Consider the following 72,089-nt stretch of genomic DNA (forward strand, 5'->3'; position numbering starts at 1 on the left):
CAGAGTCCCAGCTGGGAACAACTTGTGTGGGTAAGACATGTGTGGGTGGATTCCAGGTTGGTGGTAATGCATAATATAGACTCACCGCAGCGGTTGTACCTATGTTTTCACCCATTAGTCGTGAAGACAGTAGAGGATTTAGAAGTGCAGTTAGAAATGGATGATAAACATATCCTTTGCCCATTTTTAGACCATATCTCCAGTGTCCCACGTCCACTATGGCTTCAGCGGTCCTCAGGAAATCCAGACCAGCTATAAGGGGAAAGGCCAGGTGAGCATCCTTCATTACATAGGTGTCCAACCTGCATACCTTGTCATGCCACTCATAACAGACTGATCTCTTGTTAATCGCCTGGTGCATCTTTCCATCAGCCATAATGAACCGTTGAAGAGGGGCTGAAGGGTCAGGTTTAGCTTCCCCTCCTAACTGTCTCCAGAGGCATAAGGGTGTATGTGCTCCCTGTATCCAGTACCGCCTTCACCTCTTGTCCTTTTATCGTCACAGGCACTACTAGAAGATATGTCATAGGGTGGAGTTGAGCAATGGATACTCCTGCTAGATTTTTAGCAGTATGGCGTTCAGGTGGTCTTTTATTTGTGGTTTCTTTGCTGTTAAATTTACCCACTTTCTGCCAGTAATCTTTTGTTCCCATCCAGTCCTTCTCCACCATAGATCCCACCTTCACCAGCTGTTCCACTGTTTTCACCGTGCCTCTCAGACAGCCCGCAACCCTTGGGTTGATGTTATTGAGAATACGGCTCACCATTTCCTCTTCAGTGATAGCTGGCTTCCATTTGAGGCAGAGAGCTCGGTAATCATAGGCGAAATCTCTCAAACGCTGATTGGGTTGCTGCACCAGTGATCTTAACTTGTCTTCCACTTCAGTGAGGTAATCATCTGGAAAAAAGGCAGACATGAAAGCATCTTTGAAGGATTGCCAATCTGTTACCTTGTTTTTTTCTGCCTTCCACCAGCTTAAAGCGGGTCCTTTGAGCACTGTACTCAGGGTGCCAATGAGCTCCACACTAGGTAGGGGTCTAATGGCCAGATAATTTTCGACCTGTTCTACGAAATGGAGTACGTCGGATGTTTCGCTAGACTCACCGAAGGAAGGAAATTCCAGGCGGATAGGGGGTTTCCCACAGAAAGATGACATACTGGGCATACATGAAGGGTGAGCCAGGTTCGATCTTTGTGCTCCAGCAGTGACGTCATAGGTAACGTTGTCTCTGTTAACCGGGAGGACTTTACGTCTGGTAGCTGGTACGGGAGTATTTAAGACAGTAGCTGTAGATGGGGAAGAGGCAGGGTAAAAAGTCTGTACTTGAGATCGAGATGGGGTACTGGTGAATCTTATTTTTTTCATTTGATTTTCCCATCTTGCATCTCTCCGCAGGAAACAATCCACCACCGCTCTCTCCAACTTCTCTACAGACCTCTGAAAATGATCTTCTAAGTCTGCTAAGCTAGCGTCCACTGACTCCCGGAAACTAGTTTCCCTATTCAGGGAACTCTCTACAGACTGTTGTAATTCCTGTTCATTATGTTGTATTTTTGCATTTAGAGCCAATAAATCCACCTTAAGTTTATCGATCTCCATCTGCATTGTCTGTACAACATTTATATTAACCATTTCTTTTTCATCATCATCATCATCCTCATCATCAGAATTATATAATGAACTCAGTATAGATGCTATTTCATCTGGCGGGTTACGTCTGGTAACAAACGGGCCCGCAGTGAAATCAGCATCCTCAGTTTCATCAGAGCTACACCTTAACTCATGCACTTCATTCTCAATTTCATCAGTATTTACATTCTGAATAATTCCTCCATTAGCTTGTGTCATGTTTTCCATATTTATGAACACACACAAAAAAACACTATCAACCAATAGAAACGGCACGTAGTTCCCCGTACGGGCCACCACTATGTAACACTCCAATCTTAAAGTTGAGTTTACACTAATTATGGGATCTTCCGTATCGTTTCTAATGATAGGTTGTGGAGTGGAGAAAATGAATATAACAACACCGATGAAAAATCAATAAACCCAAGTGTATTTACAAAACCAATAATATTTACAATAATAACAAACAATGTGTATATACGTGTAAAAGTGAAGTCCAGAGTGCACAGAGATATCAACAGTGTTCGGATCAGCCTCACCGGGTGTTTGTATCGTCCGTGAGCGTGATCAAGTGATGGAGTGATGAATAGATGACAGACCAATGTCCTCTGATAAAAGTATTCCTGGCAGCGAGCCAAACGAAAAAACTTCTCAAGAGGAACGGCGTCCCAGCGCTTCCAAGTCAGTCACCAACGTAATTCTCTTTGTATAGACGGGTTTGAAGTGCGTACTCGCAAATGAGCCCCGAACACCGGCATAGCGGTTCTTTAAATAGAAACTGAAAGTCTTCCTGTTTACGTGGCAGGAAAACACGTAACATGAATTTACGCGAAGATCTCGCGTGAACAGAGATCGGGGAACAACACACAACAGCTGAGGGGAATGACAGATAACAGGGGAAAGCAATATAACAATTAAGAATAAATGACACACATTTAAAGTCATAAACCTTAATATAAAACCTCCCCTTATGTGGCCACGCTACAGTTTGTCATTGCTTTTTAAACTACTCTATTTTTGCCTTGAAAATAACCTTTGGTGCTTACGTGGCATTACTTTCCATCCATCCATCCATCCATCCATCCATCCAAATTATTGTGTTCTTAAATTACTTTACACATATAGTTTCACTTGTAAAAATATCAATACCCTTTGTTACCCTGCAAAGGCCATACTCATTAACTAACATTGAAACTGAGAAAAATAGCTTGAATTATTTTGATGTGGATTTCATTGTTACTGCATTTTAACACAATGGTTTCTCTGAATTTCAGAATGTGAGACAAACTCGTCTGTCACAGGACAAATCATAATAGACGTGTTTCAGTCAGAACAACATTTTGCGTTTTGCCTTTCTAGGATAATATAATTGCTTATTACATTTCTGTCAAACAGAAAGAATTGTCATCATTATAATATTAAATGATGACAATTCGTTCTGTTTGACAGAAACACTGTTTCGACAGAAACACTGTTTTGACAGTGTCAAATTGTCAAATCGGTGTCAAAATGTTATTGATCTCTCCATCTAATATATTTTCTTTCACTCCTGTCACGAGTCAGGTTTTTCTTCCCTTTTCACTCTCGCACGCACTCGCAAGCACGCGCGCACGCCCACGCACACCCAAACGCCCACCCACAGGCCCACTCTTTCTCTCTTCTGCTTCGTTCTGCAGGCCCTCTCTCTACCCGCACCTGTTAGTCATCACAATTAGCTCTCGCGCTGGTTTGCTTTGACACCTGTTTCTACTTTTCCCTGAGTTTGCACCCTTTATCTGGTGTTTGTTCTGGTAGATTCTTTGTCGGATTATTGTTGCATGTTACACGTTACAGGTTCCGCGACCTTCATGTCTTTACAGTTTGATGCTTACCCTGTTTTGTCCTGTTTTTCTGGATCAGTCTTGCTTCGAAGTTTTTTCCATGCCCTGCTGTTGCTGCTGCATGTGAACCTGTTCGGTTCTCTCTCCCTGACTGAGACTGCGACCCCTGTTCATCAGGTCTGCTCCAAGGGAGTCCTGATCTGTTTTTTTCATCGTGACAGGAGTCCGCTCTTTTCTTTAAGTTACTCTATCCAGTTCTCTGTGCATTAACGAGAGACTGCCTTTGTTTGTTATATCTTCATTAAAGGACTGTTATACCTGTCATCACTGCTTTTGGATCCATCATTTTACCTGTGACAGAATAATCCGACCACATACATGGATCCAGCAGATGAGATGCCTGTCCGGGCGGCGGTCCAGATCCAGGGAACTATGCTCGGCAGACATGAGGAGGAGTTGGCCGCCGCTCTTCAGGCCGTGAGGAGTCTTACAGCTCAAGTGTCTGATTTGTCTGCTCGTTTGCTTCACCAGGAATCTTCCTTATCTCACAACCGATAGCTGCCTCCTGAGCCGCGAATCAACAATCCTTCCTGTTATGCTGGTGAGCCTACTGAGTGCAGAGCCTTTCTCATTCAATGTGAGATTGTTTTTTCTCTTCAGCCTCAGACGTATGCGGAGGATCAGGCTCGCGTTGCATATGTTCTCTCTCTCCTCACGGGACGTGCACGCGAGTGGGGAACGTCGGTCTGGGAGGCACAATCTGCATGCTGTAGTAAGTACGGGTCTTTCAAAGACGAGATGATTAAGGTCTTTGATAGATCCGTCTTCGGCAGTGAAGCTTCACGTCTTCTTGCTGTTCTACGTCAGGGCAAAAGATCTGTGGCCGACTTCGCTATTGAGTTCCGTACACTAGCAACTACCAGTGAGTGGAATGAGCCTGCACTAGTCGCCCGCTTTCTTGAAGGGTTGAACTCTGACCTTAAGGAGGAGATTTACGCACGGGGGTCGCCTACTCAGCTCGATCAGCTCATCGATCTGGCCATTCGCCTGGACAAGTGTTTCGAGCAGAGGCGACGAGTTCGTTCTCCCTTTTCCACGTCAGGTGACAGTTTTTCTTCTGCTACTGTTCCCGTTCAGAACCAGCCTGAGGTTGAGTCCATGCAGGTTGGGAGCGTGCGCATCTTCCCGGAGGAACGACAGCGGCGAATAATCAATCGTCTCTGTCTCTACTGTGGCTGGTCACTTTGTTTCATCCTGCAGTTTAAAAGCCAAGGCTCGCCAGTAGACGGAGGAGTACTGGTGAGCGCTTCTGTCATCTCCTCATCACCCAGGTCTCGAAGTACTATCTCCGCTGTTATCCGTCGGCCTGGTTTCTCTGCTACTGGTCTTGCTCTCATCGACTCAGGTGCAGAGGGCAATTTCATCGATGAGAAGTGGGCTCGTGAACACAAGATTCCCTTGGTCGATTTGACTGAGACTGCCTCTGTCTTTGCCCTGGATGGCAGAGAACTCACTTCGGTTCGTCGCGTCACCAGTCCGGTTAGTCTCACTGTTTCCGGAAATCATCAAGAGACTATTTCTTTTTATGTTTTTCAGTCTCCCTTTACCCCCGTTGTTTTAGGACATCCCTGGCTTATTCAACATAATCCTCAGATTGACTGGGTTAAGGGGTCTATTCATTCATGGAATTTATCTTGTCATGATAATTGTCTGGTATCTGCGGTCTCTCCCGTGTCTTCTGTCTCTGTGTTTCAGGAAGTTCCTGAGGATTTGTCTGGAGTCCCGGAGGAGTACCATGATCTGCGGGCAGTCTTCAGTCGCTCCTGGGCGGTTTCTTTACCGCCTCACCATCCGTACGACTGCTCTATCGAACTCTTACCTGACACCATGCCTCCTCGCGGTAGACTGTACTCCCTTTTTCCCAAACGAGAGGCTCTGGAGAAATATCTCACAGAGTCCCTCGACGCGGGGATCATTGTTCCTTCATCGTCTCCCGCCGGTGCTGGGTTTTTCTTTGTAAAGAAGAAGGATGGGTCTTTGCGTCCTTGTATCGACTATCAAGGGCTGAACGACATAACAGTCAAGAACCATTATCCCTTGCCTCTTATGTCGTCTGCTTTTGAGATCCTTCAGGGCGCAAAGATATTTACAAAGTTAGACTTGTGCAACGCTTACCATTTGGTGCGTATCAAGGAGGGAGATGAGTGGAAGACCGCGTTCAACACTCCTGTCAGGCACTTTGAATACCGGGTTTTACCTTTCGGTCTGGTCAACGCTCCCGCTGTTTTTCAAGCCTTAGTAAACGATGTCTTGAGAGACATGCTTAACGTTTTTGTTTTCGTTTACCTGGATGACATCTTAATTTTCTCACCATCTCTCCAAGTACACGTTCAACACGTTCGCCGCATCCTGCAGCGTTTATTAGAGAATCGCCTTTTTGTTAAAGCTGAGAAATGCGCGTTTCACGCCCAATCGGTTACTTTCCTCGGTTCGGTTGTTTCAGCGGAGGGGATTAGTATGGACCCTGACAAGGTTCGAGCAGTTCTCGATTGGGCTGTTCCTGATTCTCGAGTCTCGCTCCAACAAATTCTGGGGTTTGCAAATTTTTACCGGCACTTTATTCGAAACTTTAGCCAGGTTGCCGCTCCCCTTACCGCCCTCACCTCGTCCAAGACCAAGTTTGCTTGGTCAGAGGAGGCTCAGGATGCGTTTGACCGTCTAAAGAGGCTCTTTACCTCCGCGCCCATCCTGATCACTCCTAATCCTGAACGTCAGTTTGTCGTTGAGGTCGATGCCTCCGACATTGGGGTAGGAGCTGTCTTGTCGCAGCGCTCTTCCCAGGATGACAAGGTTCATCCGTGCGCGTTTTACTCCCACCGTCTTTCGCCCGCGGAGCGCAACTACGACGTTGGTAATCGGGAACTCCTGGCGATCCGTCTGGCGCTCGGTGAGTGGCGACACTGGCTTGAAGGAGCCAGTGTACCATTCATTGTCTGGACGGATCATCGCAATCTGGAGTATATTCGCTCTGCTAGGCGTCTTAACGCTCGTCAGGCCCGCTGGGCATTATTTTTCGATCGCTTTGATTTTTCTATTTCCTTTAGACCCGGTTCTAAGAACCTCAAACCAGACGCTCTTTCTCGACAGTTCGACTCGTCAGAGGGTGCCTCGACCTATGAGATGGTTTTACCTCAGCACTGTGTGGTCGGGGCAGCCGTCTGGGGAGTGGAACAAGCAGTTAAGCGTGCTCTTTCGCACACTACGAGACCACCCCGCGCTCCTGAGGGAACTTTGTATGTACCCGAGGCCGTTCGTTCGACGGTTCTTCGCTGGGGGCATTCTTCTAAATTAGTCGCGCACCCCGGGGTAAGAGGAACGCTAGCGGTTATCCGTCAGAGATTTTGGTGGCCCACTCGTGAGCACGATATTCGGCGTTTTGTTGCTGCTTGTTCTATCTGCGCCCAGACCAAGTCTAGTAACAATACTCAGGCAGATCTTCTCAGACCTCTTCCCATTCCTTCACGTCCCTGGTCTCATATCGCGTTGGATTTTGTTACCGGGCTTCCTCTTTCGTAAGACGGTCATTCTCACCGTCGTGGACCGTTTCTCCAAGGCTGCGCATTTTATTCCGCTCCCTAAATTACCGTCGGCTCAGGAGACCGCACAGACTATGGTGGATCACGTATTCAAGATCCATGGTCTTCCTTCGGACATTGTGTCTGACAGAGGCCCTCAATTCACCTCTCAGTTCTGGAGGGAATTCTATCGCCAGTTAGGGGCTTCCCCCAGTCTGTCGTCAGGATTCCATCCACAGACCAATGGGCAAGCCGAAAGGACCAATCAGATTCTTGGTCGCATGTTGCGTAGCCTCACCTCTCAGAATCCCGTGTCATGGTGCGATCAGTTACCCTGGGCCGAATATGCCCATAATTCTCTTCCTTCGTCCGCTACTGGGTTATCTCCGTTTGAGGGTTGCCTCAGTTACCAACCGCCTGTTTTTTCTTCGCAGGAGCCTCAGGCCTCTGTTCCGTCTGTCGAAGCTTTCATTCAGAGGTGTAAACGTACTTGGAGGAGGGTGAGATCTGCCTTATGTCAAACTAGGGAACGTACACGTCGAGCCGCCAATCGCCGCAGAGTTAGACCTCCCAGATATGTCTGCGGTCAGAAGGTGTGGTTATCCACCCGCAATTTACCTATTCAAGAGACGTCTCGTAAGCTCATGCCCCGTTTTATTGGGCCCTTTACTATTGTAAAGGTCATTAGTCCGGTCGCTGTTAAGCTTAGACTGTCCGGTCAGATGCGTCGCGTCCATCCGGTCTTCCATGTCTCTTGCATTAAACCCGTTATTCGTGCGCCCGCCCGCCCCTCTCTTCCCCCTCCTCCCATTGACGAGGGGGCCTCTATCTACAGAGTCCGCAGGCTCCTCGACGTTCGTCCTCGGGGGCGTGGTCACCAGTTTTTGGTGGACTGGGAGGGGTATGGCCCTGAGGAGAGACGGTGGATTCCAGCCCGGGACATCCTGGACCGCTCGCTGATTGATGACTTCTACCGGTCCCGTCAGGCTCCTTCCTCGAGCGCCTAGAGGCGCTCATTGAGGGAGGGGTACTGTCATGAGTCAGGTTTTTCTTCCCTTTTCACTCTCGCACGCACTCGCAAGCACGCGCGCACGCGCACGCCCACGCACACCCACACGCCAACTCTTTCTCTCTTCTGCTTCGTTCTGCAGGCCCTCTCTCTACCCGCACCTGTTAGTCATCACAATTAGCGCTCGCGCTGATTTGCTTTGACACCTGTTTCTATTTTTCCCTGAGTTTGCACCCTTTATCTGGTGTTTGTTCTGGTAGATTCTTTGTCGGATTATTGTTGCATGTTACACGTTACAGGTTCTGCGACCTTCATGTCTTTACAGTTTGATGCTTACCCTGTTTTGTCCTGTTTTTCTGGATCAGTCTTGCTTCAAAGTTTTTTCCATGCCCTGCTGTTGCTGCTGCATGTGAACCTGTTCGGTTCTCTCTCCCTGACTGAGACTGCGACCCCTGTTCATCAAGTCTGCTCCAAGGGAGTCCTGATCTGTTTTTTTCATTGTGACAGGAGTCCGCACTTTTCTTTAAGTTACTCTATTCAGTTCTCTGTGCATTAACGAGAGACTGCCTTTGTTTGTTATATCAACTGTTATACCTGTCATCACTGCTTTTGGATCCATCATTTTACCTGTGACAACTCCATCCTTATTTTCCTCCTTGATATTATTTTTCTCCACTCCATCCTTGCATTCTTTGGGACTCAAGTCAAGTCAAATTTATTTGTATAGTACTTTTCACAACAGCCATTGTTTCAAAGCAGCTTTACATGAAATTATGCTATAAGAGAAAATGATTAATAAAATGCTAATATTTGTTATGCTTAGAACTATTAATGGTTAAAATTAGTAAACTGAATAAGTGCGTATGATTATATACAATGTTTATCAGTTTATTTATTTAAATATATTTTTAATATGGGGAAAAATTTAAAATATAGTTTTATTTGTTATATATAAAATTTTATTATGATCTTGACAATTATGCCATGTTATGCCAATTAAAGACATTAAATTGGTGGAGTAGTCTGAGTAACCCCTCCCCCATCTCAAATGCCCACCTATGATATCCCTCAGCCCACCCTAGTAAAGCTGTCCGAAGCCGGGCCTGACAGAGCCACCAAAGAGGCCGGCTGGAAACACTGAAGCATCCAACAGAGTGGCTTTTTCCTTATCACTAATTTCTGTGAGGGTCAGCCACACATGTCGATCCAGAACTACCAGTTTGCCCATGGACTTGCCGATGGCCTGCGCAGTGACTTTCATGGCACACAGCGCTAAGTCTGTAGTGGTGCGGAGCTCTTTGAATGTCTCTGGATCGAAGCCTTGCCTGTCGGAGCTTGGCTTGAAATACCTGGAGCACCACCATTGCGTGGAGTGCTGATGCAGCTTGTTGTGCCGCTGATTAGATCGTTCACCAGCGAAGCGTCAAATGGTGAGGCGGAGTGATGTTCGCTGGAGCACTGCAGGGGAGCGGAGAGTCTTCTCATTGCCGTGAAGATTCTGCCCGTGTAGTCGACAGCAAAGGGTAGAGGCTTCTAGACATCACTGTCTTGTAGGAAGAAATTCTGAGGAAATGGTAATTGTGCACCTGCTTTTATAGCGGACATGTTCGCACCAAAACAGGCGGGGCTCAAACACAATAGCCAATATTAGAATATTGCCATTATTGTAGAGAGGTTTCAACAAGGTCATGTAAGAAGGCTCTCCCTTAACCAATGCAATGTCAAGTGTACCAAGTCGTAAGGGAACCTGTTAATTAGATGGGGGTGTCCTCATACTTTTAGCCATATTGTGTATCCTAAAAGTAGTCCAGGCAGTTTATGTCATATTTCGTGTCTTCTGAAGGTATACAAAAGGTTTTGGTGAGAAATAACCAGAAATGTAGGTAATTTTATAGTGCAATTCATGATCTCTTAGTGGTCTGAGAGAAGCTTTAAAGATATGAAAATATGATCAATATTCTTACAAAATGTTTTGTTATTTTACTTAATTTACAGTACTTACAGAAATACACAGGTTTAATTTTTTACGTTATTTTCTCTCTTTTTGTCCTAAATTTGTATTTTAAAATGAAAAGTAAGCTTGCACTTTGAGGTTCTAAACATGAGTCCCAGGATATGACTTTCTTTCTCACTGTAAAATGTGCATTTCCTTTGAGAAAAAATGGCTTTGAAAATTTTGGGAAATTATCTTCACATTTTCGTTACAAAAAAAAAACAAAAACTGTAAACATACAGTAGCTAAACACACTTACCTGCACAAATGCCTTTACAAAGTAGTCTTTTAGGACAATAGTGACAGGAAATAATAATAGGAGGAGTGTGCTTTGTCCTTTACTCTTGCTTTGCCTTTTCCACTCATTTAATAGCTTCTATCTCACCCGTATATCAGATTTGAAATAACACCAATGCTGGTTCACTGTCTCCTTAATGCCTGCATGAGAGAGAGAAGGTTAAATATGCTGAGGCACACAATCCAGCTACAACAAAGAATCAAATATAACAATTATTTAAACCATTTGTGAAAAAATAACTTTTTATAAGAGTGGCTGGGGGAGTTGGCATCATATTATGATTAATGTCATCTATGCTGAGTGTTGAAAGTATAGTTTAGGAATGAAATACTCTTGAACTCCTACAGTTTGTGCCTCCTGGTTGTTGCATGATTTTGAGTTGTGTGTGTTGTTGCTTTTGTGAGTGCTATTGTCTTGTTACCCAAGTGGATATTACTTCTAATCTATGCACATGTTCAGTGTTGACCACTACATTTGAAACATTGTCTGCCATTTTTGTGGTTGCCCTGGTTTGGATAGAGAAGCAGCAGAGGAGGAATTAGTTTTTTCTTTCATTTTATTTCATAAGCTATTTAGTTAGTTTTTCCTGGGTCATTGGAGTTTGTTTATTGTCTTGGTCTTACCTTTTCCTGAAGTTATATTTGCTTCTACTGTGCTGAAAGTAAAAATGGGAAAGAAAACTGATAATTGCCAGTAAGGGCTGAGTTTGGAATGGCATGTTACTGGTTCAGCCAAAAATAGATGTGTTTTATTAATCTCTGTTAGTCGGTTATTAACTTTATTATTTTGCTTTTTAGGACAATGTCACATTAAGCTCTATCACTTAGAGGAGAGGTGATGTGATTATTGCGCCCGACCACAACGGGTTTAAAGGCAAAATAGAGAAGAGAGTGAAAATGTTGAAAATGTTGCCTATTTTTAGGACCAAAAAGACAATATGCACATTCCATATACCAACAGTTTGCTTGTAATTTTTTATTATTTTCAGTGATGATTTGCATTATTCACATTAATTCATGTGATACTTATCCACATACAGTAATACACAATGTCCTACACAATTATTTTTTTTATTTATTAAAATTTAACACATTCTACCATGATGTATAAATATGCATACTTTACTACTTAAATAATCATTTTATTGTCATAACAGTTATGAGACTTTTCTCTCTTTCTTTTTATTTTATTTTATTGAGAATGGGGTGTGGATTAAACATCTTGATCCAAAAAAATAGAGATTCTTTATTATTTTTTTTTTAAAGAAATTTTATGTAGAATATAAATTTTCTCTTTTTTGTGAAATATGATGTTCTTGAATGGTTTGTGAATTTCACCATCTAATACATTATGTTACACATCTCTTATCTCTGACTATGTATAGGTTCAGATAACATTCTGTTTGCTTCTTGAAAATGGGTCAACCATTAGTCGATAGGCTATTGAAATTCAGTTTTCTTGGTTTCTTGTGCGGTTTTGCCCTCAGAGTTATGCAACAACATATTGTTGCTAAAAATGAACATGGACATTTAAGTTTTAACAAAGCTTTTACTAAAAAGCTTTTTATGACATGATAAAATGGAATTCTCTCATGAAATCTCTGCAAAACATAATCATTAACCTTATTAAAATTTGTTACTGTTTCATTCCAGGAATTATGTGAACAGTTGAAAAAATGAGCCACACGCCTTTTTTAACAACACTAACTACACCCATTATAGTACCTCAGTTAGTCATGACCAGTTAGCCAAAACAATTGTTCAAGATTAAGTTTTCATCCAAAGACGTGTGGAAAAGCATGGCCAATGCAGAGGTGTGTAACTTTATTAAACACTGCTTTGAACACCAAGTCTCCCCAACTTCTATCAACCTGGTTTCTTTACATAGGTGAACTTTAAACCATGGGGCTATTAAGTCTATACAGTACAGTTGTAAAAGGAGTTTCTGCAAAAGATCATAGAACAGTGACAAAGCAAGCAACATACAGTGGGTACGGAAAGTATTCAGACCCCCTTAAATTTTTCACTCTTTGTTATATTGCAGCCATTTGCTAAAATCATTTAAGTTCATTTTTTTTCCTCATTATTGTACACACAGCACCCCATATTGACAGAAAAACACAGAATCGTTGACATTTTTGCACATTTATTAAAAAAGAAAAACTGAAATATCACATGGTCCTAAGTATTCAGACCCTTTGTTCAGTATTTAGTAGAAATTTTTAGTAGGATCTGCAAGGAGGAATGGCAGAGGATACCCAAATCCAGATGTGAAAAACTTGTTGCATCTTTCCCAAAAAGACTCATGGCTGTATTAGATAACAATTCTGTGTTTTTCTGTCAATATGGGGTGCTGTGTGTACAATAATGAGGGAAAAAAAAATGAACTTAAATGATTTTTGCAAATGGCTGCAATATAACAAAGAGTGAAAAATTTAAGGGGGTCTGAATACTTTCCGTACTCACTGTATACAGTACCTAGTATATGTGTCAATTGGTTTAAATTTCAAAAGTCCTTGGTAGGACTTGCATCGATGTACAATTCCTAATGTAGACTACTCACAATACAAAGTAAATGCAACTTTACCAGTTGAGAAATCAGAATTCATACAATTAAGAAATATTAAAATACTTCCATATCCTTACTGATAGAATCATTTTTATTTGTTTTACCACCCATCCCATTTATTGTTTCCTTCTAGTAAAGCCTAATCAGTCTCATTAGACATTATTATTTTGGTAAATGATTGACCAGAACCAACTGCATACACCAATATGAAGATGATCCCAGGGTAAACAGATCTATCTTTGATGTTGTATTGTATTCAGAAATATGTGTGACCATCCACGTGCATGGGAGGAGAGAAGGTGTAACCTTTAGTATAAATTAAGACAGCCATGATGATAACGCAAGGTGATAAAAAGGAGAAGCTGCTTGAAAAGGCGACACTCTTAAGAATAATTTTTTATTGTTTTCATTTTTTAAATTCAATAATTAAGCTTTAAAAGACAAGGAGAACAGCGACCTACCATTCCAAGTGCAAAACTACAGTAAGTTTTTTCTTGTTTTCTAAAGGATCCCCTTAATGCACAGATATTGAACCAAAATATTTACATAAATAAAAAATTACAGACGGCTATAAAATGTAATTGTTATAAAAAAATCTTTGTATTATAAAAACTATACTAAAAAATATAAGGTAAGCATGACAGCTTGCACAAGCATGCACGTTAATTGATTATTTGGCCAGTTATTGAATTATAACTGATTATAAGAAAGATTATTAATTATGGGTAAAAATTATGGGTGCTTTCTCAATAAAAATTTATGGTGAAAATCCGGTGGACCAACTCGCTGTGTTTATCTATTTCTTTAATGAAGGCACCCTTCTAGATATGAGATTAAATATACAATACTGTATTTTTGTGATTTTAGAAAGATACTCGAACAGAACGTGATGTTAGTAGTCTAAGTGTAACTGAGTTTGTGCTCATTGACAAAAAAAATTGAGAGAAGTAGAAAGCTGTCCCAGCTAAACTGTACAATTCAGTAATGTTAACCTAATTAAGGTAATTGCATTTTTATTAAATATTTTAATGTCTGTCGATACATTTCTGATTTTGAAATCCCTGGATTGGGCTGAAGCCATTCTTTATTTGGACTGATTTTCTTACAATATCCAGTGATGATGTGCATTTTATGGAAATGTATTTGGCTCACTTTTTATATTGTGGTACAATGACATTTGTGATTGTCCTTCCTCGGTCATTTTCACTTTCCAGGGATGGGGTGGGTCCCCTCTCTGCCATTTTTTATCGCCTGTCGGGACACCTATCACCCTAGGTCCTAGGGCGGCTGCCCATCATGTCCTCCCTGTAGTAACACCACTAATGCCAATATTATTTAGCTGTTAAAGCAAAAACTGATCAACACAGCTAGAGCATCACAGTGATTTTATTTTGGTTAAAGGATTTGTACATTTTCTTTCATTGCAGGGAAAGCGTTTATTCAGATCTTTACTGCATACAAATGGGTCACCGCTTCTCGAAACGCAGACCGCCGGGCACAGACAGCTTGCCCCCAGGCCGCTTTTCAGTCAGCGAAGAGGCACCACCCCATTATTCTTCTTACAACTCCAGCAGTGAGATGAGTATTACCATGGAGACACCAGGACAAAGGACATCGGAGGTTCGGGACTCAAGCTCAAGGCAGGACGGTAGACGAACTTCCATATACAGCACCATGGATGCCATGCCACACCTGGAGTTTTATGCCAATGCTACTGCCACAGGTCGCATCAGGCGCAGTAGACCATCACTGGAGACTCTTCGCAAGACTATGGATGTAAGTTGTATTCTGTCTACTATACATAATCATGCTATACATGTTATGCATATTCACTCTCGCAGTTGTGCTATTTTACTCAATAAAAGCATGGCAATGATTCGGGAGTAGGCAGTTGCCGCCATGATATTATTCAGTACAATAGCATACAATTGTGAGTGTGATATTTCCTTTATACAACAGTTTTAAAAACAAGAATTAATTTAGAGTAACATACATTTTAGACACAATATAGCCAGATTTTTTGTTTATTTTATCTCTGTGATGCAAGTGGAGTTATATAAACAGTGAAATGTACCAGTGCTGTTATACCTGTTATATCAGCACTCTTAGAAGGTCACTTATTAATCATATTAGAGGAACAAAACTAACTACAGCAGTCATTAAAGCACTTTTCAGATGGGATTACTTTTTCTGGACATACAGTGTGCCGATAAAGTTGTTTTATATTGTTACTGCAGATGTCTACCATCAGTTTGCATGGGATGAGTGATGTCTGTAGAAATTGCAGAGATGGTTTGTCTACTAAATTTTCACACTGTGTTTTACTGGCCTATCAGAAAATGTATTATTTGTGATAATTAATTATGCTGTAAACATATGCATATGCAGTATATTTCTGGGATTATAAGGAGAAATTGATACAAATACAAAAGAACTGGTGAGAACAGAACTCATTAGATGGCGAGCATTTAATAATACTGTACAAAAATTATTTGTACTTCCATTTTGTTCCAAAACTCAGGGAGATTCACTGTTTTTTTTTAGAGCATGTCAATTTGCACAGGACCGCTATTTTGTAGAAAGTAAATAATGTTGTAATTAGGGATGTGCACAGTAACCATTTGCAATATACAGATAACCGCAAGTGTTCACAAATGTTTTTTCAGTAATTCGTAGGAAGTCGGGACCAGACGTGGAAAGTACAAATTACAACTACTGTCGTTACAGTACTTCAGTATATTTTTCAAATTGTTCTACTTTATGAGTATAAATAAATTGTAGTACTCAATAAATAAATATGACAGAAGCCCGCAGGTTATAGCAGCATGCTCGAGAGATAGGATTGCATGTATCTTTTGCTCGAGTCCTCCAGGATTCCCTCACACAGCACAGAACACAAAACGTATATAATCCATTTTAATTCTAAAGAGAATGCTGTATTTTAAAGCACTATGGAGGAAGTTAAACATCTGAAATAGATATAAAAAGAAAAAAAATAGATTCCCTTTCCTGGGGGGGTTAGCAAAAACAGCATTTTGTGGCGGTACACTGGTTAGGAGACCAGAAGCTGTTCTTTTTGAATGGGTGTCAAAAGAGGAGATGCTTCAGTGCATTTTTGAGGAAATGGCTCAATTAATTAATTATCCATTTGTCTGCTAATCGTCAACATGCTTTACAATCCTTTTAGAGTGAAGTATGTGTGAAATGTAGCTGTTTTGTAAGTGGAGTCAAGGATGATTTTGCAGCAGGAAGGTACATTTACGGTTCTACCATTTTATCTGTATGGTTCACCCCTCAAACATACATAGGATAAAATGAATGAATGGATGGATGGATAGATAGATGATTGGATACTTTCTGTGTCATTATTCAAAACTGTTTACATCCATTTGACCAACATAAGTTGTTGTTGTCTTCTTCCCCGAGTATGGAGGACCAAACCTGCAAAAATAATAAATAAATAAAGGAATAAATGTCCTAAATTAGTTTTTAATTACATTTATTCCTGAATTTATTATTGTATGACTTCATTCCTTTATTATTTTCTATATTTATTTTTAACTTTATCTTTATTTATTCATTTATTTTGCATTGTTTTTTATTTTTATATTTATTTATTCCCACATATATTTATTTCCATATTTATACATTCCCATATATATTTATTTATTTATAAAAAAAATTTATTTGTACTTTTCTGTGTGCAACATGGAAATGAGGGAGGTGGCCCATACATAGCTCCAGTGCATCATTGGTTGAGAGCTCAATATTACTTGAGCAATATTGAGTAATATTTGAGTAATATTATCGGAAGCAAATAAGATGGACATCCCACCTTAGCACCGTCTGACTCGCACAGATTTAGAATATGTAGGGAAATGTTTTGAAGAGAGTCTAACAATCCAGGATGTGCTTCGACATTCATACCATCATACAGCTCTCCTAAACCATCAATAAGCACCTCTACTCTAAATGAAACATAGTCATTCGATGCGTGGTTATCGATTTTCGCTTCATTCGCAAGTTGCGCAACTCTCTAGATATATGTGAAGCGTCAGCTATAGATTTCTTTTTATAGCAGAATTATATATACATACATACGTACATACATAAATGATCAGGTAAATTAAGCATGGTTGTATCTTTTACAATTAACAATCATAACAACAGAAAACAATATTATGGATTTGCGGACATCAAAATATTAAGTTATATATACAGAAAAAAAAGATAAGCATAAGGTTAAATCATATCATTTATGAAACTTGCTCATTTTGTGATTTTGTTGAAGAAACAGCTCCCCATTTATTTTGTGATTGTAGTATAACCAATAAATCTTGGACTGACTTAAGCTCTTATGTTTTTAGCCCCACAAATAGCTATAGTTTACACGATATGGCTATGACCTAACGTCACATCAATGATAAACCAGGACCACATAATTTTCATACAAGAGACAGATATGTAAGAATAAATATAAAAATAAATACATGTGGGAATATATAAATATGGATATAAATACAGGTGGGAATAAATAAATATAAAAGTAAAAGAATGCATAAATAAATAATAATAAAAAACAAAAACAAATGAAAGAAGTTTTAAAGAATACAAATAAAAAGAGAAAATAATAAATACAGGAAAAAAGTCTACAAAAAATTAATTCAGGAATAACTTTCATTAAAACTAATTATATTTTTCTTATCAAGACATTTATTCCTTTATTTATTTTCTTATTATTACATTTATTTATTTATGTATTTATTTATTATCATTTCTCCATAAAACAGTTTAACCATAAATAGAGCTTGGCTTAAATAAATGTAACATTAACATTTTCATATTGGCTGTAAAAGAAAACACTCATTAATTAATTCTCTTTATAGTTATTGTAGACTGTTCTGAAGGGAACTAATCAGCTGATTAAAGTCACCTGTGATTGGTCAATGACATGCGGCAGCCACAAAAAGATACAATATTTGTATCTTTCACAGTGTGAGCCACAAACAGTCCTGCATGACAATGCGATTTCATTCTCGTGAATGGATTTGATAAGCAGAGGCATCTCTGTTTAGCCGCCTGGCACCACTTTCCCTATCCCAAAATGAATAGGGAACTCACGGTTACCACATGTCCCATGTTAAAGCCTTTACATGCTACAAACAGACAGTTTTTCATATGACCCTGCTTAGCCTGCTAGATAAAAGCCTGGATCATATCTGTCTGCACATGACATTTCATTTTAGTTTTAGAACACTAAGACATTTTGTTATTTTTATAATTTTGTTTAAGAAATTGGTGCTTCTGTTTAGCAAGGATGCATTAAATTGATCAAGAAATATGTGTAAAGAAGTCGCATAAAGACATGTATAATGTTACAAATTACTATGTCTATTCAAATAAAAGCTGTATTCTTCAAACCTGCTGTTCATCCAAGAATCCTCTACTTGCATCAGCATTAATAAATGACACATGAATTAAAATTAAATCCTGTAATGTAACGGCAGGAACGCCACCCATTGTAACAAAGTAAATGTTAAAAAAATTATTAGAAATTTACTTGAGTAAAAAGTACCCACTTTTAAACCTACTCTAAAAGTTAATTTTTCCCCAAAAAGTTACTCAAGTGAATAAAACGGAGTAAATGTAGTGGGTTACTACCCACCTCTGACCATTACGCTCTGAGCTGTCTTCTGTTTCTGATGTCTGATCAGAGCCAAACATTTTAGCTGCTCCTTTCAATGGATCTATGCAAAAACGGTACAATCTAGCTAGATTTGAGTACTATGGAATATGTTTTACGAAGTCTTGAAGAGTAATAAACACCAAACCGGCAGTAGAGCATATTCTGTGTTTGGAATCAGCAGCTATGATGGGTATGAGTACTCAGGTACTTGGAGGTGGCAGCAATGATCAATCATGAAAATTATGACCGATGGTGATCACCATGGATGTGACTTTTCACTTAATTCGAAATTCATTGGCAATTACCTGACAACTAAACACAAACAAGTCAAAGAGGGAGCATATTTTTAATTTTGATATTGATTACTTTGTGGTTTAGGGGTACATTGATTGTCAGAGACATCTCATGGCAACCAAACTGATATACGATACAGCAATGCTATCGTTATGATAATTAAGACAAATAGGGTAACCGTGTTTTGAACACTTGTCTCTACAAAACAGTTGCTAAACACGTTTTATTGTCATTTAATGTAAGAACTTTGACTCGTTAATTGCTATTATTTAATTATAGTGAATGTTTGTCACTTACTGTAAACCTCCCTGCTCTAAGTGACCTGCATCTCATTGAAATGGGAGTTTGAAGATTTCCTCACCAGTTCTCAAGTTAGAAGTCCGACATAAAGTGACATTCGGTTCCACTTTCCCCAGTTGAAAGGTGAAAATTCAGACGTTCCGAGTTGAATGGAACGCTTCACAAATCATTATAGCAACAACAATATGGAGCACTGAGGCTTTCCCCACAGGAGCGAACACTTGGACACACACACGCACGCACGCACGCACGCACGCACACACACACACACACACACACCAGGTGTGTGTGGCAGTGGACTTAATGCATATACATCAGGCTAGTGTTTTAAAAAGCTAGACAGAGCACTGCTAAATGTAACACAATGCGGCATCTTCAAAACTGAAAGTGATATGAAAATAGACAGTTCAGACAGTCACTAAAAAAACTGGTGCACGCTTACTAAGATTACTACGGTGACCTGAAAGAAGAACAGACAGACATGCGTTGTGGCCATTCTTTCATTGAGTTGGGCAGCGAACCCAAACATAATGACAAAATATGATACATTATATTTTGATTATGCAATCTTTTGTACATTTTGTAACAGATTATTTTATAACAGCCTATAAAAATGAATAGACAACACACTGGAACAACAAGACGCAATTCAGCAGCCAAAAATGTTTGTCAGACATGTTATTATATATACAGTCATGTACATGTCAGTGCCCCTTGAGTACTCGAGGAGACAAAATGACCAAAAATGCTCATCCCTGGCAACTATAGGGCTAAAGCTAAATGCTTTAAAGTCTGATTACTTGGAGAAAGAAGCTGTCATGAAGGCACCTGGTGCGGGCCCTGATGCTGAGGCAGGCGGTATTGCAGCATCGGGACCCGCACCAGCCGGTCTTTGAAGTCAGAAATGACTGAGAGTAAAGAAATGCAGTGCAGTGAGTCAGATGTTCATTTATTAACTGTTCTGGGCTGTGTTTCCCAAAAGCATCGTTAGTATAAGTTGATCGTAGGTTCCATAGGCACCAACGGTCTTTAATAGCAACTTGTGCTAAAAATGCTTTTGGTTAACACAGCGCTGAGTGATTCCATTAACTTAGTTGATGATTTATCAGACTGAATTAACATGCAAGTTTGTGAGTAAGAGTGAATTATGGCGATGCTATAGAGTAATTGTTTTTATTTGAGTCAATTTTGTGGAATGAGTGAAAATTACAAGAAAGAAGTGATTTTTGGTATTATTTGGTGGTTTTTATTTTGGTGTTGTTACATTCAGTTTAGAATGCAAGCTCACAAAAACTTTTGATTAGAATGGTCTGAAGATGATCTGAGCAAAATGTGGTAAAAATACCACAAGCTAGCGCTGTCCTGAAACTTGTTGAGCACCATCAGGGCATTGTGCCGATAACACATACAGAGTTTCGTAACGATACAATACAGTATTTAAAAAAAAATAAAAATAAATGGCCAACACCCAAAATGGCCAACATAGGCAAAATTGGTATAATTTGACATGGTATGTCCCACAGAATCTAAAGAGTCCAGATTCGTGATTTTAGGACAAGCCATTCAGAAGTTCTAAGTAAAATGGCCATTTGTTTTATGTATCTTGTAACCAGTTGGTGGTGCTGTGATGAAACTGCTCAAGTACCCTCAAGTCATGGTTGTCATAACACACACCAAGTTTGGTCTGAATACGCTAAAGCGTTGCAGAGATATAGGCTAACAATTGATTTGGAGTGCTTCGCAAGCTGTTCAAGAACGGTTTGCTCTTTCAAAAACCTTTGAAAAAGTTTTTGTCGGCATGGATGATCTGAGTCAAATATGTTGAAAATCCGACCAACCGTCTAGGAGGAGTTCGAAAAAGCAGGTTTTCAATTTTGGCAGACCATGACAAATGTGGTATCGTTGAACTCTGCTTTACCCAAAGAATCAATCAAGCCCAATGTCATAACAATAGGCTAAAATTATCAAAGCTTATTAGCATTATATTTCGTTATATTCTTTTTACCACAAGGTGGCGCTGTCCTGAAACTTGTTGAGCACCTTCAGGGCATCATGCCAATGATACATACAGAGATTTGTAATGATATGGCAATGCGTTTGTAAAATACAGCATTTTGCTTACAAAATTCAAAATTGCCGACACCCCAAATGGCCAACATAGGCAAAATTTGTATCGACACAGAATGCCACACAGAATCTAAAGAATCCAGTCATGATTTAAGACAAACCGTTCAGAAGTTAAATATATAAGAATGCTGCAGATCACCTCAGGGCATGATGGCTATGAAAATCCAAATGCATTGTGGAGATACAGCCTCGAATTCAATTTTGTGTGTTCTTCATGGAATTTGTTGAAGGGCCATTCAGAAACGGTTATGTCTATTAAAATTATATTTATTACTTTTAGCCCTGAGTGTCTCCAGATGACACATATTAGTTTTCATGCAAATCGGACATACGGCCTAGGACGAGTTCGAAAAATGTGTTTTTTCTGAAAATTCTAAATGGCGGAAAATCTAGTCGATGCTTTCGACTCAAAATGAGCTCAGAAATTAGGGGGGGGGAAATAATTTTGTCTTTAGGACTTACGGTTCAAAAAGTATTAGCATAAACATGAGCTAAAATTTGAACTGTTGGAGGCACTAGACAGTTTGAGATAAAGACTATATGGTACTAAATTTGCTATGGTAGCACTTCATACTGTCCTCTATACCTGTGTGCAGAACTTCATAATTTTCCCATGAACGGTTCTATGGGTGGCCATAGGAAACATATACAGAATAATAATAATAATACAATTATTATTATAACAATAATTATATAAAATAATTCGGTGCTTGGCCTCTAATTTGCAATACTACTACTATTTTTGGCAATATTTGTGATCAATTTGATGCATCCTTAGTGAACAAGAATCAATTTCTTTCAAAAATATAAATGCTTTTGTGTTCTAAAACTTTTGAGCAGTAATATATGTACTGTATAATTTCCATAAAAGTAAATTATTTACTTTAGTAGTTTTTCAGCATACTAGTTATTTACTCTTAGTAAATAATTTCTTCCATAGCAATACTTTAGTCAAGTAAAGATTTTTCATCACTTGTCAGGATTCTGGAATAAAGAATGTTTGTTGCAATGGATATGTGTGGATATGCGTCAAACACATACTCAAAATAGCAGGATAAAAAGTGCACAGGGAGCTATAAGCCTAAAAAGCACAATGCATAGGTCTTCAAATGAGAAGTTAAACAAAAATAATCAAACTGTCACTGCTTGTAACATATTATTCTTAGAAGAAAATATGTATTTTAAAAGCCACACCTGATACATGCTCTGCCAGGGTAGGTTCACATTTTGTGAGGTATCGTACAGTGCTATGGTTTGATTTCAAATGGATTAGCATTTCAATTTTGGATCTTTTGTCTGCACATCAGAGCAGGGGGGTGACATAGGCTTTCTCTTGGAGGCATCGATTGCAGGTGTAGAAAAGAAATTTCAGGACTGAACAGTAAAATAATTTTGGTATTCGAATGCAGGCGCTTGAACCGAATAATGACTATACTTGCACATCCCTAGCTATAATCTTTAGCGGAATGGGAATGCATAAGCAAAAAAGTCAAGAAAAATTACTGACATGGCCGATTCAGACAGAATTAAAATCACACAGAAGCTCTGGTAATTATTACATTACCCTGCCACCCATAGAAATTATTCCCATTCTAATAGGGCTTAATAAACTAAAATCAATAGATATTATACAGTATATTATGTTGCTTTGTTGTCCTAAATATTACCATTGTCAATTGATCTCGAGTCAACAAACTTTTCTTGTGTGTTGGATTAGGATGGCGAATCTGGAAGTAACACAGGTGATTCAGGTACAGGAAGTATTTCAGTGATCCAGGAATGTGGAAATGGGTCAGAGAAAAGTGAGTCAGAAGGAAAGACCTCCCAGCCAGTGCGCTTTGGATGGGTCACTGGGGTTATGGTGAGACACAGAGATAAGCAAACATACCATTCAAAAGTTTAAAGACACTTAATGAACTCCTTCAATACTGTTTAAAAAGCATCCCATCCCAGACAATGGATGGCTACTTTGAAGCTATAATATAACATATTTTTGATTTATTAAACATGTCTGGATTAAATTATTTTACAATGTCATAATAAAGGTGTGTCCAAAATTTTGACTGGTAGTACACCATGAACATGCATGCAAACAACCATTGCACATATGCAAACATATTCTGTTTCTGTATTTCAGATTCGCTGTATGTTGAATATCTGGGGAGTCATTCTATTCTTACGATTGTCTTGGATTACATCTCAAGCTGGGATCAGTGAGTGAAGACATAACCCTTTAGAATGCTTGTTCAGACAAACAACCCAATAAAGTGGTTACTTTTTTACCTGGTCACTTAATTGGAAGCACAGTCCGAAATAAATTGTCTGTGCCATGCAATAAAGCAACTTCCTCTAATGAAACAACTGGCTATTTACTTTTGTAAAGATAATGTTGCTCAATAAATGCCCACCTCAATAACTTTTATAGAAGTACTTCCAAGAACAGTGAGTAATTTTTATTGTGTACATATCTGTTGATGTGTTACACTCTTAACTGAACCAGATCTTTGTACAGTTACGCTAACATTGTGTAATTTGTCTTTATTCCTCTGCTTTAGTTCTTACATGGGTAATTATTTCCATGTCAGTCCTTGTGACCTCAGTAACTGCATTGTCTGTATCTGCCATATCCACCAATGGGAGAGTCTCTTCTGGTGAGTGGCTTGGCAAAATCACAAAATTAAGCCAATCAGTTTGTCCAAATTTGAATAATTAGTGGTGTTTGCAAAGGCAAATATCACTTTATTTTTGATCATACTAAGGGTAAACTCTAAGTATTAAACTTAGGTGCATAACTCGCCATGCATGTTTGTTGACTTGAATGACACCTCAAACCTTGTGCTTGTTGAGAAGAGGTCTGCTATTACTTTTCTAAGGGATTGGACTTGGACTTGTTTTTTGCCGGTCAAATGACAAACGAAAAAACACAAAGACTTACATTGAGGGACCCAAACTAAACCTAGAAATAACACAGATATAGAGGGTGAGATTTTTTTATACATAGCCCTAGCTACACCCTAGCAACTGCATAACAACATGCTACAAAACAATCAGAACTCATTAGCAACCACAAAGCAATGCCCTGATGATTCCCTACAACAACCTAGCATTGTGGCGGCAAGTTTTGCACAGACAAACACCACTAAAATTTTCTTCATAAAACATAAAAATCTACTGTATTTCTCAACCATATGTTCTACCCATTAGGTGGTGCATACTTTATGATCTCTCGTACTCTGGGTCCTGAGTTGGGGGGTCCTATCGGTGTAGTGTTTTCTTTCGCAAACGCCCTTGCTTGCGCACTAAACACAGTGGGGTTTTCCGAGACAGTCAGAGATCTTCTCATTGTAAGAAAGATAAAAATTAAAAACACAGTATATGCTTGCTTATTTTGCTTGTTTATAATATAATGCATGTTTTGATGCAATAGGAGTACAATGCCCAAATTGTGGATCCAGTCAACGATGTCCGAATAGTCGGTTCCATCACAGTTACTGTGCTTCTTCTCATCTCATTGGCTGGGATGGAGTGGGAGTCAAAGGTACATTTCTGAACATCTTAATATTAATTTTGATGTTCATGAAGCTCTGGTAGAACCTGGTGCTAGCAAAAGGTTGTGGGCCCAATTCCCAGGGAGCACACAAACGTTATACACAGTTACTACATAACTTGGGATCGCTCAATGAAAAAAATTACTATTCTGCCATCATTTACTAACCCTTATGTTGTTCCATAATCATATGATTTAAATTCTTCCGATGAACACAAAAGGAGACGTTTAGCAGAATGTTAGCTTCAGATACCATTTATTAGTGGACAAGCTAACTGATTGTATCTATTAGTTTTCTTATACATGTTTTCCCTTGCAATGCATCAATGTGAACTTCTGCACTTAATCCAGGCTGAACTTCAAAGACATTAATCATTAACCTTACAGTTCATACAAAATCTTTGTATAAACACTGGCCCTTAACACTTAGTAAAATCTTAGTTTACTAATATTAAACCATGACCTGCACTGCACATAACTATCTAAAATTGACATATTCATGCTGGTTAGCCAGAGGGGAACTGTCCCCCAAAGCGAACCTTGTTCCTCCCAAGGTTCGTTTTCCCCATTAACCAACATCTTACGGAGTTTTGTGTTCCTTGCCGCAATCGCCTTCGGCTTGCTCACTGGGTTTCTAAATACAATTATGATTTAATAATATAATTATTTATTATTATTCACAATTTAAAATCATATTCAATCAAACTTTCTGTGTTGTGAAAAGTGCTATATACATAAAATTTACTTGACTTGACTCCCTTTTGTGTGTCTATGGCAGCCCTATGAACTGTTCATAGGAAAATTATGAAAACTGGTCACCCACTAATAGGGAAAGGTATGAATAGTCCCCAGACAAAATTTGGGGTCTCTAGGACAAACTCTGTTGTGCCACTAGTGAAACTAATAAATAATAATAATAATCTCCAGAACGAGTCGCATTAAAATTATATTGCAGAATTAATATTTTCGCCTTTGTTGAAATGTTATGGCATTGCAAATGTAACAAGGTCGATGTAAAACAGGAAGTGAGGCTCTATCTCATCAATGCTTTGTCGTATTGAAAATGAAATGTGGTATGCTTCATTAGGACCTTGATATGAGGGCACATGCAACATTTTATGACAGCGCCACAAAAATAAAAAAATTTGTATTTTTGCCCATAACTTTTGAATATGTCCTCAAATCCTGAGCTGGGTGTATATGGATTCCGTTTGTCATGGAGATACCAATTTTTTAATCATTGGCCATATTGCCTGACCACCATTTAGAATTTTACTAAGAAGTCATATATTTTGAATACTTTGTCAGATTTAAAAGAAAATTGGTATGCATCATCAAAATCATGTCCTAAGGATACCTGAGCAGTTTTGAGACAGCACCATCTATAGTTAAAAAGATAACTAACCACCACTTTTGTGTGCTGACTCTAACATGGGATGTCTATTTACCGGTATTGAGATGTGTCAATTGAGTGGCACAGAGTATAAAACTATGGATTGCAGTTCTCAAGGTTTGGGTTCGATACCCAGTCAAGCAGTCAAACTTTATTGCAAAATGTGTGGTGCAGTCAAGCGGACTTTCGGCACATTTAAGAGATGTTTCAGGTGTCTGGAACACAGTAGTGTAGTGATGCTGCACAATGCTGGCAGAGTGTGTCAGATCACGTTGGTCTGCTGCATGCTAATAAGTAGTGCATTTAAAGGCAGCAATTAAAAAATTTTTGTGAATTCCCCCCTGAGTTTAGGTTTTGCGGGACCAATAAACATGGTTCTCAGACAACTTAGCACATTGATCAATTTCTCAGGAAAATAGTGAATTGCACTGCTAAATCTAGATCTACTAAAATCACCATGGTAAAAGCTGAAAAAAACATCTCTTATCACTTTAAGAAAAGATCTAACATCATTTGTTTGCAGGTGACACTTACTGTATATTGATATTTTATTCTCAAATGCAATTAAATGTATACATTTTCTTAAAGGAATAGTTTACCTCAAAATCTCACTCTTATTTTCACTCTTATGCCATCTCTGGCTTCTGATTTCTTTTCTTCTGTGGAATACAAAGAAAGATATTTTCATAGGTGTATGATGTGTTTACAATACAACTATACACTATACAATGCAAAGTAATGGGGTCCAACACTTATTTGTGGTGATTCTTTCACTTATAATTTTTGGGTGAAATATTTCTTCAAGTGTCCATATACTTTTTTGAGCCACAGTATAACTTGAGCACTGCAATCTGATTTGAATAAAAGTGTCCATCCAATGAAAATATTTAATGAAAATCCATATGTTTTACATTACAGTGACTGTAGCCTAAAGTTTCTCATGCAAAAGTAATGTGATTTCTAATGACAGCCGCAGGAAATACCTTTATTCTTATGAATGACCTTGAAAATATGTCATTTTACTCCTCTCTTCTAGAATTATGGCAACACTATATTCATTGACTGAATAGACAGAATTCTACTTTTAACAATCAACTTGCAATGTAGTGATCATTAACAAAGGCTTTGCTTCCATTCTCTCTTATAGACTCAGATCTTGTTCTTCTTGGTTCTAATGGTGTCTTTCACCAACTATTTTGTTGGCACTGTGATTCCAGCAACACCCAAGAAGCAGTCAATGGGTTTCTTCAGTTACCGCAGTGAGTTTAAACTACTCCAGTATGCTGTGTCTGTTTTGCATGTGCAGCATCACAGTAACATTTTGTAATAAGTTTCGTGATAAAAACATTATGACTAAAAATTCTTATCAATAAATGATAAAAATTGTATATTACGGATGTCAACCATTTATGATTTTAAGGTTTAAGGTTTTAGTGAGTTCCTAAAAGTTTCATTAGTTTTTAGAAATGTTTAACTTCAATAAAACAAGACACTCCAATCAGTTAGTATTATAAACAATATCTTTAAACACTCAAATATCCAAATAAAAGCTTTAACCCACCCCAGTAATGATCTTTCAATAATTCCATAACAATTTTCGGTTACACTTTATTTTACAGTACATGTACTTTCAGTACACTTACAGTGTACTTACCCAAGAAAGTATTGAGTAATATTACATGTACTTAATATAGGTTAAGGTTAGCATTGGGGTTAGGCATAGGGTTAGGGTTAGTACCTAGTAATTACTGTAGTTGTTTTAATTATAAAGTACATAAATGTAGAACATTACTGTAAAATAAAGTGCTACCCAATTTTCTTTTTGTCAGGTGAGATCTTTCTGGAGAACCTGTTTCCAGACTGGAGAGGGCCAGATGGTGACTTCTTTGGAATGTTTGCTATCTTCTTCCCATCGGCCATTGGAATCCTTGCTGGAGCCAACATATCAGGTGATCTAAAGGTAATAAACAAATGAGGGTTGAGGGTATCACAAAAAAGTGATGCCACTCTTAATAAACTTTATTTTTTTTAAAGAAGTTCTGTAGAGTACGCAAAGCACCTAGAGCATGAATATGTGCTATATAAATAAACAAATACATTTCTAGGAATTATATTTTTTATTACAAGTAGCGATTATGGCTACAACCCTAACAGCTAATGTGGTGAATTGTTTAGGAGCCCGAGATTGCAATTCCAAAAGGAACATTGATGGCCATATTCTTTACCACCCTGAGCTATTTAGCCATATCCTCAACAGTAGGTGTGTATCTAATCAAGCATTCACTTATTTTACTTATTTTTACTTATTTACTACAGCAATAAGCTATTAGTGTCTTCCTGTATTTTTTCACTCTCACATCCTCTCCTGTTCACAGGGGCGTGTGTGGTGCGCGATGCCTCTGGTCACATGAATGACAGTTTGCCACTGAACTCCACTGAACTCTGTGAAGGTTTGGGCTGCCGTCTAGGCTGGAACTTCACCGAATGTGAGCAAAGCCACACTTGCTCCTATGGCCTGGCCAACAATTTCCAGGTGAATATCTGCAATTTGTTTTAGACACCTTTCAAAACAAGCAATAAAACGCTAATTTTAGTCACCTTGGAGACTTTTTTCCTACTATATATACAAAATGTAATTTGTAACATATTCCAAATACGATTTTTGCCCTAATATCAAAGGTATTACTAGAAAAAGAAATAGAAAATAGAAAAATAGCAGTTTAGCTTAGCGTAAAGCTGACAATTTACAAAGGGCTTATTTCTATTTCTTCTGCTCCGAACTTACTTCAAACTTAATTCTCTGTCTGCTTGTATGAATGTAACACTGTATATGAATGTATATGAATGTATACTGTATATATATATATATATATATATATATACATTATACATATATATATAAACAACACTATTCAATTTAATATATTTATGTTTTTTCAATTTCAAAGTACTTTATTGGCATACATTTTTTCCAAACAATATTTCCAAATCATCAATACACACAAAGAGTAATGGCAACAAAAAAAGAGAATAATAATAATTAAGCAGTAACAAATAACATTTTTTGTTAAAAATATATTCCCAAGGATCTGTAATAAAAAATTATAATAACAAAATACAATATAATATAATATAATGTAAAAAGTAAATTCAACATTTAACAAGACATTAAATAACCTCACAAACTGTTTCCAGACAACTAATATAGAAGAAAGAGTGAAAAAAAAGATCAGCAAATGTAACCCGACACACACACACACAAGTAGAGACAGTCACAATGATGAAAAACTGCTTTATTGAGAATAAAGCAGTGAAGGCAAAAGTACAATCAGGGTTAATCCAGAGAGAATCGTCGAGGGAAGCGTAGGGTCAAAAGCCGGGGTAATCTGAATAACAATAACAAGTGGGAACAAAGACAGGGGAACGAGTTGGCAAGCTAAGAGGTGACGAGTAGGGGCAAAACTAGACGGGACTAGCAGGGGCAAAACTAGACGGGACTAGCAGGGGCAAAACTAGACGGGACTAGCGGGGCAAAGGTACGGGAACCTAAACACACAATAACCAACACCGGTGAAATGGAAGTGCTGGGTATTTATAGGGGAAGGTGCAGGTGTAACGAATGACAGGTGATGAGACGAGTGCAGGTGAAACTAATGTGTGAAGATAGGAAGCGCGTGAGTGCAAGTGGGTCAGAGGGGGGAGAGAGTTTACGAGCGAGAGCTCGTAATAGCAGAACGAGCGTGTGAGCTCGCGAGGGAGGAAACAGAGCGTACGAGCTCAAGGGGGCGGAGCGAGGAAGCGGGAGCGGAGTGTATGTGTGCGTGCACGAGGAAGCGGAGATGGGGCAGAGGAAAGGGGTTCGTGACAGCAAAAAACGCTGAGTTTGAGCAGCAAAGTGCCACTGAACCTCTGAACAACGAGCGAATCAGACACACGCATCAATGGCTTTAGTGTGTTCTTCATAATACAATAAGGTGTGTTTCTTCTAGCTTGAGTCTTTGTGTCTAAAGGCATTTTCTTGTCATATGTCACTCTGAGACCGTCTTAGAGGTGGCAGGCAGATGACCAAAATTACCCGCCAATACACAAAAATTACCCGCATTTGCCATGTGCTTGTTTTATACCCTGGTTATCATCTTTCAGCCATCCAAAGATTTCACAGTGAAGAGTATTTTTGAACAGGGCATTGGGATGATCACTTCCGAATATAACGGCAGGAGTTGGATGAGACTCTGGCATGAGAAGCAGCCCTATGAGAAAGGTGTGTGTATGTGTGTGGGGGTTTAATAGGCTGTGATATAAGCTAAATCCTTTTGGCTATTTATTTTAAAAAGGAGCCATTCCACATGTCTCACCCAACTTCCTGTTTTAGTAGGAAATATGTATATAACACACCTAAGAAATCTGCACTCTTGAGTTGTAAAGCCTCGTTCACACCGACAGTGACAAAGCAACAGGATGCCATTAATTTTCAATGAGAGCAGAGCGACTATCGGCAGCACAAGCGACAGCAACTGCTGGCAACAAGATATGGGTGTGGCAAGCGATATGACAAAGTTAAGAAATGTTTAACTTTATGCAAATGACGAGCAACATTCAGGAACGACTACCAATGAGAGAGAAGTCAGTGGAGCTCATGTCATACATCTCCTATGAGACACAGGTGTCGAGTGCAGACAAGACAGAGAAGTTAAGTTACTGTGAGAATAAATTTCACGATTTTTATATTTGTCTGTACATGTACATGTTTACAATAAAAAAGTAGTAAGAAATTGTCTGCATTCTAAATAAGTTACATTCATCTTATTAATTATATGATGCAATGAACACTGACTGCTGCATTTTATGTACTCTACCCAGAATGTTGATTTTGACATTTTAATTGAATTTTTTCTTCTTTTCATTGTAGCAATGCACAATTTAACCTATGTCACATAAATACAGTGCACAATTTCAGTTAGTCAGTTAGGTAGCTGTGCATTTCAAGAGAGCCACATTGTGATGACATAAACCCACTTTTGAGAACAAATTTCATTATATATTTTCTAAATGGATATAAGGAAGTGGTTTGGAGCAAAAACGACCATGAATATCAAAAATGATCAGAGGAACACTCACTCCAAGGAACATTTAGCCTGTCATGCTATGTGTAAGGAACTGTTAACACTCTCTAAAGAGATATCCACCCTTGATGCAAAACACTTATCTCGAATCAGCTGCCACTCAGAGGGATGATTGAGGTTTTTAATCATATGTCAGATGGAGGGAGTGGACTTATTTCTCATTATTTGAATATACAATATAAAAGGACCCAGAGTTAGCCAGAATTGTGCAAACAATCCCACGAAACGCTACTTATGCATTTCATGACATGCTAATTACATTATAGAGATTATGAGGAGTGTAATCACCAATGCAGTAATGAGTGAAATAGGGCAGCCTTGGTATACCATCAAAGGGGCTAGGACAAGAGATCTCACTGTAACAGAGAATCTATCTATAATTATTCCTTTTATCTACAAAGAAGCCAGGTTTATGACAGGGCCTTGGGGATGTCTGGGAAGCATGGGGTTGTGCATAAAGCCCTACAAGACGAACTCGGATGAGAAATACCCTACTTGCATTGCCTAAATCACCAGTTGCATCTCGTAGTTGTGCATGCGCTTTAAACAGAACAAGCAGTTGGAGCATTTTGATTTATTTTTTTTGCAGTTTTTTGGGGCACATTATACATTTTTCAGAAAGCCTACAGTGAAAGTTCACTACAATGGAGAATGACTTGAGCGATTACTTGAACAAAGATGGACTGGCCATCTGGTGACTGTATCATTTATTCTCTCGTCATTCCAAGACACTATTTCACAGCAGCTCCAGTGAGAAGACACAGACTTTGTGACTCATGTCAAGTGTGGCTGAGTGTGTTTGTGAGGTGCATATTGAGGACAAACTGACAGAGTTATACAATGCTTCTAATACTGTAGGTACTGCTACATCTAAACATAGATGTACAGACAACAGAATGTTGGGCGACTATGTGGTGGAGGAAACAGTTGAATCCAAAGACAAAAATGACACAGAGTTATGCAGAGTGTTCTACAGCAGTTGGTGAAAGCACTGCCTTTAATGGACTTAACAAAACGTCTAGGTTACGTATGTAACCTCCGTTCCCCGATGGAGGGAACGAGACGTTGTGTCAGAGAAGCGACACTAGGGGTCTCTCTTGAGCGCCGATATCCACCTCTGATCTATGAAAAAAGGCCAATGAGAGTTGGCAACCAGTATTTGCATGTCCCGCCCCCGGACATACGGGTATTTAAGCGGCGCAAATACGGGAGTTCATTCAGAAAATTTCAAAAAGTTGAGAAAGTCATCAGAACACATTTCAGTGTCATTATTCATGACTTTTTGTGTCCATTTGGCTAAAACAAATGAACTGTTGTAGCTTTGTTCCCCAATTACGATATATTATGTTTATATTGCTTTAAATATCCATAAAATGTGTTATTTCTCCATAAAACTTTTAACCAAGAATAGAAAACTGCCTAAATATATGTGAATGAGCAGAATCCCTCACTCGTTCACTGAATGCCAAATGTAATGATGTGACGTTCAACACCAAATCTTTGAAGCTTGTGTAAAAAAAATGACACATTTCATATTGAAGCACTGTATTGGAGCTTAATTAAAAAACACATGATCAGTGATTTCCAAAGCTTCATTCTGCTGTATACCACTTGACTGCTTGGATATCTTGTTCAAAAGAAGCTTCAGAACATTGTAAGCTACAGCAGCTTTCTAGATGCACTTTTGACCACCAAATGGAAGCTCTCTGTATTGAACACAATTTCAGTAGATTTGAATGAAAGCCTCTTACTTCAGAAAGCTTTATTTTCCCTTTATATTATATATGTAGTAGGGAGCAATATTCAGACTGTTATGATGGGTTAAAACAGGGGCGTGTCTAGGGGGAGGCTGGGGGAGGCAGTGCCTCCCCTGAGAATTTGAGAAATAATCTGTCCATCAGATGATAAATTACAATTTAAAAGTGGATTGTTTTGTGCATATTTTTCCATCGCTAGCAGATGAGTGAGGTCTGACACAACAAAAATCCAGTTTGGCGCTGTTTCACAGTGCGCGCGAGCTCGGCGTATGCGCTCAGAAAAAGTGCATTATGTCAGAACAGAACGCCAATGAAATGTTTACCTGGCAGAGCTTTAAAGCACGAGCAAACAATGAACTTTTGTGATTGCGAATAAGTGCAGTGTCCTGTGAGTGTAACTCTAGCGCTGCATTAACATATAATGTGAATGTACGTCGAGTTTTCGGGGACTGATCGAGGCACCAGAACTGCAGCTGACAGAATGTGCGGCGATGAGAAAGCAGTGTGCAGTGCACTGTATGCGGTGCACGAGCAGCGTGAGATGCTTTTTCACATATGCTGCGTTACTTTGTAGGTCTGATCCGCGGCTGTACTGTACCAGAAACACATAGGCATACTCACTATTTTTTTATTTCAAATCCAGAAGTTATCAACAACTTTTATTTAAAAAAAAAAAGTTTTGTCTGCATTGCGATTCTCTTTGTACACATATGCACTCTTTAATAGACGTATTCACGTTAAAACCCAATTTAATCAACGTATTCAATGCATTACTTCTATACAGATGTATATATTAATTTGCTCGAGCAATTAAGTGGAAAAATATTTAACCATGTATTTATATTAAAATCGCAAACATTTTAAATTAAAACTTAAAATTGACAAAAACAGCAGACTCATACCTTTTCTTTTGCATTTAAATTTTAATACAATAAATCTTGCATTTCACAAAGAACTTGTTTTTCCACCTCCACGAATGAGACTAGAGTCGTTCATTATCCCGCCTTGTTGAGGTAAATTTTAGTTTTCCTTGATTTACCCCGGTCTTAAGTAAAAATGAGACTGTGAAAAATAGTAGTATTTAATTAAATACATTTATCTAAGTCTATTTTGACTATAGGTCTCAAAACTCCTCCAGTAGCCCCTTAAATAAAAAACGAACAGTCCTAACTAGAACGTTCATTAAAAAAAATGTAGCCTATTGCTTTTCTATTGGCCGTTATTGGGTGTGTGTCAGTCTGCTGCCGGATCACATTAACAACCAGAGTGCGCAGTAGTCACAGTCGTCGTCAGCACTTACAACCAGAGAATAACATTAAAATACTGTTCTTATACCGTTCAAATGAGCATATCAAATTTTTTTTACCTGGGTCCGCATTCACAAAGAATCTTAGAAGAGTCTACAAGTAGCTTCATAACTTTAGACTTCTAATGTGTTTTACTAAGACAAATTCACGAAGCATTTTAGCCCTAAAAGTAGCACCTAAGTCTGGAACAGCTTAGAAGAAGAAACAAATTAATTTACCTCTTGTCTATACAAACGTGACTTCAGATTCATTTAAAAAACTCTCTCGTCTCGGTTGCCTACTCGTGTAGCACGTCTTCTCACAAGTAAACACCTGTCACTCATCACCAGGCAATCACCGTGATCTGATATATGAATCTGTCAATAATAATAATAATAATAAATAATAATAATATCATCATCATATTATTAATGTTGACCTGGTTTAACTAACTTTTATGTGATAGCCCTATAGTCTAATAGGGGCCCTGTGCCTATCTCTGGGTTCCTGGCTTAGAAAAAGATATGCACTAAAACAGATTGTGTGTAGTATAGCTTAATTTTGCGCCGATTTTTTCAATTGTTTATGTTGCCCCCCAAACAAGTCAAATGCCCCCCCAAACATGATATCCTGGTAACCCCTCTGGGTTAAAAGCTAATTGCCGGTTGATTTAAGTTACCTCTGATTGGTTGATGACACGTGGCAGCCGCGAAAAGATCAAACAGTTCCGTTAACATGCTTGACAAGTGGAGCACTTGAATAGGAAAAACTAAATGAATAGGGAACTTGCAGGTTTACAACATGCTGTGTAAAACTGCCTTTATATGCTACTTATACATATTATTGAATTCTTTGACCCTTCTTGATTTAAACATGGGCCTTATCTTTCTGCACATGATGTTACTAGTGCAATATATGTTAACGTTACATGATATTCAAATCTATAATGCTTATTCCACACTTTACAAACCATCTGTGTGTGATTTTTGCATCATGTTATGTTGCATTATGTAATCAGTTATTCATATCAGATCTATAACATTATTATTATTTATTTTTCCTGTTTATATATACAACCACACATAAGCCAAACCTCTATGGTCCTAAATGCATATGTGACTCTAGTGTGGTGCATGTCTGTGCTGTCTAAATTAAGAAAGTTTGATAAAAACTTTTAATCTTTTTTCAGCAAAATAATCATATCATAATAATGATAATAATCAAAAATACTAAATTTTAGATTTCGAGATGCATCGTTATAGCTGGGTAAAGGATTGTAATCTAATCGAATCGATATCAGTGCAAATATTTACATATTTACGGGGACTTTAAGAAATAAAATAAATAATAGAAACCAACCAATCATCTCTGCAACTGTAATCAACATGTTACAACTGTATTTTTTCAAGATCAAGTTTAACCTTGACTATGTATTTGGGTCACTTTGAGAAGAGATTTTGTAATTCTAGCTATAATCGATATGCTGTATCTTAATAAATGGCCTTAATAAATGTTAGCATTGTAACTACAAATTTATTTTTGTATTTTATGTGTTTTTTTGCTTTAACCCCAGGTGCTGATCCAGGTCTCTGGGTTTGGTCCGTTGATCTATGCAGGCATATTTGCAGCCACCCTGTCATCTGCCCTTGCATTCCTAGTCTCCGCCCCCAAAATTTTCCAGGTATGACCTTAATGGATAATAGCTAATATGTAACATAATAACTTTATCAATGTCAACATGTCCTGTAAAATTCACCTGTTCTTGTTACAGTGTCTCTGTAAGGACAAAATATACCCGTACATTGGCTTCTTTGCAAAGGGATATGGGAAAAACAATGAGCCACTACGTGCCTATGTTCTATGTTACATCATTGCACTGTGCTTCATTCTGATTGGTGAGTCAAAAACAAATTTGATAGAGCTGCCAAATCCATAAATTTTATACATCTCATTTCTCAACCTTATACATTTTTATACATACTGTGTATAGTATATATATTTAAAAATAAATGTGTAATATTCTAATGCACTCTATTCTCTACAGCTGAACTGAACACAATAGCTCCTCTCATCTCCAACTTCTTCCTGTGTTCTTATGCTCTCATCAACTTTAGCTGTTTCCACGCATCTATCACAAACTCCCCTGGTGAGTAAAAAAAAAGGGAAAATTCATCTGATTATTCAATTGGTACATTTATTTGGAAGATGGCAGTTTCATTACAGTAAAGCCAGAAACATACTCATACGTTAATATGCAAGCCTAGACACGAATGCTTGGCCAGTGCACTACAAGCGCAAGGCTCCATCCTTATTCACAGTAGCGCCATATAGAATCTTTGAAGGTAAAGACAACAAGACTGTGAGGTTAAAGCTTACAGACATTTCAGTGGATGTTACTGTTGTTTAAAATTTTCTGAATCATTCCACAAACAAAACATTGGGAAGAAAATACTTCTTTCCAAGAACTTTTTGTTGACAAAAACATGAGTTGTGGAACAATTGATGTGATCTAGGAGCTTTATACAGCTTCATACTGTAAGTCTCACAGCCTCATTTATTTGCATCAAATTGAATATGTCGCTACTGTAAATAAGGTCTTTTATACATTCTTATCATATCTTCTGGTGCTACTCAATAACAAACCTTTGATACTGAAGTGTTGATAGAGTTACCTTCAAATGTTTGTGCCATTAACCCAGATGTTATTATACAGATACATAACTATAAACATGTCAACAGTTTAACTAACTTTAAATGATGCAAATTGATGTTCAGCAAGATTCTCTTTTTATGCTAATGCTTGCTCATACTTGCATTGCATTATGAATTGCGTGCGGTCTGATACATTTTGCAATGCAACTGTGCATAAAAGTAGTCAAGTTTGTGTAGCTAGAAAAGTCATTAAAAAATGCTTTCACAATCACATACTTGTGAAGAGTATGTTTCAGGTCTTCAGGTCATCAAACACCAAATTATTTTGAATGGTCAGGTTTTGCCTAAAGAAAGTCAGTGAGCATGGCCATTAAGTTTTGGCATTTTCGTGCAAGCAAGCTCTACGTCTTAGTCATTTGTGGGTTGGCGAAATAGTGCGTGCAAATCATGATTATGTTAATTCATGTGCAATTGAATTCTGAGGTTCTTCTCTGGTTATAATGTGGTCTGTGTCCTATTACAGTGGATATTCCAGTCCCTGTCAAGCTACATTGATTTAAATGAAGACAGCTCACTCATAAGAATTTGGTAGTGCAAATGGACTTTATGCAGTGCATTAGAAGAATAGAAATATGAACATTTGTGTCTTTTGTCCTTTTGTCCATTAACTACTTCCTTGTTGAATGTCAGCATATGTCTAGGACAGTGACAGGCTCCATATGAAGTACACGGAAAATGTTGTGCTCGTCAGGACCAATTCAATGTCAGCTGTGTTAAATTATAAAGACTGTAAATACTTGTAATGAGTAAAGGATAGGCAAGGAGGAGGCGGGAACCAGCAATGGCAAACTCAACTTAAAACAACATAAAACATAAGACACACACAGTGGCCATGTGGGTCTCTCTCTCTCTCTCTCTCTCGAACTGCTGTCTCTGGCTCCCCTTTATCTTGCTCTCACACTGATCAGCTGACTCAGTGCCGACTGTGTGCCCTCATGGCCCGGCCACATCCTCCTCCTTGTCACACTCCTCCCCCGCTCGATTCAGGCCAGGCGCCATCCAGACTGACCTGCTCCCCCCATCTCTGGAGGAGAGATGCTACCCATCCAGTCGTTCCAACAGCTAGTGGTCCACCCCGCCTCCTGGAAACCTGGGGGAGGGGAGAGGGGAGAAGGCAGCGGAAGACACACACAGAGAAAGAGAGAGGAGAGAGAGAAAAAACTTGCTCGCCGGTCCCCGGACACGCAGTCGCCTGTCCCTCAACCACTCCTCCCCTTTCTGGCATATGGTAGCATTTTCTCTGACTCCCAGCGGCTGGCAGCAACTCCTCTGTCCCCCGGCGGACAGCTGCGTGAGGACTCCACGACAGCGCATCCCTCCTCCTTCCTGGCTTTTTGCACCAATGTAAAGAGTAAAGGATGGGCAAGGAGGATGCGGGAACCTGCAGAACAGTCAACATATACTTTAATGCCAAACTCAACATAAAACAACATAAAATATAAGACACACACACAGCGGCCAAGTGCGTCTCTCTCTCTCTCTCGAACTGGCATCTCCGGCTCCCCTTTATCTCACTATCCCACTGATCAGCTGACTCAACGCCGGCCAAGTGCCCTCACAGCCCGGCCACACCCTCCTCCACGTACTGTATAATTAATCAAATTGATCTACGGACACACAAATCATGGCAAGGATAAAAAGTGATTTATAGCTCTTTGCTTACACCCAAAGATAGCGAAAGCACTCCCACCCAAGGCCACTTGCACATTGCACTGGCACGAAAATTGCTCTTTGAATTAGCAAAGCAGCGCAAGGGCAAGGGTGTTGCACACAGCGAGCTCCTCATTCGTAAACAAACTGAATGAACTTGTACATACTTTTACATGTATCTTTGTGAACGTGAATCTACTGTCAGAGGGGGCATGTCATACGTTCACTTCGCCATCAGAACTATACTGAATAGTTTTTTCTTGAGAAAGTTTTACGTTCATAAAAGTTAGCAACTTAACACTAAATCATTGTTGTTGTTTCTACTAAAAACATTTCCATCCCTCCTTTTCTTTAAAAGAAACAAATATCAAGATAACATTGAGGCCCTTACAATGGAAGTAAATGGGGTAAATTTTTGGAAGGTTTAACCCTGCAACTTTTGTAAATTTTGTTTTTGCGTTTTAAGTTTATAAAACATTCATAATCCAATTGTATTCATCAAAAAACATTTTGTAGCTCATTGTTATCTTAGCTGTTCATACATGTAAAAAGATCTATATTTTTGACATGTTAACTGAAACATATTATTGTTATTATGTATGATATCGTTTTTTTTATTATAAAATTTAGAAATTCTTTAACATTTCAAAATATACATTAACTACAGCTAAACTAATGAGATGCAAGTAAAGATATATATTTTTTATCAAAGTTTACATTAAATTTAATTTTAATATAATATTGCATTACATTTATAGAAATATTTAAAGTGAGAATTTCTAGTAATTCTCCTATTAACTTCCACATTAATTAATTACTCATTACTTCTGTCAAACAATTCAGTTGTCGAAAACCTACGAAACCAAATTATTTTTAATTTTTTTACAACCAAACAACTTCAAAACAACTATACAACAACTGTACTTGTATACAATGTTATTAAACTACATTTATTCTGTTTATTGCATGAACTGCTGAATGTTAATGTGAGATGTGTGTGTGTGTGTGTGTGTGTGTGTGTGTGTGTGTGTGTGTGTGTGTGTGTGTGTGTGTGTGTGTGTGTGTGTGTGTGTGTGAGCGTGTATTTATCACTTTGTGGGGACCAAATGTCCCCATAAGGATAGTAAAACCCGAAATGTTTGACCTTGTGGGGACATTTTGTCGGTCCCCATGAGGAAAACAGCTTATAAATCATACTAAATTATGTTTTTTGAAAATGTAAAAATGCAGAAAGTTTTCTGTGAGGGTTAGGTTTAGGGGTAGGGTTAGGTTTAGGGGATAGAATATAAAGTTTGTACAGTATAAAAACCATTATGTCTATGGAAAGTCCCCATAAAACATGGAAACACAACATGTGTGTGTGTGTGTGTGTGTGTGTGTGTGTGTGTATGTGTGTGTATGTGTGTGCACGCAGTAAGTGTAATTATAATAATAATAATGTATTGGTTAAATACATTCATGTATTCAGGCAATTCTGTATTCTGTTGCTTGGCTGCAAAATTCCAAAAAAGAAAGGATACAGAAAAGGAAAGAGAAGGAGCACCAGGCAACAGCCAGGAGTAGTAAATCTCTAAATGCATGGTTAAAACCATATTATTAATTATAACAAATTATTAGTGAAATGTAAAAAGATGTAAAAAATAAATATGATAAAGGGAATATATATATATATATATATATATATATATATATATATATATATATATATATATATATTATAGAGTTAAGGCCAAAAATATTGTCACCCTTGGTAAATATGAGCAAAGAAGTCTGTGAAAAAATATGCATTGTTTATCCTTTTGATCTTTCATTAAAAAAATTTACATAAATCTTGCCTTTAACTGAAGTAAAACAATTTACAATTCTCATGTGTAAAATCTATCTGAAGTATATTCCCATTCATACTTTACATTTTTAGTGCACCTGGGTGACTAAGAACATGAAATTGTTCAGCCATAACTTCCTGTTTCACAGGGGTATAAATATGAGGTAAACCACAGGCTAAATTCCCTTAATCATCAATTGCAATGGGTTAGACTAAAGAATATAGTTCTGATGTGCTCCAAAGGTTGTTGAGCTTCACAAAATGCGAAGTGCCTATAAGAAAATAGCCAAAGCATTGAAAATGCCCATTTCCACCATCAGGGCACTGATTAAGAAGTTCAAATCAACTGGAGATTTTAAGAATTGGCCTGGAAAAGGATGTGTGTCTTTATTGTCTCTATGCGCATTGAGGAGGATGGTTCAAGTGGCCAAAGAATCTCCTAGGATCACTGCTTGAGAATTGCAGAAATTCACTTGGGGTCAGAAAGTAAAAAGATGTTGAGGTTGTGGTCACTGTTGTTTCTGACCATTATTCCATAGTGTTTGATATTGTTTGTGTGTGTATATATATATATATATATATATATATATATATATATATATATATATATATATATATATACACAAACACACACACACACTGGTGGCCAAAGGTTTGGAATAATGTACAGATTTTGCTGTTTTGGAAGGAAATCTGTACTTTAATTCACCAAAGTAGCATTCAACATATAACAAAGTATAGTCAGGACACCACTGAAGTAAAAAAAACTGCACTATTTGAGAAAAAGGACTTTTTGATCCAATCTAGGCAGGCCCCATTTCCAGCAGCCATCACTCTGACACCATATCCTTGAGAAATCATGCAAAATGTCTAATTTGGTACTAGAAAATCACTTAGCATTATTTCAATCACAGTTGAAAGCTATTTGGTTTGTTAAATGAAGATTAACATTGTCTTTGTGATAAAACAACTTTTTGATGCATGTTTTAAGGTCAATATTATGTAAAAAATTTAAAAAATTTAAAGCTTTCTCGAGAAACTTATCAGTCAATCATTGTTTTGAGAAATTAAGGTTATACAATGCTTGAAATTGCATTTTTAATGAAGTTTTCATACAAATGTGTACACTACAGTCTTCAAAGACAAAGGACAACTGAACTATCAAGTACAGAAAGAGATGTGAAAGGCCAGATGTACAATTAAAAAAGAGGATAAGTACATCAGAGTCTCTAGTTTGAGAAATAGATGCCTCACATACATGTCCTCAATTGAGAGCTTCATTAAATTCTACCCACTCAACACCAGTTTCATGTACAATAGTAAAGAGAAGACCAGGGGTGCAGGCCTTATGGGAAGAATTGCAAAGAAAAAGCCACAATAAACAGAAAAACAAAATGGAAAGGTTAGAGTGGGCAAAGAAACACAGACATTGGACAACAAATAATTGGAAAAGAGTGTTATGGATCTTAACCCTATTGAGCTTTTGTGGGATCAGCTAGACTGTAAGATGCGTGAGAAGTGCCCGACAAGACAGCCATATCTATAGCAAGTGTAACAGGAAGCATCTGTTTAAACTAATGTACTATTTAAGCTGTAAAATTGTTGAAATCGTTGTTTCTAAAAGTTTGTTTTAATACGTACTATTAGGACAGGTTATGTGTTTTGTGTTTACCGGAAAATTCTGCCACCCACTTTAGGATGGAGGCCATCATTTCGGTATTACAGCCACTGGATTGCTTTGTTTGGGGCTGCCATTTCTGTCATACTGATGTTCTTGCTCACCTGGTGGGCAGCTCTCATTACATTTGGCATTATCATCTTCTTACTTGGCTACGTGACCTACAAGAAGCCAGGTGAGCAACACCACATTGAGCCCTACTAACAATTAGAGTTAAGATTACACTGAAACTTATATATAAAATGATGTTTCTGGGTGTGTTTTTTTTTTCTTCAAGAGGTGAACTGGGGTTCGTCTGTCCAGGCCAGTACTTACAACATGGCTCTGTCCTACTCAGTATTCCTAGCAGGGGTAGAAGACCATGTGAAAAACTACAGGTCAGATTGAAGTGAGATTCAAAAAAGTAATTCCAATATTTTTAAATGATACTAAATGGCCATATGTTGACACCCCCTTCTAATTAACAGGTTTAGCTAGGCCCATTAATTCCATTAAAGACAAACCTTAATACTTAATACAAATCTCAATGTGGTGGGGTGAGTGAGAGACAGATACAGCGGGTGTGCCATCAGGACTTGGAGAGGTGATTATTTTAAATTAATGTGTGGAAAATAAAGTGTCCATGCATGAGAGTAGTGATGAAAAATAAAATGGGGTCTGGTGTCCTCGTGGTTCTTCGGTATTTGTGAAGGGTAGCGAGTGAAGAGAGGGTTTGATCTAAGGAAAGGTGTGGGGTCTGGCGGGTTCATACACGCCCTTCCTGGTCCAGGATGCTAGGGGCGGTGAATTTTTTAGCGACCCAAATTTCCTTTGTCACTGCGAGTGAAGTGAATGTCAGCTGTGACAGCAGTGATGGGCAATCTAGTTCTGAAGGCACATCTAACTCACCGCCACAGGGATGAGACCGGTTTCCCAAGGACAGGTGCATCCTGCTTTAAAGGTAGAGTTGAAGAGGTTCTATTGACTTGACATACGATTCATTATGCGCTGTCAAATGAGCATTGTTAACTTGTGCCCCTTCTATATCCTGCCCACTCCCATTGGGAGCCTAGGAAAGGCAGCTGATCAAATGGGTGGGGCGTTCCTGGGTCAAGGATGTGGTTATTCCATCACATATGGCTTACAATGACATTCTTGAGAAAAGTGTGCTTTTAGCTTGTGTGTGGCATCAGTTCAGGGATGGTCCTTTCCCCTATACAGTATATAGTATATAGTACTATACACATACAAGTGAAGTCAAATAAAGTGTGGAAGAACTTGACTAACCTGCACAAATCACATACCTGAACCCCACTGAATGCTTTTAGGATAAATTGGAATGCTGAATGTGAGCCAGACCCCATCATCCAATCCGTGCCTGACCTCATTAACGCTCTTGTGTCTTAATGGAAGCAAATCACTGCTGATATGTTCAAAATCTAGTGGAAAGTCTCTCGTCTGGTCTTGCCTGCTCTTCTGACTGCTCAGACTTCGCTCTGACTCTTCCTTCGTGGTCTTCTCTGGATCTCGTCGGAACCAGATCCATGCCATGTGAGGTCCAAGGAAGCTCGGGACTCAAAGTCCCGAGGAAGCCTCTCACTCTCTATGGTCTATGAGAAGGCCTTGCTTTAAAGCCAACCTCATCATTCATACAGACAATAACTCCGATCTTACAGAGGTCCAAAACATCAACGTAACAAACTTTCAACCAAGAGCCAAGAACCAAGCAACACAAAGAATGCAAGGAAACACAAAGACACGCAAGTACATCTCCAATATTATGCTCAAAGTGCTGGTGTATTTGTTAAATACTTTGGGTAATCCGATAGCAAATCGATGTAGGCTCAAATAAGGTTAAATGGTTCTTAAGGCATTGTCAACAGACTCCATAAAGTTCATTTTCACTGTATTGATCATTTATTTCACATTCTGTCACTCTTCTCAACAACCTGCTTATGTACGTACATAGATTAGATTTATGTTTAGAATAGCAATAAAGTTTGTCTGTATTCAAAGATGAATGACTGTGGTATATTTTGATAAATAATCTCATCCGTTTCTAAAATATTTCACTTCAATGCTGTACCTAAATACGTGTGATATTAATTTCAATAAGGCCATGAGAATAATATCACTCCACTAAGTGAATTAATCATAATTCACTTATTAAAGCTAATTCCTTAAAGTAGAAATTGTAAGCGGATACAACGAGCCATTGTATTATGATTTTAATGGGGGAGAATAATCTAGTTATTTGTAATTTATCTAATTTACAATGGATGTCGAACGCAACTATTTCCATTATACATTTAATTACCTAATAATTTACAATAAGGACAGTTTAATTTAGTTCATAGTGCACATATTTCAAGACGCTAAATTCCCTTCTAAATTTAGCATACCAAATACCCTTACATATAATGGTGTGAGAATGAGGGCACGTTAACGGTTCCCTTCTAAATTCATCAGACCCTAAATATCCTACACATATATCATACAAGCATATATTGGTGTCAACATACTATTGGCCATATAATGTACATTCTCTCATCTGGTTTTGTATTCTGCTTGTTTCTTCTCATCAGGCCACAGTGCTTAGTTCTGACTGGTCCTCCAAGCATGCGTCCAGCACTTGTTGACTTTGTGGGTTCTTTCACAAAAAATATTAGTCTGATGATCTGTGGAGACATTCTCATGGTGAGGATCAGTTGTATTTGATTTGCAAAGGCTGATTTTTCACATATAAAATTGTAAAAATGTATTGGTCTTCTCTGCCATTTGCACGGTGAGATAGTTCTGCCCTCAAAAGTAAACCAAATGCTTATTATTTATTTCTCTCTCTCTCTTCAGGTGGATGATAAGTCAGTCGTGTCACAGTGTAATATGGTAAAATGGCTCAATCAGAGGAAAGTTCGTTCCTTCTACACAGCCCTCAAGGCAGCAAGTCTGAGAGAAGGAACACGTCATCTTTTGCAGGTTACAAACTCCACAGTACTTTTCCTGCAATGATTTTTAGGCCTGAAACAAACTCATCTCAATAATAACACATCTGGTTTAATGGTATACACATTTTAAATATAAATATATTGCCCCCTTGAGTAGTGAGGTTTGTTAATGCCACAGTAATGCAAAAGTATATGTTGCCAAGCAGTCAAAAGTGCACTGGCCAAGCATTCACGTCAGCATCTGTATTATAACTAGGGATGTGCCACGAATAATAATTTCAAAGCGAATAATGAATAATAGAAATCAAATGATTTGTTAGACTAATTATATAATGAGCACAGCTATAGAAGGATATTTTAGATAAACATACAGTATCTAAAATTAAAACACAATGGTGAGTCTGTGAAGCCAATATAACTAAAGTGTTATCTTTATGAATGAAAATGCGTAAGGTGTTATTTCAAGTTTTGAAGTCTTCGGTCGGACTTTATCCCTCTCAAGGGATCTCCGATATGCCATAGCTTGGTCCTCGGCCACTCCTCCACCCTCTAATGGACTACAACCACACACCCCCGGGCAGATCAGAGACAGTCATCCGGCCCTTGGCGGACAGGACACCCCGCCGCGTTCTCAGGATACAGAAGGGGTCTCCCCCGCCCCTGGCAGCAGTTCTCCCACTCTAGGCGGTCGACCAGGAGCCCCTCCCCACTCGCTGTCAGCAGTCTCAGACCCCGGCGTGTTTCAGCAGCTGGTAGGGGTCTCCTCCACCCCTGGCAGGGGCCCTGACCCCCTTCGCGGCTGCTCAATTGGGGTGGATGGTAGTGGCAAGGACTCTACCAAGGAGGGTGCATCCCTCCTCCTTCCCGGATTTTGGCACCAGTTTAAAGGGATTAATGGAAAGGAGGAGGCGAGAACCGGCTTGACAATATAAATAATAGTTTAATATAAAACTGAAACAAAAAGACAAACACACAAAGGTGTCGGACAGCTGTCCATAAATCAATCTCTCTCTCTGTTGCACTGCCATCTTCGGTCGGCCCTCTCAAGGGCTAATTAGCCTGATTAGCTTGTTTTTGGAACCATTTTTTAATAAACTCTAGAGACTGTTTTGCGTGAAAATCTCAGGAGATCAGCAGTTACTGAAATACTCAAACCAGCCTGTCTGGTGCCAACAATCATTCCACAGTCGAAATCACTGAGATCACATTGTTATCCTATTCTGATGGTTGATTTGAACATAAACTGAAGCTCCTTACCCATATCAAAATGTTTTTATGCATGGCACTGCTGCCACACGATTGGCTGTTTAAATAATCACACGAATATTAATATAAAGGTAGGTATACAGATGTGCCTAATATAGTCAGTGAGTATATATATGTATATATATATATATATATATATATATATATATATATATATACCACAGTTAGTTCCGGTCCTCAAATCTGATTGGACAAGAGACGTTCCATCAGGACTGATGGTGTGACAGCATCAGCACTCAGACGCTTCACTGTGTGTATCACTCTGCGTTCATGCTGTTCTAAACTAAAGTGTTAGGAGTTGATATGTAATATGAACCAGTTGGTGATGTAAAGTGAATCCGTTAGTCATTGTTTGCATATGTTTGTCTACATATGTCTGCCAGGGAGGTGCCTCTGGCCAGTGCCCACAAGGATGCAACACTCCTTGTTGAGTGTGCTCGGACCTGGTCTCTGAAGGGCATGGTAGGAACCTTGGGCACGTAGCCCGGTCGCGGTCTTAGGATCACATGTGTCTGCCGGACCAAACTCCAGGCATGTGTTGCTGACAGAGATCGCTTGCAGGTCCCCGACCCTCTTGATGGAGGCGAGCGCGATCAGCAGGGCAGTCTTTGAAGAGAGGGCCCTGAGTCCAACTGATTCTAGTGGCTCGAAGGGGGGTTTCTGAAGGTCCGTGAGGACCACTGAGAGATCCCAGGAGGGGAACAGGCTTGGCCGGGAAGGATTTAACCTCCGGGCTCCTCTTAGGAACCTGATGATTAAAATGCGTACTTGCGCAGACCCGAGGGCCAGCTGTGTGCCAGCGCGTCTGCCCCGAAGGGGAGCCTCTGTTCAGGCATACCAGAGTGGGCAGTGGGACGTCTCTCGGGAGGCAAACAGGTCTACCTGGGCCTTACCGAATTGTTCTTAAATCAGCTGGACCGACTGGGGGTGAAGCCTCCACTCTGCACCGGCCCAGCGTTGTCGTGATAGTGCGTCCGCTACCACATTGAGGTCGCTTGGGATGTGAGTGGCACGCAGTGACTTGGCTTCAAAGGAGTAGACGAATGGCGAGTCACGACGTGTGGCGGGAGCGTACGCCACCTTAGCAATTTATGTACGCTACCGCGGTGGTGCTGTCTGACCTGACTAGGCAGAGGTCTGTCCAGGGTTTGAATGTTTGCCGGCAGGCGGGGGTGACCATCACACGGTGCGTGCCACGGCGCCATACTCGTCTCGGGACTCGAGTCTGAAGCCAGTGCTGAAGCTGTCTCATATGCATCAACCCTAGCGGCGCGACTGCCGCAGTGGACGCCATATACCCCAAGAGCCTCTGGAAAAGTTTTAAAGGGACCGTTGTGCCTGGCCTGAAGGTGGCGAGGCATTCCAGCACTGACTGCACACGCTCGTTGGTGAGATGTGCTAACATTGAGACTGAGTCTAACTCCATGCCAAGAAAATATATGCTCTGAACAGGGACGAGCTTGCTCTTTTCCCAGTTGACCTGAAGCCCCAAACGGCTGAGGTGCCTGAGCACCTGGTCTCTGTGAGTGCATAGTAACTCTCAGAAGTGGGCCAGAATGAGCCAGTCATTGAGGTAATTGAGTATGCGGATGCCGCCTTCTCGGAGCGGGGCAAGGGCTGCCTCTGTGACTTTCGTGAAGACGTGAGGGGACAAAGACATGCCAAAGGGGCGGACTTTGTACTGATATGCCTGGCCGTCGAACCGTAGGAATGGTCGGTGTCGAGGCAGAATTGAGACTTGAAAGTACATGTCCTTCAGGTCTACCGCTGCGAACCAATCTAGATGCCGGACAAGGTTAAGATGTGTTTTTGTATTTTAAATGGGAGTTTGTGCAAAGCCCGGTTGAAAGCTCGCAAGTCCAAGAGCGGCCGTAAGCCGCCGCCTTTCTTGGGTACGATGAAGTAAGGGCTGTAGAAACCCTTCTTCATCTCGGTTGGAGGGACAGGCTCTATTGCGTCTTTGAGTAAGAGAGTACCGATTTCCATGCACAGGGATTTGGCATGTTCGCCGTGTACTGTGGAGAAGCGGATGCCCGTGAAGGGGGCGGAGGCCTGGCAAACTGAATTCTAGGGGCACCAAGGGGCCGATTATTTTTGATGTACCCGGCGGGGCTACACAGTGGGGTTGGCATGTAGTACGACATATGGAGGCGCGGACGCGTCCGCCCACCCGGCAGGGGGAGGGTTAGTGACTGAGGAGGAGGTCCGGTACAGGCATCCTCTGGACTCGTCAGAACCGGCCGGCAGGGAAACAGTCATGGGGCTGAGGGCGGGGGGTCCGCATCCAGCGTGCTGTGACTGTTGAGGTGTGGCTGCAGAGTGCTGTGAGAACAGTTGAGGCAGGTTTGCAGCGAGGCAGGATATGTGAGATAGCCTCTGTCTGTTTCTTCACCGCGGAGAACTGCTGGGAGACAGGGGCGTTGAGGAAGTGCACTTTGTCGGTCTCATGCATCTCGACCAAGTTCAGCTACAGATGATGTTCCTGGACCACGAGTGTGGCCATTGCCTGCCCGAGTGACTGCGCTGTGACCTTCGTGGCTCTGAGGGCGAGTTTGGTCGCTGAGCGCAGTTCCTGCAGCTCGTCGGGATCAGGGCTACCCCCGTGCAGATCTTTCAGTGCCTTGGCCTGGTGGACTTGCAGGAGGGCCATGGCATGCAGGGCGGAAGCGGCATGTCCAGTGGCGCTGTATGCTTTGGCAGTCAATGAAGACATTGTCCTACAGGCCTTGGAGTGGAGTACAGGGCGACCCCGCCAGGTGGTAGGGTTCTAGGGACACAGGTGAAGCGCAACAGCCCTATCCACCTGAAGATGTACCTGTGGGCCTCTCCGCCATCAAGGTAGCGAGTGTGGATGAGCGAGTTGCTTTGTGACGTGTGGAGAGGGGTGCCCTCCATGCAGATGTCAGCTCATCATGCACCTCCGGGGAAAACGGGACCGGGCAGGGGGCGTGGCTGTGAGCGCGCGGAGCCCCCAGGAACCAGTCATCCAACCGCAATGGCTGTGGGGAGGATGGAGGGTTCCAGTCCAGCCCCACGCTGGCAGCGGCCCGGACAAGCATATCGGACATCTGCGCATCAGCCTGGGCGTGCTGGCCCGAAGGCGGCAGCCCAGGGGTGTCATCAGCATCATACGCTGTGCTCTCCGATGCAGCGGCGAGCTCATCCACCTCAAGCTCTAGAGGATAGGCAGGCTGGTTGTGAGTCGAGCCGCTGTTGTCTCGGGACGGGTGGTCCGAGTGGGCGTACCCGGCTGAGCTGCACCCACTGCCGTCCCCAGATCGCCTCCATCGCCTGCCGCATCATCCTCAATCCCATGGGAAGAAGGAGCAATGCGGGGGGGCGGCTGGAGTGGCATGCTTTCTATTGAAAGCCGCTACCGCAACGTTGCCATGGTCATGCTCTCGCAGTGAGAACATGAGCCATCCACAAACGCTGCGGTGTGATCGCAACCCAGACACACGAGACAACGCCTGTGGCCTTTTGAAGCGGAGAGCACCCTACCGCATCCAGGAACTACACAGGGAAAAGCATCTTTATAAAGACGCATCCTGAAAAGGACGTTCAACACCAGCTGTGTATTTGCTCTTTTAGAGGAAAATAGTCTTTTATAGAAAATCACTCTTTTAAATAGAAGGAGAAAGCCAATGAAGTGCACCGTAGATCCAACAGCAGGCAAGCGTCAGAGGAACAGGAACGGGTGTGTAACTCGCAACTGACTGCATACACGACCATCGGCTCCAAAGAAAATTTCTGAATGAACTCGACGTATTTCCCCGCTTTTATACCCGTATGTCCGGGGGCGGGGTATGCAAATACTGTCTGCCTAATTCTCATTGGCCTTTTTTCATAGATCAGAGGCATATTTGGCGCTCAAGAGAGACCCCTAGTGACAGACGGGGAACTAAGTTATATTTTGAGATTGATTTTCATCTTGTTCAGTGTGTACAAATTATTTTCAAGCTATCATCGTTTTATGTTCTCCCTCATAAGGCCACTGGTTTGGGAAAATTGAAGCCTAATATACTTGTGATGGGTTTCAAAATGAACTGGCAGGAGAGCTCTCCCCATAGCATTGAGGACTACATCAACACCATATAGTAAGCAAAAATTACCTCTGAGGCAGAAATGTAACCATGTAAATTCAGCTGAAATAAAGGAATATTTTGTATTTGCCTGATCTGTTATTTTGATATATCAGTGATTCTTTCGACTCAAATCATGGAGTCTGTGTTCTCCGCATGATGGACGGACTGGACGTTAGAGACGAGTTACAGAGCGAGGGTATGTACTTTTGCGTAGATGTGTTCTTTTTGTTTTGTTCGTCGGTACCAGTGTTGGGGAAGCTACTTTGAAACTGCTTTCCAAGCAACAAGCTACTCACAAATTAAAGTAATTTAACTTGTCAAGCTACTCTTTTGAAAAAATTATTAGCCACAAGTTACTAACAAAAATGCTTGCTAACTGCTTTTTTATAATCTTTTTGTCTGGCACAAAAACACTGAGGTCCCAAATCAGAACTAAATGAATAGCATTTTGTGGTGCTTTATTTCTACTCTTTGGAAAAAGTAGCTTGTTACTGGAAAAGCTACACTATTTTGAAAGCAGCCAAGTAACTGTCACATTCCTGAAAATGTAGTTAAGTTAGTAGCATCACTACTTTTACTTTATTTTTCCACAACACTAGTGTGTATGTATGAATAATTCAAGGAACACTTTCCTGTATATCTGACAGTAAACCCAGCCTTTGAGGCAGATGAGGCCATTGATTCAGATCAGCAAAATTCTGACAGAGATTCAGGTGAGTAAACTAAAATAAATCAGTGCTCACTTATACTATGTCTTATCTTTGTTTTACTACCTTTCCAATCTCCATATAACTCACTCTTTCCTCTTTAATTCTGCCCACCAGATATTGACAACACAAAGAACATTGAGAATGATCAGATGAAAACAGTGTTCCAGAACAAACAGGGGAAGAAGACTATAGATGTGTACTGGATATCTGATGATGGAGGTTAGATAAGAACTTTAATCATTATGAGAACTTTACCAAGCTTTTATCTTCATAATTTGGGTTTGATAACATTTTAGTTACCGCTAAAAATTGAGTATTGCTGTTAATGTTCCTCTCTTTGTCTCTCTTTCTCAGGTCTGACTCTTTTAGTGCCATATCTGTTGAGCAGAAGGAAATGCTGGAGACACAGTAAAGTCAGAGTGTTCATCATTGGGGAACAGCAAACCATGGAGGAGGATCGCAAAGAGTAAGTTAGTCATTAGAAGCATCAGGATCCAAAGAACCATTTGACTCATCACCCACAGGAAAGAAAAAAATATACAAATCCACAAATAAGTTTGCAAAAACTTTTATCTTAAAATTTTCATAAGACCAACTGATCTGAGCAATGGTTGGTGCTAAATTGAAACGTAACTGAGAGCACTAATAAGTCTTGTATGCTATGAAAGAAACCTTTGAGCAATAACATTTTCCTCTAGGCAGAGTGAGCTTGGTAGAAGCATGTAATCATTAGAATAATCAGATTCATCAAGATCATTACCTTCAGAATGACTGGAAAATCTTAAATCATCATAGTCAACTAATTGTAAGAATTTGAATCAACAAGGTTCAACAAAATCACCACAACCATTACAATCATCAGAATCTTTAGAATCATCGGAAACGTTTAAATCATCAGAGTAATCAGAATCATTAGAATAACAAAAATCAATAAACTCATTGGAATCATCAGAATTATCAGAGAATCATTAGCATCATCAGAACAATTGGAATCCAGCAACTATTTCACTAAAGTTTCACTACAATTCAAAGCTTAAATTTTTATTTATTTTTTTTTTAAATCATATTGTAGCGAGTTTGGTTTTATATTTTAAATGATATAAATACCTGCGATGGACTGGCGACCTGTCCAGGGTGTCCCCCGCCTTTCGCCCAATGTTAGCTGGGATAGGCTCCAGCCCCCCGCGACCCTGTACACAGGATAAGCGGTTGACGATGGATGGATGGATGGATGGATGATATAAATACAATATATTGAATTAATCTTACTATATAAACTCTTGTTATTTTGCTCAGAATGATGACTTTACTCCAACGTTTTCGATTGGACATTCATGATGTTATTGTTATGACGGACAGTGAACGTCCACCTCTTGCCAAAAAGTAAGTCACCACCAACATTTGTTTTTAATTAAAAAAATTTAAGGTGTACTGGCGATACCTTTAACGGTTACAGTTATAAACATATCTTTTTTTTTAGCATGAGGCGCTTTGAGGATGCTATTGCCCCCTTTAGACTGAATGAGGGACAGTTGGATGAGAGAACAGCACAACAACAGAGGACGGCATGTCCATGGAAAGTGACAGACAAAGAGATGGATGCACTGAGACTCAAGGTGCATTTGTGTGTGTCGAGAATTTGTAGACATCGAAAGGTTTAATCACACAAAGGAAATGTCCAGGTCATACTGTATTACACCCAACATCATAGAAAAATTAAGACAATATATTTTGCATAAAAATAAATAAATCTTACTATAGGACCATATCTTTTGCATTCTGATATTATTTTCATGACAATTTTACTCAATTGAATTCTCATTAATGTGATTTTAAAAATGTAATGTTATAGAGTACAGTAATGAAAATGATCTTGTCTAGACACAGTTCTTGTATTATTTATTTATTTATGTAATTATTTTAATTAGAATAGATGGAGTACAACAGATACTACTATTATTTATACTTACAAGTGCACTTTACAAATGCATTTTCAAATGTAAACAATATATCCCTATATTTATTTTGTGATATTTGATAACATTTCATTTTTATTTCGAAATGTATCATGACTTCTCATAAAAATATTGTCACAAAGCAAAAAATGTCAATGGTTTTAAAATACGCTTAATTTTTTCTTTAGATTTTTGGGTGAAATATGACTAAGACATGTTCTTAACCACTTTCTTGAAATTAACCAATATATTGATACAATAATAAATTGAACTTGGCAGCACAACCTGTTTCTTTCTTTTTAGTTCTTTATTCCTCCTCTTATCTGCTCTTCTATTCTTTTCTTCTGTGTTAGTCGGAGAGGAAAGTTCGACTGAATGAGATCATAAGAAGGAATTCTAAACATGCAGCACTAGTTCTTGTGTGAGTATTGACTGTAATACTGTATTCATTGCCATTTTTATTTTTTTTGGAGAGGCTGCTGGTCAATATGTAATTCATTAACAAACACACTAAATCTGATAATATTGTAGCCTCATAAATCATTTACGTTTCAAGTGTAAGAATCATAATTCAAGGGTAAGCATATCTGTTAATTATTAATTAATGTATTTGTGTTTGTGTGTGTGTGTGTGTGTGTGTGTGTGTGTGTGTGTGTGTTAGGTCTCTCCCTGTACCTCAGGCTGACTGTCCCAGTCCGCTCTATATGGCCTGGCTGGACACATTAAGCTGCGGTCTACACTGTCCCGCCCTTCTAATACGAGGAAACCAACAAAACGTCCTGACTTTCTACTGCCAGTAAAACACTCACATATGTATTCACTTGTACTGATTAATTAACAAGTGTATGCAGAGTTACTTACTTTTGTGCAATTCATGCTCTTATTCATGAATATTTGTAATGAAAAAGTGCCTTATCTTATACTTAAAAAAATCTTATACTTAATCTGTATCTTTGTCTTGTTTTCCAGTAAAACTTTTTTTTTTTTTGGTTGGGGGCAATGTACTTTATTTTAAGTATTATGTCACTTAAATTTCTGCATGTCATTGCATTAGATAAGAAAATATCAGTAACACTACATTAAAGGTCTAGTCGTTAACATTACAATGCATTAGATATTGTGGAATAACAAGGAAAAATGTATTTTCCAGCATTTATTAATCATGGCTAATGTAAATGTAATTATTAAATACTATTGTTCATTGTATGTCATGTGCATAATGCATGAACTGATGTTAACATATACAACTTTTAATGTAAACATTTATTTGTATATATATAGAAATGGATATAAACCAAGATTAATAAATGCTGGAAAAATATTGTTCATGTTACTGTTAATGCTTAAAATATAAAATACATAATGCTTTAAAGGTGCATTCAGTAATTTGGGGCTTATTTAAGATTTGATGATGGAGAAAAACTTGAGTAGTGATACCGATGTTGCTTCTTTTTGTTGGACAGGTAAGACATTATTAATTGTTCAGACCTCTCTCTAAAACAGTATCAGTGGAATTTACAGAAAACTTGTGTAGTCAATGTCTGTTAGTAATGGACAGTTTTCAGCAGTGTTTACAAACGCAACCGGAAAGCAGCGTGTAATTTAACAGTCTCCAAAGATTATTGATATGCGGTACAATAATAATCTGTTCTTAACAGATGAAGTCTGTTCACTTGAACTGACTTTTTTTTTAGGCAAAGCAATTATATTATAGTAGTAATAAATAAATTTAGAACTTACCTCAAACTTTTACATTTTCCAGATGCAAATTATATTCCAGAGCTGGTGGGGGCAGCAGAGACGATCATGCTGATCCATGTCGATAGATGGCAGTACAGCGTCTAACACCCCTGTCACATCGGTACTTAAAGTAAACGAAGAAGAGCCATGCTAATGTTACACTAGCTAGAGCACTACTGAATGCCCCTTCAACTTGCATTGACAAGTACAGCCTTTATTGTAAAGTGTTACTAAAATATCAAATGAAGTGTGCATGAGCTTTTCTTAGAACACCATATTGCAATGACTTTTAAGAAAGTGGTGTCAAGTTGATTTTTGTGGGTTTGCTGTATGATGTCAATTCCCCTCAAGTTCACACAGGTGTCCTTGCTGAGTTACCAAGTGTAGTTCAGCACATTAAAAATGGATATTGTAATGTAGGACTGAATAAGCAGGAGGCTGTGAGGATTTAAGTGCAGCTTTCCTTAATTTTAAGTGCAAAGAACAAACATGACAAAACCAAGAAACAAAGCTCACCAACATCACATCCATACATGACACCAAACAATGTGTGAAAAAGACAGAGAGAGCTAGAGGGCTGTAAATTCAAGACAGTTGAGTTAACAAAAAACAACAAGACACAACTGGGAAAATCAACAGAGACACAATCAGTGGTAACTGGCAGCAGTGGGAGTTGGACAGATGCAGATGTTGGATGGGTCGAGGAGGCGCCCCACTTTAAATAGCGCCCCTATGCATTGCATACCTTGCATATATGGTTTTTGTGCCTCTGCGTACACAAATACACAAAAACTCAATGCCTTTTTTTTGTTTATTTCAGATGTAACACATTTTATATGTTATGATTCTTAATTCTTTATTTCCATGTGATTGAACAACATAAAATATTTTATAATTTAATGTTCATGATTTTTTGTTCTTAATGTAACTAACCATCAGTCACAATTGAGATAAATTGTATATTTCACCTTGAAAAAAGCTTATCATGGATCATACTTGTAATTCATAAACACATTAATCTAGTATTTATTCACAATAAAATTGTAAAATCTTTCAATGAATTTCATATTTTGACACTAACATGTAATCTTTACCTGGATCGTTTTGTTTCTCATGTTGTTCAGTAAGTGTTCGTTTACTGTCTTCCAATCCAGATTGTAATGTTGTCTTTCAGTTTGTTGTTCTTAAACAGTTTGTTATTGTTTTTTTGCTTTTAGTTTTATCAGTTTTTCTCCCCTGTGAGATTTTGTTTGTTTTATTTTATTTAATAACCCCCCCACCCCCATTCCTGCAATTGGGTCCTCATTCCTGACTCATTCTGTGACATAATGATCCAACTAGCATGGACACAGCAGGAATGAGTTCTTCTTTTTGTTTACCAATTGCCTTGGTAACTTCCTAGCAACCGGCTACGGTTACCCTAGTAACCAAGTAACAACCCACATATCTCTGCACCAGAGCATCATAGAAACTTCTGGTTTTGTTCATTTGACTCAGTGTAGCATGAAGCCTTTTCAGTATCACCTTGGTAACTGCCTAGCAACCAGATGGGGTTACCCTAGCAACCACATAACAAATCACATGTCTCTGCTCTAGAATATCATAGAGACTTCCAGCATCATTCATTTGACTCAGGGTAAAAAGGAGCCATTTGAGTATTAAATTGGTAACTGCCTAGCAACCTGATGGGGTTTCCCTAGCATTCAAATAACAAATCACATGCCTCTGCTCCAGAGCATCAAAGAGACTACCCGCATCATTAATTTGACTCAGGGTAAAAAGGAGCCTTTTGAGTATTACCTTGGTAACTTCTTAGCAACCAGATGGGGTTACCCTAGTAAACAAGTAACAATCACATATCTCTGCACCAGAACATTTTAGAGACTTCCTGTTTTCCAGTTATATCTTTTCAATTGTTTGAAATGGGAGCAATGCACATTTAAAAAGGCCAGCAGCGTGACGAGGTGCTGAGCGTCGATTCCATGCTGAGCGCTGCACGCTTGGCATTTTTTTCTGGTTGCCGAGAGTTGAAACATTTTCAACTTAGGGTAAAATGCAGCGCTCGTCACTGTCACTTTGTACCCGGCCGTCCAATCACAGTGGAGGAGAGGCGGACAAATACCACACCGACCAACTGTCATATCCTACTTGTACAATTACTGAAAAACAATGGACAAGTTTGCTGGTCTCTATATATTCATGACTGTACCAGATGACATTCCTTGACTACCACAATATTAATAAGAAAAATAATGCCTTTCCTTCATCCAAAGCAAGGGTCAGAGCAAGTACTCTTCCTTGTGCTGACAGTTTTACATTCAGTAATTGTTGATAACACAAACTATCTGCGAAATTAGGTACTTGGTGACACGTTACTTTAACGTATATTCTGTATCATAGCAACCAAAGCGTCTGAAAAAACACTGTGCCTCCAAAGCGCCCTCAAGCGCTCCCAGCTGGGTGTTTTCAGAAGAGCGCCTGGCATTTTCAGCCATCAAAAAACGCTTTGGAGGACACACTGCCTTAAAAGTCACCATGAAATGGATGTCCAACTTTATTGCTGTATTGTGACATTTCAGAGTGAAATGACTATTCTAATGAATGTAGGGCAGTGACTTTATTTACGTTAGGACAAGGCTGGAGCCATTGGGTAAATACAGATGAATGTGAAACAAGTGAGTAGAAGCTAATTTGTCCAGGTTTTGAATCATAATACACTAAGAATAAAGAACACTTACTTAAGCGGTATCTCCAAGAAACATCAGTCTGCAGAAAAATATAAATAGACTTCAGTGAGGAGGGCGACACGTTCATTTGAGGATCGGACATGTGAACAGTGAGCTCTGCACACTTAATGATACTGTTAATGACATAAACCGGTAAGATTCGATACACTCCATTCCATAACTGTTTTAGGAGGACAACATGTTCAAAATCCTGTGGAGACCTTAAAAGACACTTACATTCTCAAGCTGATACCCCTTAGCAGGCTGCAAGCCGGGGAGTTGACTTAGTTGGGGAGGTGCGGGAAATGCGGCGAGAGATGTTGAACATGTCGGCAATGCTGAGAAGGTCGTTTCTGATGTGGAGGATCTTGCTGTGATGATGTCGATCGATCACTGCCATGGAAGCGAATTTCACTGATGTGGTTAAAAGAGTGGGGGACACCGAGGAACAGATCTATTACCTGGAGTCATTGGAGAGGAAATTATCTACTAATCCGCTAGCGACCAAAGTGGATTTGGAGAAGTTGGAGGACATGGATAATCGTAGCCGGCAGAATAACGTCCATATCGTTAGAGTTCCTGAGGGAGCAGAGGGACAGGGACAAGTTCCTGGATGGGCTCTTTCCGAATATGCTTGACATGGCAGGCCATATGCTGGAAATTGAGCGAGCTCACAGAGTTCCTGTTTGGCGAGCTACGGAGGGAGACACACCCCGATCCATTCTGGCCAAATTTCATCCAAAAAAGATCTTGTGTTACACGAGGCGAGGATTAAAGGACGGCTTTCTTGGAAGAACCACAGCATTTTCGAATTTGACAAGAGAGAATTAATTCAAGGAATGCAAGAAACTTTTACATCAGCAGTAGGTCGCCTTTGCACTGATATGGCCGGCCAAATTGAGAATAGATGCTAAGGATGGCCTTAACCCTCTGGGGTCGACGGACGCACCGGCACATCCTGCTGGAGTTTTTCATCATTACAACGGAAACTTAAAATACTACATCATTTTGGGGCACACAAAACATTTAAGACATCATTAGAGACTATAAAGGGTCTACTTTTATTTGTGTACATCAAAACCTTGTTCTTCTGTAAAATAAAGAAAATAAAAAGGGTGAGCTTTCAGCAGTCTCTGTGTGCATGAGCATATTTCTGAAACGCGTCACAAAAATTAACTGAAACTCTGCAAATACTTATCACACAAACATGAAACATATGTCTAAAGAAAGCTTAAAATGTCTACTTTTAAATAAAACAATTCAAATTTAAAACAAATAATCTCCTGCAATGTAATCTGTATGAATCAAAGCGATGTACAGTTTCTCCTGGCTCAGGTAATTATCCCTAATGTGATCACACCCAAGGGCAGAGGGCGCTATTCATATGGTAATGTGCTGTGGCGATCAATGCAAATGGTAAACGCCCATGACTGTATCTTAAAAACAACAAGTTCATTCATTTTTCTGTGCATTTGGAAGACAGCATGCTACACAAGTGAGAAAGCTCCTGGATAGTGAGGAAGAGTTAACATTTTCCTCAGAAGAAGAGCGAGATTTTGAAGAGTCGATTTTGAGTCAAGATTTGATCCAGCCGAGGATACAATTTCGGATATGTAAGCCATTTAGTTTTACTTACATTAGTTGGCATGCTATTTTATCTAAACATGTACATATTTTACTAGTGGGACTGTTTTCCAGATTTGCCAGCCAGGATTCAGAGTATTGAAATTTGAAATATGTCCTAATAGGCAAGTTTTAGTTACATTTAAATGCTGTTTTGGCTAAAGCAGGTATTTAAATTATATGCTGTATGATATAAATATGATATGTAATATGGTATAAAAATTATATGAATGTTTAGATTATATTTTAATTAGTGTTTATACTGCCTCATTATCATCAACAAAGCTTGTGCTTGCAAATATGTCTTTGGGTGTAAATGTGTCAAATGTGATGTAAATATGCCCATATTAGAAAATCAGCATATTATAATAATTTCTGAAGGATCATGTGACACTGAAGACTGCAATAATGATGCTGAAAATTCAGCTTTGATTACAAATAGCATTTTGCAATATATTCAAATAGAAAACTGTTCTTTTAAATTGTAAAAAGAATTCACAATATCACTGTTTTACTGTATTTTGGATCAAATAAATGCAGTCTTGGTGAGCAGAAGTTACTTCTTTTAAACAGTAGTGTAGGTCTAAAATTTTTAAGTGAAGTCTTTATGTAAAAAAATGTATAGCCAAATTACTTCTTTTTGTAACGCTTGAAGACAGCTGGATCTAGGTGCGGCTAGGGGTTTTAATGAAACGATAAACAAATATAAATAACGGGTTGACACAGGAACAAATAAAACATCCTCGATGGGAAACCGGAACATTAACAGGAGCAAACATCTACGAAAGGCAAAGGGAACACACGGGAGGTGAAACACATACAACAACTGACCACGAATGATCAAACAGCAGGGCTTAAATACACAAAGGATAATGACTAAATGAAACACAGGAGTGGACAATGAAGGACAGCTGGCAGAGATGAGAGCAGGGAATTATGGGAAGTGTAGTCTGGGAACAGATGACAGGGGAGAAACACAGGCCAAACAACAGTGAATCGTGACACTTTTACCCTAAAACTTGTTTTGATCATTAAGTCTCCACACATTCATTCTCTATCTGTCACATTCCACATTGACAGGCCCAGGGGAGGGGTCTTTGTCTCCTCAGGTGTGAATCACATGAATATTCATGATAATTCACGCCTCCTTGCATATGACCTTTCTAACACTAAAGGTGTCTTACAAAATTTAAATGACTGTTTTGTGTGAATGAGTGATCAGGATGGTTTTTAGCAGAAAATCTAGGCTACAAGATACAGTTCACAAAAGTCTTGTGGACAAATGTTTAGTAGATGTTATATGGCCTTATTTCAATGACTTAACATTTTAGTTTTTTCAAAAAACACACATAAACTTTATTTTCTCAAAAATACATACATTCCCTGTTTCCTATATTCCGGTGGGTTCTGTCACATATTCCTTGTTGTCTTTTGTTTTTGTGCTTCTATGTTGACATTCTTGTTTATTTCCTGTTAGTTTTTGTAGTCCATTGTAGTTTCATTTTATGATTGGTTTTCCCCTGATTGTTTCCACAGGTGTTCCTCGTTCCCTTGTTTGTTCCCTTGTATATTTAAGCCCTTGTTTCCCCCAGTTAGTTTGTTAGTTCTCACATGTGTTGTCATGTTCTGTGCCTGATTTCCTGTGTTTTATTATATTCTGAGTTACCTAGTTTATCTTTTGTTTCATTAAAGCTGCACTTGGATCCTCATTCTTTGCCTGCCTTGTCACAGAAGAACTGACCCAGGATGGATCTAGCAGCCATCAGAATTCTCCTCCTCGAGCAAGGGGACCGTCCAGTTGAGGATCAAGTCCATGAGTTTTTAGAGTTGGCGTATTTAGTGCACTACCCAGACTAATCTTTTCAGAGCGGATCTCAGTAGTGCACTAAAAGAGCTATTGCCTCCAGCGGATCCTCACTGAATGCTCCTCGAGTTCGTGGAGGAGGCTCTGCAAGTTTGCGGCTCGCCTTTCACTGTGGGTGTAGAGGAAGAGGGCATTAAATTTCCTCCCACAGTGGTTGCCCCCAGCCTTCCATGGCTCATCCCTCCACACCTGCCATGGCCAATGAGCCAACGCCCATGCCTGCCACAACCATCGAGCCAACGCCCACGCCTGCCACGGCCAACGAGCCAGATGCCTCGTCCATCCCAGAGCCAGCATTGCCAGCCTCATCCGTCCCAGAGACAGCATTGCCATCCTCGTCCGTCCCAGAGCCAGCGTTGCCAGCCTCGTCCATCCCAGAGCCAGCGTTGCCAGCCTCGTCTGTCCCAGAGCCAGCGTTGCCAACTTCGGCCATCCGGAGGAGGAGGAAAAGAAAAAAGGCTTCAGTTCCCCAGTTTCTGCCTGTACTCTCTTCCACGGCTCTGCCCCCAGAGCCTTCCATGGCTCAGTCTTCCACGGCTCCACCCTCAGAGTCTTCCATGGCTTCGCCTTCCACGGCTCCGCCCTCCACGGCTCTTCCCCCAGAGACAATTCCTCCTGCTTTCCTCCCGCGGCTCCGCCTGCTCCCCCAGAGACTATTCCTCAAGCCGCTCTGCCCGCTCCCCCAGAGACTGCTCCTCCCTTGGCTCTGCCCGCTCTGCCAGAGACTGCTCCTCCCTCGGCCCCACCCACTCCCCCAGAGACTGCTCCTCCCTCGGATCCGCCCGCTCCCCAAAAGATTATTTCCTCCGCGGCTCCGCCCAGTCCCCCAGAGACTTCTCCTCCCGCGGCTCCGCCCTCTCCCCCAGATACTATTCCTCCCGCGGCTCCGCCCGATCCCCCAGATACTTTTCCACCCGCCTTACTCAACCGCCAGCCCCCCTGGCATCCTGACCCAGTCCATGTCCTGTGGCCGTCTCCTGACCCAGTCCCTGTCCTGTGGCCGCCTCCCAGGCCTCCTGACCCAGTCCCTGTCTTGTGGCCGCCTCCCAGGCCTCCTGATCCAGTCCCTGTCTTGTGGCCGCCTCCCAGGCCTCCTGAACCAGTCCCTGTCCTGTGGTCCCCTCCCAGTCCTCCTGAACCAGTACCTCTCCTGTGGCCACTTCCCAGTCCTCCTGAACCAGTCCCTGTCCAGTGGCTGCCTCCCAGGCCTCCTGACCCTCTCTCGGCCCTGTGGCCACCTCCCAGGCCTTCTGACCCAGTCCCTGTCCAACGGCCACCTCCCAGGCCTCCTGATCCTATCTCGGCCCTGGGCCTCCTCCCAGGTCACCTGTACCTGTCCTGTGGCCGCCTCCCAGGCCTCCTGACCCTCTCTAGGCACTGTGGCCACCACTCAGGCCACCTGACCCAGTCCCTGGCCACCTCCCAGGCCTCCTGACACTCTCTCGGCCCTGCGGCCACCTCCCAGGTTGCCTGTCCCTGTCCTACGGCTTACCTCCCAGGTCTCCTGAACCAGTCACTGTCCTGTGGCCACCTACCAGGCCGCCTGACCCAGTTCCTGTCCTACGGCCGCCTCCCAGGCCTCCTGACCCGGTCTCGGCCCTGCGGTTGCCTCCCAGACCTCCTGACTTGGTGCCCACCTTGAGGTCATCCCCTTGGTCTCCTGGATGTCCTCCGGATCTGCTCTGGTCTCCTGGCCATCCGCCTGATCTGCTCTGGTCTCCTAGCCGCCTGTCTGATCTGCTCTGGTCTCCTTGGTCTCCTAGCCACCCGCTTGATCTGCTCTGGTCTCCTGGCCACCTGCCTGATCTGCTCTGGTCTCCTGGCCGCCTTCCTGATCTGCTCTGGTCTCCTGGCTGCCTGCCTGATCTGCTCTGGTCTCCTTTGTCTCCTGGCCACCCGCCTGATGTGCTCTAGTTTCTTTGGTCTCTTGGCCGCCCACCTGATCTGCTCCCTGACCTTGCCTTGTTCCTCTGCTCCCCTTGTAACCCCTTGAACTGCCTGTTTGCCCCGGTGCCCCCTTGAACTGCCTGTTTGCCCCTTGTGCCCCCCTGAACCACATGTTTTCCCCTACACTCCATGGACAATTTGCCTTGTTTTTTTTTTTTTTACTTTTTTTGGAGCTAATCTGCTCCTTAAAAGGGGGGTTCTGTCACATATTCCCTGTTTCCTATTTTCCAGGGGGTTCTGTCACATATTCCCTGTTGTCTTTTGTTTTTGTGGTTCTATGTTGAAATTCTTGTTTAGTTCCTGTTAGTTTTTGTAGTCCTTTGTAGTTCCCCTTCTGTCGCTCTCTCCATGTTGTGTCAGAGAAGCGACACTAGGGGTCTCACTTGAGCACCGATATTCACCTCTGACCTATTGAAAAGGGCCAATGGGAGTTGGCAGTCAGTATTTGCATACCCCGCCCCCGGACATACGGGTATTAAGCGGGGCAAATACGGAAGTTTAGTCAGAAAATTTCTTCGGAGCCGATGGTCTGTCTGCAGTTTGCTGCGAGTTACACACCACTCAAACGTTCCTGTTTTCCTCTGACGATCTGCATGCTGTTGGATCTTGACGGCGAACAACAGCGGCTTTCTCCTTCTCATTGCACAGCGTGCATTGTTGCCCCTGAGTGCTTCGACAGCGCAGACACATACACACACTGTGTATTAAAAGAGTTTTTACTAAAAGAGTAATTTCCTCTAAAAGAGCAAACACAGCAGCGTTGAACGTCCTTCTAAGGACGCGTCTTTTTCAAGCTGCCTTTCCGCCCCTGTGTCGTTCCTGGATGCGGTAGAGTGCTCTCTGCTTCAGACGGCCACAGGCGCTGTCTCGTGTGTTTGGGCCGCGATCACACCGAGGCGGCGTTTGTGGATGGTTCATGTTCTCACTGCGAGAACATGACCATGACCACGTTGCGGTCGCGGCTTGCCTTCAACAGAAAGCAAGCCACCCCAGCTGCATCCCGCATTGCTCCTTCTTCCCACGGGATTAAGGACGGTGCGGTTGGCGCTGGGGGTGATTTGGGGGCGGCAGCGGGTGCAGTTTCGCCGGGTAACCCCCCTCGAACCTCCCGTTCCTCGCATCCCTCGGTCCCTTTCTTCCCGGAGGTACATGATGAGCTGACGTCTACGTGGTACGACGCGATTCCCCAGGACGATAGGGCAGTTGCGCACCATCTATGCCCCGGTAGCCCTACCTCCTGGCGGGGTCGCCCTGTACTCCCATCCAAGCCCTGTAGGACAACATCCTCGCTCAACGCGAAGGCCTACACTACGGCTGGACGCGCTGCCTCCGCCCTGCATGCGATGGCCCTCCTGCAAGTCCACCAGGCCAAAGCTCTCAGAAACATGTACAGGGGTGGACCTGATCCTGATGTGCTGCAGGAACTGCGCTCAGTGACCGACCTCGCCCTGAGAGCGACGAAGGCCACAGCGCAGGCACTCGGACAGACGATGGCCACCCTAGTGGTCCAGGAACGCCATCTTTGGCTCAACCTGGTCGAAATGTGTGAGGCTGACAAGAACCGCTTCCTGGACGCACCTGTCTCCCAGATTGGCCTTTTCGGTGACACCGTCGAGGACTTCGGCCAACAGTTCTCCGCGGCGAAGAAGCAGACGGAGGCCATTTTGCACATCATGCCCCGCCGCAGACCTGCCGCTATGGGCCCTGCCCCGTCTGCCCGCCGAGGGCGTCCCCCTGCGAGGAAACCAGCTCCTGCTCCGCTTCAACCCGGGCCCAGCTCTCAGCCCCAGAGTCGAGGAAGGTAAGTGCTTTGAGTCTATTCTCAGCACCTCAGCCTCAGGCCGCAACGAAGCCGCCCAATGCTGCATTACCTGTTCCGCCCCGCTGCGAGGCCCCGCCGGGTACGTCCAAAATACTCGTCCCTTTGGTGCCCCTAGCGCAGAGCTGGGAAGCGTGGCTTTCGCTTCCCAACGCATCACGCTGGCTGCACCGGACCATTCTACTCGGTTATGCAATTCAGTTTGCCCGGCTCCCGCCCCCCTTCAGGGGCGTCCGCTTTTCCCCAGTAAACGGCGAGCATGCCAGTTCCCTGTGCACGGAAATCGCGACCCTCTTAGCCAAGGGCACGGTAGAGCCCGTCCCTCCAACCGAAATGAGGAAGGGTTTCTACAGCCCTTACTTCATTGTACCCAAGAAAGGCGGCGGCTTACGACCAATCCTGGACTTGTGAGTTTTCAATCGGGCCTTGTTAAAACTCGCGTTTAAAATGCTCACGCAGAGAAATATTCTGGCTGGCGTTCAGCATCTAGATTGGTTCGCAGCGGTAGACCTGAAGGACGCATACTTCCACGTCTCAATTCTGCCACGACACCGACCCTTTCTACGGTTCGCGTTCAACGGCCAGGTGTTTCAGTACAAAGTCCTCCCCTTCGGCCTGTCTCTGTCCCCTCGCGTCTTCACGAAAGTCGCAGAGGCGGCCCTTGCCCCGCTACGAGTAGCCGGCATCCGTATTCTCAACTACCTCGACGACTGGCTCATCCTAGCACACTCTCGAGAGTTACTATGCACACACAGAGACCAGGTGCTCCGGCACCTCAGCCGCTTGGGGCTTCAGGTCAACTGGGAAAAGAGCAAGCTCACTCCGGTTCAGAGCATCTCTTTTCTCGGGTTGGAGTTAGACTCAGTCTCAATGACAGCACGCCTCACGAGCGAGCGTGCTCAGTCGGTGCTGGACTGCCTCGCTTCCTTCAAGCCAGGCACAGTGGTCCCTTTAAAATTTTTCCAGAGGCTCCTGGGGCATATGGCGTCCTCCGCGGTGGTCGCGCCATTGGGGTTGATGCATATGAGACAACTCCAGCACTGGCTCCAGACTCGAGTCCCGAGACAAGCATGGCACTACGGCACGCATCGGGTAAGGATCAACCCCGCCTGCCTCAAAACACTTCGACCCTGGACAGACCTCTGCTTTCTACGGGCAGGAGTACCCCTGCAGCAGGTGTCCCGACGCGTTCTGGTCACAACCGACGCCTCCTGGTCCGGGTGGGGTGCCGTGTGCAGCGGGCACGCAGCAGCGGGCTGTTGGAAAGAGGCCCCGCTGCGTTGGCACATCAATTGCCTGGAGTTGTTGACCATCCTTCTTGCTCTCAGGAAGTTCCTCCCGTTAGTTCGGGACAAACATGTCCTCGTGAGATCGGACAGCACCACGGTGGTGGCGTACATAAATCGCCAAGGCGGCGTACGCTCCCGCCACATGTCACAACTCGCCCGCCGTCACACTCAAGTCGCTGCGTGCCACTCACATCCCCGGCAAGCTCAAAGTCGTAGCGGACGCGCTATCACGACAACGCCTGTCCGGCGGGGAGTGGAGGCTTCATCCCCAGTCGGTCCAGCTGATTTGGGAATGGTTTGGCAAGGCCCAGGTAGACCTGTTCGCCACCCAGGAAACCTCCCACTGCCTGATCTGGTACACCCTAACAAAGGCTCCCCTCGGGACAGACGCGCTGGCACACAGCTGGCCCTCGGGGCTGCGCAAGTACGCATTTCCCCCAGTGAGCCTTCTTGTACCGGTGCTGTGCAAGGTCAGGGAGGACGAGGAGCAAGTCACATTGGTGGCCCCCTACTGGCCCACTCGGACTGGGTTCTCGGAACTCAGGCTCCTCACGACAGCTCCTCCCTGGAAAGGACCTCCTCTCTCAGGGACGGGGCACGCTCTGGCACCCGCGCCCAGACCTCTGGAACCTCCACGTCTGGTCCCTGGACGGGACGCGGAAGAGCTAGCCGGCTTACCGGCGACCGTTGTGAATACAATCAACCAAGCCAGAGCCTCCTCTACCAGGCACCTTTACGCCCTAAAGTGGCGCTTGTTTGCAGATTGGTGTTCTTCCCGAGCCGAAGACCCGCAGAGATGCGCGATTAGGTCAGTGCTTCTGTTCCTACAGGAGAGGCTGGACAGGAGGCTGTCCCCTTCCACCCTCAAGGTGTATATTGCCGCTATCGCCGCCCACCACGATCCTGTAGATGGCAAGTCTTTGGGTAAGCACGACCTGATCCTCAGGTTCCTGAGAGGCGCCCGGAGGTTGAATCCCTCCTGGCCAGGCCTAGTTCCCTCCTGGGATCTCTCGGTAGTCTTGGCAGGACTCCAGAGACCTCCCTTCGAGCCATTCAAATCAGTTGGACTCAGGGCCCTCTCTCTTAAGACACCCCTGCTGATCGCGCTCACCTCCATCAAGAGGGTCGGGGACCTGCAAGCGTTCTCTGTCAGCGACACTTGCCTGGAGTTCGGTCCGGCAGATACGTCTGTGATCCTAAGACCGCGACCGGGCTATGTGCCCAAGGTTCCTACCACACCATTCCGAGATCAGCTATTTATGTGCTGGTTCCACCTAAAGGCTTGAGTTTATTTTGTTGAGTATCACACCTTCAGGAGAGTTTTACGGATTAACCTACAATGCTTATTGTATTTATTAAGACTTTTGGCTGGAGATCGTTTTATATATTATTTTCTGTTGTTCTGTCTCACAAAATTTGTAGAGAAGCTTCGGACTTCAGCAATCCGATAGCAAAGTTGTCGTGGGGGCTCTCCTAGGCATATATGGACTGTCTGAGTTTAGAGGGATGGACGCCAGTTGGTGCTGTCATGTGCGGGTTAATGCACATGTTATTCTTTTTTTGTTTCTTTGGTTTGGGGGAAAGTTTGGGGTTTGATTGTTGCACTAATGTTGGAATGTGGTCTTTAGCATTTTATTTTTGACACACAATGTGGGCAGGTGGGCTTCATTACATTTATCTATGATTGGGAAGGTTAATGCAATTTAAAATGATTTGTATTCCAAAATTTAACTACCTGCTACAATCTCTCCCATTTGATGTCCCCCTCTCTTATTTCAAGCAATTTGAAAGTCCTTAATTTTGAATGGTAAGCATCCTAGATTACATTTTAATAAGTTACATAGGCCGATTGACAAAGGTGATCTAGGCCTACCCAAGATTTTGTTTTATTACTATGCATTCAGTCTCAGACATTTGGCTCATTGATCGCTTCCACATGAGGGAGATCCTCCCTGGTTTTGTACAGAAAATGAAGTTCTTCCCCCTATTTTGTCATTGTAAAGCCTTTCTATGAAACTAATTGGAGAAGTTAAGTTACACCCCTTTATCTCACATTTGCACTCGGTATGGACAAAAGTGTCCAGGGTGTTTAATTCAGACATTTATTTAAATGTTGCCTCGAGCATATGGCTGAACCCCAAATTATGTATTAAGTCCCCTTTCTGCTTGTCAGAGTGAATTGTGAGGGGGGTTCTACACTCGGTGACCAATATGAGAGTGGAGTGTTGAGATCCTTTGAAAATTTGGTTCAACATTTTGGGATTCCCAGATCTCAGTTCTATAGGTATTTACAACTGCGCCACCTGCTCTGTACTGTTTTTGGGAGTAGTTTACACCCCCCTAAATTGGCAGATACTCTGGGAGAGGTAATCATTGCTTTTGGAAAAGGTCAAGAGGCATCAGTGTATTACTCCCTGCTGATTCAGAGTCTGGTGGACAGAGCTTTAAATTCTATCAAGTGATTATGGGAGAAAGATTTAAACTTGGTACTGGAGGAGGGAGTGTGGACTAGGATTCTAAAAAACATAATGTCTGCATCTAGAGATACAGTACAAGGGAGCGCCTTATGAATTCAAGATTTTACATATATTCTATTGGACCACCTCTAGGTTGTATAGGCTTGGTCTGAAATACATACCCACCCGCTGGTGATGCCAATCAGAAGATGGAGACACAACCCATGTTTTTTTGGTGGAGTGTTAAGATCCAAGAATTTTGGTTGAAGTTTCAGAGTTTTATATGTGACATATTGGGCACTCAAATTTCATTTTGCCCCAGATTCTGTATTTTGGATGATGGGGCAGTCATCAATATGGGGGATAAACACATAAAAAATGTGGTTCTGACCAGTATGATGATTGATAGACTGCCCTCATTTCTGGAGTGGTGTATGGAGATGGGGAGGGTGGCAGCTTTCAAGGAGGTGTCAAGTTGAAGGCTGGGGTTTTGGGATTTGTCTGATAGAAAATGAGGCAATTATTTAGCATTTTTGGGGGACTTCTGGGAGGGGCTGTGGAGAGAGAAGGTTAGATTTAATTTTGTATGATTATATTATTTTATTTTTTCCTTCTTCTTCTTTTTCTTCTTTGTGTGTGTATTCTTATGTGACCACATGAATATTCATTGGGGGTCAAGGTGGGGTTGGTTATTGGTGAGGGGGAGGGGTAATACTGGGGGTTAAATGTTGATTCAATGTATATATGTTGTGCTTTTCTTTGTTATATATCTTGAAATCAATAAAGAATATTAATTGAAAAAAAGACATTAACTTTGGCAGCCCTTCAAATGATATCATACTAAAACTAAAATAAACCTAAATATACTGAAAAATTAAAACTAAACTGAAACTAGAACAAATCAAACTAACAATGAACAAATCATTTACAGCAATTATTTGGTTAATGCTAAGTTCAGCATATACTAATACATTTTTTAACATTAAAACTTGTGTATGAAGCTGTTTATGTTATATGGTTTGTGTGTTTTGTTAAAACTGGAAAACTATTTTAAAAATAAAATTGCACCCCCATCATTTTTGAACCCTCATTTTATATTTTTAGTTTAGTGTTGTTGTGTGCAGTGCATAGATATACTATTTTAGTTTTAATTGCATTTTCAACAGAGGTTGTACAATATTATAAAGTCTTCCATTGGACTCACATCAGCCATATCACGTATTTCACCTCCTAAATTGATAAGTGATTCTATGGGGTTATCCCCGCAGGCGTAGCCAGTCTCTGAATCTCTTTAAAATCTCGGCAATTTTAATTGGCAAATAACGCTTTGTGATCGCCTCCCTCGAGTGCAAAGCGGGAGTATGTATGCATTTATGTGTGTGCTTATATATATATTAGGGCTGTCAATCGATAAAAAAAAATTTATCAAATTAATTACATGGTGTCCCGATTAATTAATCGCGATTAATCGCATATACAAATATTTGCTGAGAAAGCCCCTTATATAACAATAATTCAATATATCATTTATAAATATATTTATATCAATAAATTATTATCGTCTAGGTTACGTATGTAACCTCCGTTCCCCGATGGAGGGAACGAGACGATGTGTCGGAGAAGCGACACTAGGGGTCTCTCTTGAGCACCGATATATGCCTCTGATCTATGAAAAAAGGCCAATGAGAAGTTGGCAGACGGTATTTGCATACCCCGTCCCCGGACATATGGGTATTTAGGCGGGGCAAATACGGGAGTTCATTCAGGATTTTTCTGAGGAGCCGGAAATGGTTTGGCCACAACAGTGGCTCGGCTCAGCGATGTGGCGGGGAAGACACAAAGTTTCGTTCCCTCCATCGGGGAACGGAGGTTACATACGTATCCTAGACGTTCCCCTTCTGTCGCTAGGGGGGGAGTTGCTACAGCATGGCTGGAACTGCCTAAGGGAGACAGGGGGGTCTGCTCGTGAGGGGACAGTACCGTGGAAATTACATACAGTGGGAGTCCGAACAGGAGGCCTTAACCTGTGGAGCACCTATTACAGTACAGGGTAGATAGAGTACCCATAGTGGCTTGGGTCGGTCGAGTTCCTCCACTGAACTGCGGACCCATGAGGGCTAGGGAGGAATCAACCAGGGATTCGAAAGATGGGGTCTCCTGGGAACAAGGCGCACTATTTTACCTCGGCTGAGGGAAAGGGCACTTGACGCAAGTGATTCACCCGGCCAGTTTGTCAGCGTGTTACCGAGTTCTACGGACTCGGACCTGAGAAAACACGGGACGATACTGACTCAACTCAGAGATTGTAGAATCTCGTGAAAGTGTTAGGTGTTGCCCACCCTGCTGCTCTACAGATGTCTGCTAGGGAGGTGCCCCTGGCCAGTGCCCACGAGGACGCAACACTTCTGGTTAAGTGCGCTCGAACCCGCAAGGGGGGGTGGCACGGACTGGGTGTGATAAGCCAATGAAATGGCATCGACAACCCAGTGGGCGAGCCTCTGTTTGGAGACAGCGTTCCCTTTCTGCTGTCCCCCGAAGCAGACAAAGAGCTGCTCAGAACATCTAGAGCTCTCCGTGCGGTCCAGATAGATACGCAAAGCACGTACCAGACACAGTAACAAAAGGGCTGGGCCTGCCTCCTCCCGGGGCAGCGCTTGCAGGTTCACTACCTGATCCTGAAGTGTGTGGTAGGAACCTTGGGCACATAGCCCGGTCGCGGTCTTAGGATCACGTATGTGTCTGCCGGACCGAACTCCATGCAAGTGTCACTGACAGAGAACGTTTGCAGGTCCCCGACCCTCTTGATGGAGGCGAGCGCGATCAGCAGGGCCGTTTTGAGAGAGAGGGCCCTGAGTCCAGCTGAATCTAGTGGCTCGAAGTGGGGGGTCTCCGGAGGCCCGTGAGGACCACCAAGAGATCCCAGGAGGGGAACAGGCTAGGCCGGGAGGGAGTTAGCCTCCGGGTGCCTTTTAGGAACATGATAATTAAGTCATGCTTACCCAGAGACTTGCCGTCTATTGTGTCGTGTTGAGCCGCGACGGCGGTGACATACACCTTGAGGGTGGAGGGGGACAGCCTCCCCTCCAGCCTCTCCTGTAGGAACACAAGCACTGACCTAACTGCGCACCTCCGTGGGTCTTCAGCCCGTGAAGAACACCAATTTGAGAACAGGCGCCACTTTAGGGAGTAAAGATGCCTGGTAGAAGGGACTCTGGCTTGGTTGATTGTGTCTACAACGGTCGATGATAGACCGGCTAGACCTTCCACATCCTGTCCAAGGGACAGACATGGAGGTTCCAGAGGTCTGGGTGCGGGTGACAGAGTGTACCCCGTCCCTGAAAAAGAAGGTCCTTCCTCAGGGAAATTTGCCAGGGAGGGGCTGTCGCGAGAAGCGTGAGATCCGAGAACCAAGT

The 72,089-nt window shown here is 41.4% G+C and overlaps 1 protein-coding gene across 1 annotated transcript; it reads left to right on the forward strand.

The window, feature by feature from the left end:
* The first annotated feature begins 13,245 nt into the window (after positions 1-13,245).
* slc12a10.1 (solute carrier family 12 member 10, tandem duplicate 1) lies at positions 13,246-56,003 on the forward strand. Its single transcript, XM_052136922.1, has 27 exons — positions 13,246-13,376; positions 14,322-14,670; positions 23,019-23,162; positions 23,439-23,514; positions 23,857-23,952; positions 24,506-24,645; positions 24,729-24,839; positions 27,389-27,500; positions 28,071-28,201; positions 28,417-28,501; positions 28,617-28,774; positions 35,981-36,088; positions 36,179-36,302; positions 36,452-36,553; positions 42,292-42,447; positions 42,550-42,649; positions 44,837-44,948; positions 45,102-45,227; positions 50,453-50,559; positions 50,661-50,743; positions 51,195-51,260; positions 51,372-51,476; positions 51,612-51,723; positions 52,554-52,640; positions 52,738-52,873; positions 53,566-53,633; positions 53,874-56,003. Exons 2-27 carry the CDS (start codon positions 14,356-14,358, stop codon positions 54,010-54,012), a joined length of 3,099 nt encoding a protein of 1,032 aa, XP_051992882.1. The 5' UTR covers positions 13,246-13,376; positions 14,322-14,355; the 3' UTR covers positions 54,013-56,003.
* Positions 56,004-72,089: the final 16,086 nt, after the last annotated feature.

The sequence above is a fragment of the Xyrauchen texanus genome, chromosome 1 (assembly GCF_025860055.1).
Source record: "Xyrauchen texanus isolate HMW12.3.18 chromosome 1, RBS_HiC_50CHRs, whole genome shotgun sequence".
Lineage (NCBI taxonomy): Eukaryota > Metazoa > Chordata > Actinopteri > Cypriniformes > Catostomidae > Xyrauchen > Xyrauchen texanus.

Coding starts and splice junctions, on each gene's coding strand:
- slc12a10.1 (XM_052136922.1), top strand. CDS start 14,356: ATGGGTCACCGCTTCTCGAAACGCAGACCGCCGGGCACAGACAGCTTG. Junction 27,501..28,070: donor GGGTTTCTTCAGTTACCGCA/GTGAGTTTAAAC, acceptor TCTTTTTGTCAG/GTGAGATCTTTCTGGAGAAC. Junction 50,744..51,194: donor AGACGAGTTACAGAGCGAGG/GTATGTACTTTT, acceptor TATATCTGACAG/TAAACCCAGCCTTTGAGGCA.